This window comes from Pelophylax lessonae (assembly GCF_965119305.1).
Source record: "Pelophylax lessonae genome assembly, chromosome: 8".
Classification (NCBI taxonomy): domain Eukaryota; kingdom Metazoa; phylum Chordata; class Amphibia; order Anura; family Ranidae; genus Pelophylax; species Pelophylax lessonae.
This window is the reverse complement of record NC_138775.1, coordinates 300,238,816-300,310,904: the sequence shown is the minus strand read 5'-3', so window position 1 is coordinate 300,310,904 and position 72,089 is coordinate 300,238,816. Positions and strand designations below refer to the sequence as shown.

The following is a 72,089-nucleotide window of genomic DNA, read 5'->3' as shown; positions in this document are numbered from 1 at the left end:
GCAAACAATAAATCTCCTTCTATTTGTGTCTCTGCCGGTCTGGCACAATGTCAATGTATGACGGGCAGCGTGCTGATAACGCATGTTCATACCTCCCAACTTTTTGAGACGGGAATGAGGGACACCTATTAGAAAAAGCATGTAGGCACAGGGCACACCCCCTGACATACCCCTTAACCATTTCTGGACCTGAAGATTTACCCCCTTGATGACCAGGCCATTTTTTGCGACTTGGCACTGTGTTACTTTAGCTAACAATTGTGCGGTCGTGCGACGATGTACCCAAATAAAATTGATGTCATTTTTTTCCGACAAATAGAGTTTTCTTTTGGTGCTTTTTGATCACCTGTGCTATTTTTATTTATTGCGCTATAACCAAAACAATGGCGAACATTCTGGAAAAAAAAAAAACAATATTTTTTACTTTCGGCTATATAACATTCCCAATAAAAAAAATGTAAAACTCAAATTTTTTCATCATTTTAGGCCAATTTGTTTTCTGCTACATATTCCAATAAGTGTATATTGATTGGTTTATTCAAAAGTTATCGCATCTACAAACTAGGGGAAATATTTGTCATTTTTATTTATTTATTTATTTTTTTACAAGTAATGGCGGCGTTCTGCGATTTTTAGCGGGACTGCGACATTGCAGCGGACAGGTCGGACACATAACTGACATTTTTTACACTTTTGGGCAGACCTGTGACAATACATTACACGCTCCTGACCCCTGCACTCTGTACATTACACGCTCTTGACCCCTGCACTCTGTACATTACATACTCCTGACCCCTGCACTCTGTACATTACATACTCCTGACCCCTGCACTCTGTACATTACACACTCCTGACCCCTGCACTCTGTACATTACATACTCCTGTCCCCTGCACTCTGTACATTACATACTCCTGACCCCTACATTCTGTACATTACACACTCCTGACCCCTGCACTCTGTACATTACACACTTCTGACCCCTGCACTCTGTACATTACACACTTCTGACCCCTGCACTCTGTACATTACACACTCCTGACCCCATGCACTCTGTACATTACATACTCCTGACCCCTGCACTCTGTACATTACACGCTCCTGACCCCTGCACTCTGTACATTACACGCTCCTGACCCCTGCACTCTGTACATTAAATACTCCTGACCCCTGCACTCTATACATTACACACTCGTGACCCCTGCACTCTGTACATTACATACTCCTGTCCCCTGCACTCTGTACATTACATACTCCTGACCCCTGCACTCTGTACATTACACACTCCTGACCCCTGCACTCTGTACATTACACACTTCTGACCCCTGCACTCTGTACATTACACACTTCTGACCCCTGCACTCTGTACATTACACACTCCTGACCCCTGCACTCTGTACATTACATACTCCTGTCCCATGCACTCTGTACATTACACGCTCCTGACCCCTGCACTCTGTACATTACATACTCCTCCTGACCCCTGCACTCTGTACATTACATACTCCTGACCCCTGCACTCTGTACATTACATACTCCTGACCACTGCACTCTGTACATTACACACTCCTGTCCCTTGCTCTCTGTACATTACACACTCCTGACCCCTTCACTCTGTACATTACATACTCCTGTCCCATGCACTCTGTACATTACACACTCCTGACCCCTGCACTCTGTACATTACATACTCCTGACCCCTGCACTCTGTACATTACACACTCCTGCTCTCTGTACATTACACACTCCTGTCCCCTGCTCTCTGTACATTACACACTCCTGTCCCCTGCACTCTGTACATTACACACTCCTGACCCCTGCACTCTGTACATTACATACTCATGACCCCTGCACTCTGTACATTATACACTCCTGTCCCCTGCTCTCTGTACATTACACACTCCTGTCCCCTGCACTCTGTACTTTACACACTCCTGACCCCTGCACTCTGTACATTACACACCCCTGACCCCTGCACTCTGTACATTACATACTCCTGGCCCCTGCACTCTGTACATTACACACTCCTGTCCCCTGCTCTCTGTACATTACACACTCCTGTCCCCTGCTCTCTGTACATTACACACTCCTGTCCTCTGCACTCTGTACATTACACACTCATGACCTCTGCACTCTGTACATTACACACTCCTTACCCCTGGTCTCTGTACATTACACACTCCTGTCCTCTGCACTCTGTACATTACACACTCCTGTCCCCTGCACTCTGTACATTACATACTCCTGTCCCATGCACTCTGTACATTACACGCTCCTGACCCCTGCACTCTGTACATTACATACTCCTCCTGACCCCTGCACTCTGTACATTACATACTCCTGACCCCTGCACTCTGTACATTACATACTCCTGACCACTGCACTCTGTACATTACACACTCCTGTCCCTTGCTCTCTGTACATTACACACTCCTGACCCCTTCACTCTGTACATTACATACTCCTGTCCCATGCACTCTGTACATTACACACTCCTGACCCCTGCACTCTGTACATTACATACTCCTGACCCCTGCACTCTGTACATTACACACTCCTGCTCTCTGTACATTACACACTCCTGTCCCCTGCTCTCTGTACATTACACACTCCTGTCCCCTGCACTCTGTACATTACACACTCCTGACCCCTGCACTCTGTACATTACATACTCCTGACCCCTGCACTCTGTACATTATACACTCCTGTCCCCTGCTCTCTGTACATTACACACTCCTGTCCCCTGCACTCTGTACTTTACACACTCCTGACCCCTGCACTCTGTACATTACACACCCCTGACCCCTGCACTCTGTACATTACATACTCCTGGCCCCTGCACTCTGTACATTACACACTCCTGTCCCCTGCTCTCTGTACATTACACACTCCTGTCCCCTGCTCTCTGTACATTACACACTCCTGTCCTCTGCACTCTGTACATTACACACTCCTTACCCCTGGTCTCTGCACATTACACACTTCTGTCGTCTGCACTCTGTACATTACACACTCCTGTCCCCTGCACTCTGTACATTACACACTCCTGACCCCTGCACTCTGTACATTACACACTCCTGACCCCTGCACTCTGTACATTACACACTCCTTACCCCTGGTCTCTGTACATTACACACTCCTGTCCTCTGCACTCTGTACATTACACACTCCTGTCCCCTGCACTCTGTACATTACACACTCCTGTCCCCTGCACTCTGTACATTACACACTCCTGACCCCTGCACTCTGTACATTACACACTCCTGTCCCCTGCACTCTGTACATTACACACTCCTGTCCCCTGCACTCTGTACATTACATACTCCTGACCCCTGCACTCTGTACATTACACAATCCTGTCCCCTGCACTCTGTACATTACACACTCCTGACCCCCCGCACTCTGTACATTACACACTCCTGACCCCTCCTTTTTTCCCACAAATAGAGCTTTCTTTTGGTGGTATTTGATTTTATTTATTGCGCTATAACTAAAAAAATAGTGAAAATTGTGGAAAAAAAAAACAATATTTTACACTTTCTGCTATATAACATTCCCCAAAATAAAAGTAAAATCATATTTTTTCATCATACCCATAGGTCGGTTCGCAGTGTATCTGCGGTGGGAAGTCGGCAATTGGTCAAAGGAAAATTATACAAAAAAATTATTAGCTAAACCCAAAGTGCTTTTTTTTTTTTTTTTACCATTATTATTCCTTTATATCGGCTTTTGATATTTATATATACAGCAATTTAGATATTGGATGAAAGGTTTAGCGCTGGGAAACACTTTCTGAAAGATAAAAAGTGCATTTTATATACAACTCTATAGATCAGACCAACATGAGGGACACATGGGGAGGAAAGAGGCACAAAGGGACTTTGCTCCAAATCCGGGACAGTCCCTCCAAATCCGGGACAGTCCCTCCAAATCCGGGACAGTTCCTCGAGATCGGGGACAGTTGGGGGCTATGCATGTTTATGGATGGTGGAGGGGGTGGGGTGGATCACGTTCTACAATAAAAGGTTATATACAGCACACAGAGCGAGTTCCCAGTCACATGCAAAGAGGAGGTTGACATTCCGGATTCTCCTCTCCGCCGCCTCCGCCTGCTTTCTGTAAACAGATCAGAGAATAAGAAATGACTTCGTCCGGCCAAAACTAGAAAACACGTGAAATGACTCCACGACCTGGGCAATGAAGGAGACGGTTCAGCCCCCGCTGGCCAATAGGAGCCAGGCGTTCTCTCTCAGATTGGAGGAGTCTGAGCTCTGGTTGTCCTCTCCGATGTTTATATACAATCACACTGCAACACAGAACACAACTGACAGTTATTAACCACTTCTGGGCCGGAAAGGATTTCCCCCCTTATTGACCAGGCCATTTATTGCGATTCAGCACTGCGTTACTTTAACGGACAATTGTGCGGTTGTGCAACGCTGTACCCAAATAAAATTGATGTCCTTTTTTCCCCACAAATAGAGCTTTCTTTTGGTGGTATTTGATCACCTGTGCGATTTTATTTATTGCGTTATAAACAAAGAAAGAGCGTCATTTTAAAAAAAAAAAAAAACAATATTTTTCACATTCTGCTATATAACATTCCCAATAAAAAAATAAAAATTTAAAATCTAATTTTTTCATCATTTTAGGCCAATTTGTATTCTACATATTTTTGGTAAAAAAAAAAAATAAGTGTATATTGATTGGTTTGTGCAAAAGTTTTTTTCCAAATTTTTTTTTTTCCAAAAGGTTTGCGCAAAATGTATCGCGTCTACTAACTAGGGGAAGGATTTATGTCATTTTTATTTATTTATTTATTTTACTAGTAATGGCGGCGATATGCGATTTTTAGCCGGACTGCGACATTGCGGCGGACAGATCGGACACATCACTGACACTTTTTGACACTTTTGGGAGGACCAGTGAGATTACTACAGTAATCAGTGCTAAAAATATGCACTGTCACTGTACTAATGACACTGGCAGGGAAGGGGTTAACCCAGGGGTGATTGAAGGGTTAAATGTACCCCTAGGGGGTACTTTCTAACTGTGAGAGGGATGGGCTTAATCAACACAGAGATCTGAGTTCCTAAATAGGAAGCGCTCTGTGTTGATTGCTGAGAGAGCGGTGTGCTGTGTTTACAATGGCAGACCGCCATTCTCTGTCCACGGGGAGCGATCATTCAAATGCCGCATCTAAACAAATGGAACGGAATGAATACGAATGCATCTGAAGTTACAAATGATTTGAAGAAACAAATGCTACATCTAACCGAATGGGACAAATACGAATGCATCCGAAGTTATGAATTATCCAAAGTAACGAATGCCGCATCTAAACAAATAGAATAGAACGAATAGATGCGGCATTTGTTCCTTTTGATAATTTGTAACTTTGGATACATTCTTATTCATTCCGTTCCACTCGTTTAAATGCGAAAATTTGTTATTTTGGATAATTCGGCACTTCAAATGCATTCTTATTCATTCCGTTCCACTCGTTTAGATGTGACATTCATTACTTTGGATCATTCATAATTTCAGATGCATTTGTATTGGTTATATTCGTTTAGATGCCGCATTCATTATCCAAAGTAACAAATGGAGCATCTAAACAAATGGAACAGAATGAATACGAATGCATCTGGTCTAGGTAGGTCTGTGTATTGGTCAGTGTAGTGGTCAGGTAGGTTTGTGTATTGGTCAGGTAGGTCAGTGTAGGTGTCAGTATAGTAATCAGGTAGGTTAGTGTAGGAATTAGGTAGGTCAGTGTAGTGGTCAAATAGGTCTCTGTAGGTGTCAGTATAGTAATCAGGTAGGTTAGTGCAGGAAACAGGTAGGTCAGTGTAGTGGTCAGTGTATTGGTCATGTAGGTTTTTGTAGTGGTCAGGTAGGTCAGTGTAGTGGTCAGGTAGGTCAGTGTAGTGGTCAGTGTATTGGTCATGTAGGTTTTTGTAGTGGTCAGGTAGGTCAGTGTAGTGGTCAGGTAGGTCAGTGTAGTGGGCAGTGTAGTGGTCAGGTAGGTTTTTGTAGTGGCCAGGTAGGTCAGTGTAGTGGTCAGGTAGGTCAGTGTAGTGGGCAGGTAGGTCAGTGTAGTGGGCAGTGTAGTGGTCAGGTAGGTCGGTGTAGTGGGCAGTGTAGTGGTCAGGTAGGTCAGTGTAGTGGGCAGTGTAGTGGTCAGGTAGGTCTGTGTAGGTGTCAGTATAGAAATTAGGTTGGTCAGTGTAGAAATAAGGTGGGTCAGTGTAGGTGTCAGTGTAGTGGTCAGGTAGGTTAGTGTAGGTGTCAGTATAGTGATCAGGTAAGTTAGTGCAGGAAACAGATAGGTCAGTGTAGTTGTCAGTTTAGTGAACAGGTAGGTTTGTGTAGTGGTCAAGAATGTCTGTGTAGTGGTCAGGTAGGTGTCAGTATAGTAATTAGGTAGCTCAGTGTAGTGATCAGGTCGATTAGTGCAGGAATCAGGTAGGTCAGTGTGGGTGTCTTTGTAGTGGTCAGGTAGGTCAGTGTAGGTATAAGGTAGGTCTCTGTAGTGGTCAAGTAGGTCAGTGTAGGTGTCAGTATAGTAATCAGGTAGGTCAGTGTAGGAATAAGGTAGGTCTGTGTAGTGGTCAGGTAGGTCTGTGTAGATGTCAGTGTAGGTATAAGGTAGGTATCTGTAGTGGTCAGGTAGGTCAGTGTAGGTGTCAGTATAGTAATCAGGTAGGTCAGTGTAGGTATAAGGTAGGTCTCTGTAGTGGTCAGGTAGGTCTGTGTAGGTGTCTGTGTAATGGTCTTGTAGGTTTGTGGTTACCTTGCCCCGGGCGCTGACAACCCACGCTATGCCACTGCATCTGGAGTTACGAATAATCCGAAGTAATGAATGCCGCATATAAACGAATGGAACAGAATGAATACGAATGCATCCGAAGTTACGAATTATCCAAAGTAACAAATGCCTGATCTAAACAAATGGAATGGAATGAATAGATGCGGCATTTGTTACTTTGGATAATTCGTAACTTCAGATACATTTGTATTTGTTCCGTTCCATTCATTTAGATGCAACATTTGTTACTTTGGATAATTTGGAACTTCGGATGCATTCTTATTCATTCCGTGGCATTCGTTACTTCAGATAATTGGTAACTTTGGATACATTTGTATTCCTTACGTTCTATTTGTTTAGATGCGGCATTCGTTACTTCGGATCATTCATAACTTTGGATGAATTTGTATTCATTTTATGTCATTTTTTTAGGTGCGGCATTCATTACTTCGGATATTTTTTAACTTCGGATGCATTCTTTCCATTCGTTTAGATGCGACATTCGTTACTTCGGGCTCGGACCCTTCGTTCATTCGGACATCGGTGGTTGTATTCGTAATCAACAAATCCAACAAAACAGCGCCAGCGCCCACCACCCCCTGCCTGGACTCCGGATGGAATGCAGTCTGACACATAAAAACACACATAGGAGTAAGGGACAAGCTCATTGGCCAGAGATAACACTCTGCCCATCTGAAAATCCAATTAATCCGAATATATCCGAATTCAACAATTATTTCTATTATTTCCGACTAAAATAATCGGAAAGAACGAAAATTTAATTATCCGAATGTAATTGATTTATTAACTTGTAGCTTGAATAGTTTTTAGTTCTTTCAGATTTTCAGCCTTTCGGATTTTCCTTTTTTCAGATTTTTGTTCTGTCTGATTTTTGTATTTTCGGATATTCATTCTTTCAGATTTTTGTTTTTTCGGGTTTTTATTCTTTCAGGTTTTCGTTCTGTCTGATTTTTGTATTTTTAGATATTCGTTCTTTTGGACTTTTGTTCTTTCAGGTATTCGTTCTTTCGGTTTTTTTGTTCTTTTGGACTTTTGTATTTTCAAATTTTCATTCTTTCGGATGTTCGTTGTTTTCGTTCTTTTGGATTTTCCTTTTTTCAGATTTATATTCCTACAGGTTTTCGTTCTTTCTGATTATTGTTCTTTCAGGCTTCCGTTCTGTTTGATTTTTGTATTTTCGGATGTTTGTTGTTTTGCATTTTTGTTCTTTCGGGTTTTGGTTCTTTTGGATTTTCGTTATTTTCGTTCTTTTGGATTTTCCTTTTTTTGGATTTTCATTCTTTCGGGTTTTTGTTCTTTTGGATTTTTGTATTTTCGTATTTTCATTCTTTTGGATTTTTGTTCTTTCAGATTTTCGCTGTTTTTGTTCTTTTGGATTTTCATTGTTTTTGTTCTTTTGGATTTTTGTTGTTTTCATTCTTTCGAATTTTTGTTCTTTCAGGTTTTTGTATTTCTGGATTTTCGTTCTTTTGGATTTTTGTTCTTTCGGGTTTTCGTTCTTTCGGGTTTTTGTATTTTCGGATATTCGTGCTTTTGGATTTTTGTTCTTTCGGGTTTTGGTTCTTTTGGATTTTGAGATATTCGTTCTGTCTGATTTTTGTATTTTCATATACATTCGTTCTTTCGGATTTTTGTTCTTTTAGATTTCCGTTGTTTTCGTTTTTCTGGATTTTTGTTGTTTGCATTCTTTCGGATTTTCGTTCTTTTAGATTTCCGTGGTTTTTGTAATTTTGGATTTTTGTTCTTTTGGTTTTTCGTTCTTTCAGGTTTTTGTATTTTCGGATTTTTGTTATTTTCATTCTTTCAGATTTTCGTTCTTTCGGGTATTTGTTCTTTCTGACAAATCACTTTCGCACGCGTTCGTCAAAAGATTTTTTCGTTCATTCTGATGCTCCCGAATAAACTAATATGCCAAATTTTTTCCGAAAATGAATTAATTGCACATGTCTATCCAGTTCAGACTCTCTGTTTACTTTGCCACTAGCAGCCAGGAGAGCAACCGATCAGACGGATCTTTGTCTGACTGGCTGCATTGGAGGCCAGAGGAGAGATTTGGGGTCTAATAGACTCCAGATCTCTCCATAAAGAGGACCTGTCATGGCCCATACTGTCACAAAGAGTATTGTTCGTCCCTTGTGATAGCAATAAAGGTAAGACAAAATTGTTTTTTTAAATTAACAGTGTGAACACATACATAAGCCCTGTGCACATATGTAAACGGTGATCGCACCACACATGTGAAGTATCGTCACAAACGTCTGAGTGAGAGCAATAATTCTATCACCTGACCTCCTCTGTAACTCTGAGGCTCGGTTCACACTGCTGCAACCTGAAAGTCATGCGACTTACGGTGTGACTTTGCCACGGGAATTCCTGGTGATTTGCTGGCAACTTGAGTACTAATTGATGGGACTTTGAAGTAACTTTCAGGGAATGCTGGGTAATCTTCCTGTAATGTTGGATCCCAATCACGTCAATATGGATGAGAATCCGATTTGGAGGCGACTTTCATTAAAGTCTATGAGCACAAGCCTTTCCTAAAGTCGTAGCGACTTCAGTAGTGCTAACTAGGAGACGTCTCTCATTGACTTACATGGTAGGATAAGCCGTGTGAACCGAGCCTGAACTGGTAACCTGCAAAAATGTTCAAACCGTCACCTATGGAGAATTTTAAGCAGAGTATTGTAGTTTGTCGCCATTCCACGAGTGTGCGAAATTATAAAGCGTGACATGTTTGGTATCTACTCAGCGTAACATCATCTTTTATACTTTGCCAAAATAATTGGGTATTATGTTATGTTTTTGTGCAATTAAATTCATTAACCACTTACCACAAACCAACGTACCTGCACCTGTACCTGTACCTTCACCTGTATCTATACCTGCACCTGTATCTATACATGCACCTGTACCTGTATCTATACCTTTACCTATACCTGTATCTATACCTGTACCTGCACCTGTATCTATACCTGCACCTGTGCCTATACCTGTACCTGTGCCTGTATCTATACCTGCACCTGTATCTATACCTGTACCTGCACCTGTATCTATACCTGCACCTGTGCCTGTATCTATACCTGCACCTGTATCTATACCTGTACCTGTACCTGTATCTATACCTGCACCTGTATCTATACCTGCACCTGTACCTGTATCTATACCTGCACCTGTGCCTATACCTGTACCTGTGCCTGTATCTATACCTGCACCTGTATCTATACCTGTACCTGTACCTGTATCTATACCTGCACCTGTATCTATACCTGCACCTGTATCTATACCTGCACCTGTATCTGTATCTATACCTGCACCTGTACCTATACCTGCACCTGTATCTATACCTGTATCTATACCTGTATCTATACCTTTACCTATACCTGTATCTATACCTGCACCTGCACCTGTATCTATACCTGCACCTGTATCTATACCTGCACCTGTACCTGTATCTATACCTGCACCTGTATCTATACCTGCACCTGTACCTGTATCTATACCTGCACCTGTACCTGTATCTATACCTGCACCTGTACCTGTATCTATACCTGCACCTGTATCTATACCTGCACCTGTACCTGTATCTATACCTGCACCTGTATCTATACCTTTACCTATACCTGTATCTATACCTGCACCTGTACCTGTATCTATACCTACACCTGTATCTATACCTGTATCTATACCTGCACCTGTACCTATACCTGCACCTGCACCTGTATCTATACCTGCACCTGTATCTATACCTTTACCTATACCTGTATCTATACCTGTACCTGCACCTGTATCTATACCTGCACCTGTATCTATACCTTTACCTACACCTGTATCTATACCTGTACCTATACCTGTACCTGCACCTGTGTCTATACCTGCACCTGTATCTATACCTGCACCTGTACCTATACCTGCACCTGTATCTGTATCTATACCTGCACCTGTACCTGTATCTATACCTGCACCTGTATCTATACCTTTACCTATACCTGTATCTATACCTGCACCTGTACCTGTATCTGTACCTACACCTGTATCTATACCTGTATCTATACCTGCACCTGTACCTGTATCTATACCTGCACCTGTACCTGTATCCATACCTGCACCTGCATCTATACCTGTCCCTGTATCTATACCTGCACCTGTACCTATACCTGCACCTGTATCTATACCTGTATCTATACCTGCACCTGCATCTATACCTGTCCCTGTATCTATACCTTTACCTATACCTGTATCTATACCTGCACCTGTATCTATACCTGCACCTGTACCTATACCTGTATCTATACCTGCACCTGTACCTGTATCTATACCTGTATATATACCTGTATCTATACCTGCACCTGCATCTATACCTGTCCCTGTATCTATACCTGCACCTGTACCTAAACTTGTACCTGCACCTGTATCTATACCTGTCCCTGTACCTATACCTGTACCTGCACCTTTACCTACACCTGTATCTATACCTGCACCTGTACCTGCACCTATACCTTTACATGCATCTGTACCTGTATCTATACCTGCCCCTGTACCTGTATCTATACCTGCACCTGTACCTGTGCCTATACCTGTATCTACATCTGCACCTGTACCTATACCTTTACATGCACCTGTACCTACACCTGTCCCTATACCTGCACCTATACCTGTACCTGCACCTATACCTGTCTCTGTACCTGCACCTACACCTATTCCTGTACCTGCACCTATACCTGCACCTGCACCTTTCCATATACCTGTACCTGCACCTGTCCCTATACCTGTACCTGCACCTATACCTGTCTCTGTACCTGCACCTACACCTATTCCTGTACCTGCACCTATACCTGCACCTTTCCATATACCTGTACCTGCACCTGTCCCTATACCTGCACCTATACCTGTCTCTGTACCTGCACCTACACCTATTCCTGTACCTTCACCTATACCTGCACCTGCACATATCCCTATACCTGTACCTGCACCTACACCTACACCTGTACCTGCACCTACACCTGTCCCTGTACTTGCACCTATATCTGCTCCTGTACCTGTCCCTGTACCCATACCTGTACCCGTACGTCGGGATGATCCGCAGCTGCAGGCATCACCCCGGTACCGTTTTTTAGAGCCGGTGGTCAACGTTCAGGAAATAACAGCTGATGCAGTTCAGTTGCCGGTCAACCGCTATCCCAGCGAGTGGGAGGGGATGCCCCCCCCCCTTCCCTCTCTTTTGCCACCTTCCGCAGCTCTGCCTGGGTCTCCCGTCCCACCAGGAGACACGGGCAACCAGCTGGCACGTCCGCCAGCTGGTTGGAGTCCCAAACGAACTTTCTAAGTTTTTATTAGAATTTTGAATTGAATTGGTTGGGTGAGGGGCAGTCAGTGGAGGGATTGGCGGAGAGGGGTAGCAGACGTCAAGCGGTTTGTAAGGTGGATGAGTCTGGTAGAAGCGTTCATGATGGACTGAAGGGGGGAGGAGCCTATTTAAAGGTAAGCCAATGGGAAGGGAGTGTTAGTAATTGAGGCGAGAGATAAGCAAATACCGCGTGACACCCATCATTTTATTCTCCGGGGTCTCTGCTAATTCTATGTATAATGTTTGGGGGTTTTAGGTCATTTTTTATAAAAAAAAGATTTTTACATGTAGCAGAGAAATGTGAGAATTGGCCGGTAAGCGATTGGTTAAGGAGTACGGGAGGGTTATCCCCCCTATCATCTGTGTCCCCATCGGGGAGTTTTACCTTCATTTCCTGTCCCATAACCACAACAGGAAGTGAGAGGTAATCCTCACAACTGGTTGTCACCAGAATTAGTGTGCCCACCTGGGAGATTTTCCTTCATTTCCTGTCCCATAACCACAACAGGAAGTGTGAGGAAATCCCTCCAAAGTGAGGCGTCACTAGAACTGGTGTCCCCATTGGAAGATTTCCCTTCACTTCCTGTTCTGGTGACAACCCAAAATATGGGATTTTCTCTCACTTTCAGTGATAACAGTAAACAGGATAAATAGAGAAGATGAATCTCACTACCGGGGACACCGACAGCAATAAACACTAACAGGGTGGGGGGAGGTCATACATTTGGTGGGGGGGGGGGCAATAAAGTTGTTTATACTGTAAGTATTGGGGTGTGAGGGGTGGGGGGAGGGGCTCTGTCAGGTCAGCCATGACAGCTCAGTGTGTGTTTTGCTTTCTCACGTGACTGACCATGAGTCCTGTGGGCGGAGTTAGTAATGAACATTCCCCCCGCCCCCTAGCTTAGGACCATTGAAGGAGTTTTCCCGATATCTGGTTGTGTAGAGCCGCCACAGAGGAAGCCGCAGCCCGGTGGTTGGGAGTCTCAGCCGTATACAGGAAAGTACTGGAGAGGTGACATGGTCTGCCAGTAGTGAAGATGGCGGCGGGAGACACCGAGGCGTCCTTACGTAGTTAGACGCAGGACGACAGGCTGGAAGGGGGTGGTCACGTGGGGGCGCGGTCAGGTGATTGGTGGGCGGTGGTCAGCTGATCTCGGGCCGGGGTGTCAGGGAGCTTCTGCCTTCCAGGATCAGTGAGAGGAGAGCGGAGCGGCCATGAACGGACACGTACTACTCTACTCCGGGGTCTCCCTGGCCTTCTGGGCCACACTCATCATCGTAGGTAAGAGACCCCCCAATGTGAGACCTCCCCCACCCGGACCCCCAATGTGAGACCTTTCCCCTCCCCCATACCTCACCATTACCCTGAACCCCATCTCCTATATAATCTGTGTACCCCCCAATATATGACCTCCCCATCCTTCCTGCTCATCACCCCATCCCCCACCTTCATACCTCAACCCCATCTCTGATCACCCCCATCCCCCAATATCTGACCTTCCCATCCCCCCCCCATCATACCTGAACCCCACTTCATATATCATCAGTGTACCCCTCCCCCCCCTAATATATGACCCCCTGTTCCTCTTCCTCATCTGTTACCCCAATACCCAAATCCCCCTCCCCCATCCCTCTGTCTGACCCCCCCCCCCCACTATTCACTCCTGAACCCCACTTATCATTTCTGTACCCCTCCCCTAAAGATCCCTCTACACCTGAACCTCCCCTCATGTATCACCCCCCCCCCATCCCGCTGTGTATACCCTTCCCCCCCCCCCTATTCACCTCCCCACCTCCATCACCCCGATACCTGAACCTCCCCTCATGTATCATCTGTGTACCCCTCCCCCATCCCCAAACCCTGCTTGTATGTCTCCCATCACCCCCACACTACCCTCCCCCCTCCTTATTCTCTATACACCCCCCATCACCCCAATACCTGACATTTATATGTCTCCCATCACCCCCCCCCCAGATATATTATCTCTATACCCCCCGTCACCCCAATACCTGACATATGTCTCCTGTCACCCACATCTATATATTATCTCTATACTCCCCCCCCTGTACCTCCATCACCCCAATGCCTGACATATGTCTCCTATCACCCCCCATCCATATATTATCTCTCTACCCCCCTATATCTCCGTCACCCCAATACCTAACATTTATATGTCTCCCATCAACCCCCCCCCCAGATATATTATCTCTATACCCCCCGTCACCCCAATACCTGACATGTCTCTCCCGTCAACCCCCCCCCCATATATTATCTCTATACCCCTCCTATACCTCTGTCACCCCAATACCTACATATGTCTCCATTCTCCCCACCCCCCCCCCCATACCTCCATCACCCCAATACCTGACATAGAACCCCCCCAGATCAGATGCTCCTCCTCTATCCTTGTTTCTGCACCCCTTTGTCTGTGTGAACCCCCCAATGATAATGTGACATACTAACTAACATGGCAGAATGCTGACGGGGGGGAGGGGGGTCACCTTAGGATTAAACATGGAGGTGATGTGAGGAAGTAGAGGAGGTCAGTGAGAGGTTCCTGTGTATGGTGGACACGTGTGATCCCCTCCCCCAATGGGGGGGGGGGTACAGATGTGAGATTTGGGGAAGTGTCTCCGGCAGTCTCACAATTTCCATTCATCGGATGTCTCGTGATATTTATTCCTGGAAAAAAGAATAATATAGAGGAGAGTCAGAGCCGAGCATTGTATCCCCCCCCCACACATCTCCCCTCCCTGGCCTTTAGATACAGGGAGCAATCTGTGCGTAGATCTGCCCTCACCGGGGGGGGGGGGGGGTGTCTGTGCGTAGATCTGCCCTCACCGGGGGGGGGGGGGGGGAGTCTGTGCGTAGATCTGCCCTCACCGGGGGGGGGGGGGAGTCTGTGCGTAGATCTGCCCTCACTGGGGGGGGGGGGAGAGACGGTGTCTGTGCGTAGATCTGCCCTCACCGGGGGGTGGGGGGTGTCTGTGCGTAGATCTGCCCTCACCGGGGGGGGGTGTCTGTGCGTAGATCTGCCCTCACTGGGGGGGGGGTGTCTGTACGTAGATCTGCCCTCACCGGGGGGGGGGGGTGTCTGTACGTAGATCTGCCCTCACCGGGGGGGGGGGGTGTCTGTGCGTAGATCTGCCCTCACCGGGGGGGGGGGTGTCTGTGCGTAGATCTGCCCTCACCGGGGGGGGGGGTGTCTGTGCGTAGATCTGCCCTCACCGGGGGGGGTGTCTGTGCGTAGATCTGCCCTCACCGGGGGGGGGTGTCTGTGCGTAGATCTGCCCTCACCGGGGGGGGGGGTGTCTGTGCGTAGATCTGCCCTCACCGGGGGGGGTGTCTGTGCGTAGATCTGCCCTCACCGGGGGGGGTGTCTGTGCGTAGATCTGCCCTCACCGGGGGGGGGTGTCTGTGCGTAGATCTGCCCTCACCGGGGGGGGGGTGTCTGTGCGTAGATCTGCCCTCACCGGGGGGGGTGTCTGTGCGTAGATCTGCCCTCACCGGGGGGGTGTCTGTGCGTAGATCTGCCCTCACCGGGGGGGGTGTCTGTGCGTAGATCTGCCCTCACCGGGGGGGGTGTCTGTGCGTAGATCTGCCCTCACCGGGGGGGGTGTCTGTGCGTAGATCTGCCCTCACCGGGGGGGAGGGGGTGTCTGTGCGTAGATCTGCCCTCACCGGGGGGGAGGGGGTGTCTGTGCGTAGATCTGCCCTCACCGGGGGGGGGGGTGTCTGTGCGTAGATCTGCCCTCACCGGGGGGGGGGTGTCTGTGCGTAGATCTGCCCTCACCGGGGGGGGGGGGGGGGTGTCTGTGCGTAGATCTGCCCTCACCGGGGGGGGGGTGTCTGTGCGTAGATCTGCCCTCACTGGGGGGGGGGGGGGGGGGGAGAGACGGTGTCTGTGCGTAGATCTGCCCTCACCGGGGGGTGGGGGGTGTCTGTGCGTAGATCTGCCCTCACCGGGGGGTGTCTGTGCGTAGATCTGCCCTCACCGGGGGGGGGGGGGTGTCTGTGCGTAGATCTGCCCTCACCGGGGGGGGGGGTGTCTGTGCGTAGATCTGCCCTCACCGGGGGGGGGGGGTGTCTGTGCGTAGATCTGCCCTCACCGGGGGGGGGGGGTGTCTGTGCGTAGATCTGCCCTCACTGGGGGGGGGGGGGAGAGACGGTGTCTGTGCGTAGATCTGCCCTCACCGGGGGGTGTCTGTGCATAGATCTGCCCTCACCGGGGGGTGGGGGGTGTCTGTACGTAGATCTGCCCTCACCGGGGGGGGGGGGGGGGGGTGTCTGTGCGTAGATCTGCCCTCACCGGGGGGAGGAGGGGGTGTCTGTGCGTAGATCTGCCCTCACCGGGGGGGGAGGAGTTGTCTGTGTGTAGATCTGCCCTCACCGGGGGGAGGAGGAGGTGTCTGTGCGTAGATCTGCCCTCACCGGGGGGGGGGGGTGTCTGTGCGTAGATCTGCCCTCACTGGGGGGGGGTGTCTGTGCGTAGATCTGCCCTCACCGGGGGGGGGTGTCTGTGCGTAGATCTGCCCTCACCGGGGGGGGGTGTCTGTGCGTAGATCTGCCCTCACTGGGGGGGGGGAAATAGATCTGGCGGGGTCAGATGATATACAGATGATTTTTCTTAGATTTATTGGTGAGATGTAAACATTCGGTAGCGGTCTGTTCAGTTCTCTGTGTGGATGTGGTGGGGGATGGGAGGGGGGGGTCACCTCTGTATTGTTGGGGGGTAAACATTGGGCTCGTCCGGTCTTGGTTGGGGAGGACCGGATCAGTCTGCCATTCATCCAGATCTCTGGGAGATCGGTCATCTACACTGTACACACCATCAGATCCCCCTCCCCCAATAATCAAATATCCCTCCCCCATTTCACCAATTTATTTACTGATATCCAGCTGGCTGACATAAGAACTGTCTGTGTTGCCACTGAGCCTTCAGATCCGTTCGTACAGGATATGATAATCGGAGGCGCGCGCATGCGTTCATGCAGAATAAGATAGCCGGAGGTGCGTGCATTCGCGCAGGATATGATAGCCAGAGGCGTGCGCGTGTTCATGCAGGGTATGATAATCGGAGGCGCGCGCGTGTGCGTTCATGCAGGATATGATAGTCGGAGGTGCGTGCACAGGATAAGATAGCCAGAGGCGCGCGCCTGCGTTCGTGCAGGATATGATAGCTGGAGGTGCGCGCGCAGGTTATGATAGCCGGAGACGCGTGCCTGCGTTCGTGCAGGATATGGTAGTCAGAGGTGCGCGCGTGCAGGATAAGATAGCCGGAGGCGCGCGCCTCCGGCTATCTTATTCTGGACAAACGCAGGCGCGCGCCTCCGGCTATCTTAGCCTGCGTTTGTCCAGAATAAGATGGCCGGAGGCGTGCGCGTTCGTGCAGGATATGATAGACGGAGGCGCGCGCAGGATATGATAGACGGAGGCGCGCGCAGGATATGATAGACGGAGGTGCGCGTGTTGCGCGCAGGATATGATAGACGGAGGCGCGCGTGTTGCGCGCAGGATATGATAGCCTGAGGTATTGATCAGGTTTTAGGTAGGAAGGTGAGACGTTCGGTTGGCACAGTGGAGGCCGGAAAACGACATTCCCCGGAGTTGGGCTTTAAAGAAGAGGGTTGGGGGGGGAAGAGTGATCTGAGGCAGGGGGGGGGGAAGAGTGATCTGAGGCAGGGGGGGGGGGGAAAGAGTGATCTGAGGCAGGGGGGGGGGGGAAGAGTGATCTGAGGCAGGGGGGGGGGAAGAGTGATCTGAGGCCGTGGGGGGGGGGGGAAGAGTGATCTGAGGCCGTGGGGGGGGGGGGGAAGAGTGATCTGAGGCCGTGGGGGGGGGGGGGGGAAGAGTGATCTGAGGCCGTGGGGGGGGGGGAAGAGTGATCTGAGGCCGTGGGGGGGGGGGAAGAGTGATCTGAGGCCGTGGGGGGGGGGGGAAGAGTGATCTGAGGCCGTGGGGGGGGGGGGAAGAGTGATCTGAGGCCGTGGGGGGGGGGGAAGAGTGATCTGAGGCCGTGGGGGGGGGGGGAAGAGTGATCTGAGGCCGTGGGGGGGGGGGGAAGAGTGATCTGAGGCCGTGGGGGGGGGGGGAAGAGTGATCTGAGGCCGTGGGGGGGGGAGGGGAAGAGTGATCTGAGGCCGTGGGGGGGGGGGAGGGGAAGAGTGATCTGAGGCCGTGGGGAGGGGGAGGGGAAGAGTGATCTGAGGCCGTGGGGGGGGGGGGGAGGGGAAGAGTGATCTGAGGCCGTGGGGGGGGGGAAGAGTGATCTGAGGCCGTGGGGGGGGGGGGAAGAGTGATCTGAGGCCGTGGGGGGGGGGGAAGAGTGATCTGAGGCCGTGGGGGGGGGGGGGAAGAGTGATCTGAGGCCGGGGGGGGGGAAGAGTGATCTGAGGCCGGGGGGGGGGAAGAGTGATCTGAGGCCGGGGGGGGGGGAAGAGTGATCTGAGGCCGGGGGGGGGGGGGGAAGAGTGATCTGAGGCCGGGGGGGGGGAAGAGTGATCTGAGGCCGGGGGGGGGGGGAAGAGTGATCTGAGGCCGTGGGGGGGGGGGAAGAGTGATCTGAGGCCGTGGGGGGGGGGGAAGAGTGATCTGAGGCCGTGGGGGGGGGGGAAGAGTGATCTGAGGCCGTGGGGGGGGGGGGAAGAGTGATCTGAGGCCGTGGGGGGGGGGGGGGAAGAGTGATCTGAGGCCGTGGGGGGGGGGGGGAAGAGTGATCTGAGGCCGTGGGGGGGGGGGGGGAAGAGTGATCTGAGGCCGTGGGGGGGGGGGGGGAAGAGTGATCTGAGGCCGTGGGGGGGGGGGGGGAAGAGTGATCTGAGGCCGTGGGGGGGGGGGGGGAAGAGTGATCTGAGGCCGTGGGGGGGGGGGGGGAAGAGTGATCTGAGGCCGTGGGGGGGGGGGGGGGAAGAGTGATCTGAGGCCGTGGGGGGGGGGGAAGAGTGATCTGAGGCCGTGGGGGGGGGGGAAGAGTGATCTGAGGCCGTGGGGGGGGGGGAAGAGTGATCTGAGGCCGTGGGGGGGGGGGGGGGGGAGAGTGATCTGAGGCCGTGGGGGGGGGGGGGGGGGAGAGTGATCTGAGGCCGTGGGGGGGGGGGGGGAAGAGTGATCTGAGGCCGTGGGGGGGGGGGGGGAAGAGTGATCTGAGGCCGTGGGGGGGGGGAGGGGAAGAGTGATCTGAGGCCGTGGGGGGGGGGGGGAAGAGTGATCTGAGGCCGTGGGGGGGGGGGGGGAAGAGTGATCTGAGGCCGGGGGGGGGGGGAGAGTGATCTGAGGCCGTGGGGGGGGGGGAAGAGTGATCTGAGGCCGTGGGGGGGAAGAGTGATCTGAGGCCGTGGGGGGGGGGGGGGGAAGAGTGATCTGAGGCCGTGGGGGGGGGGGGGGGGAAGAGTGATCTGAGGCCGTGGGGGGGGGGGGGGGGGAAGAGTGATCTGAGGCCGTGGGGGGGGGGAGGGGAAGAGTGATCTGAGGCCGTGGGGGGGGGGGGGGGAAGAGTGATCTGAGGCCGGGGGGGGGGAGAGTGATCTGAGGCCGTGGGGGGGGGGGGAAGAGTGATCTGAGGCCGTGGGGGGGAAGAGTGATCTGAGGCCGTGGGGGGGGGGGGGAAGAGTGATCTGAAGCCGGGGGGGGGGGGAAGAGTGATCTGAGGCCGGGGGGGGGGGGGAAGAGTGATCTGAGGCCGGGGGGGGGGGGGGAAGAGTGATCTGAGGCCGTGGGGGGGGGGGGGGAAGAGTGATCTGAGGCCGTGGGGGGGGGGAAGAGTGATCTGAGGCCGGGGGGGGGGAAGAGTGATCTGAGGCCGTGGGGGGGGGGAGAAGAGTGATCTGAGGCCGTGGGGGGGGGGGAGAAGAGTGATCTGAGGCCGTGGGGGGGGGGGGGAGAAGAGTGATCTGAGGCCGTGGGGGGGGGGGGGAAGAGTGATCTGAGGCCGTGGGGGGGGGGGGAAGAGTGATCTGAGGCCGTGGGGGGGGGGGGAAGAGTGATCTGAGGCCGTGGGGGGGGGGAAGAGTGATCCGAGGCAGGGATCACACTTCAGTAATGGCTGCCGGTCTCTCTGTCTGTTGGATTTCACAATCCCTCTTCCTCTCCGCATCCCCATTGAGTCATTGTGTGCAATCCGCACTTCCCCAAATCTCCTCCTGTCACATGACCAGCCGGCCTGTATATGGATTGGGAGGAGGGGGGACTTCCTATAGACAGGACTCCCTGTAGATGGTTTGGGGGGGTGCTTTCCATAAACCTTACTCCCTATGGGGGGGAGCCCCTCTTGTGATGGGTGGGTGATCTCGGACTGTCAGTCCTCCTCTGTATATAATGAGGGGGGATGGGCACCTCCTGCAGTCCCTCATCGCATCCTCCAGTAGAAGTTTAGTACTGGGGCTGATAGGACAGAGCTGGCCGTACCCCCGAGCAACATCCCCAATCCTCTGTGCCGGATTACTGCAATCAGAATATTGGAGCGGAGGAATGTATATAGAGCGGATTGGGGGGGGGGGGTATATGTAGAGAAGGATGTATATAGAGCGGATGGGGGGGGTATATGTAGAGAAGGATGTATATAGAGCGGATGGGGGGGGGTATATGTAGAGAAGGATGTATATAGAGCGGATTGGGGGGGGGGGTATATGTAGAGAAGGATGTATATAGAGCGGATGGGGGAGGGGTATATGTAGAGAAGGATGTATATAGAGCGGATGGGGGGGGTATATGTAGAGAAGGATGTATATAGAGCGGATGGGGGGGGGTATATGTAGAGAAGGATGTATATAGAGCGGATTGGGGGGGGGGGGTATATGTAGAGAAGGATGTATATAGAGCGGATGGGGGAGGGGTATATGTAGAGAAGGATGTATATAGAGCGGATGGGGGAGGGGTATATGTAGAGAAGGAAGTATAGATGTGTAATAGATGATTGCAGAGATCGGAGTGATTTTGGATTTGCTGCAGGAGATTAAAAAATGAAACCCCCAAAGATGATAAAATAGTAATAAGAAAAGAAACAAAGTTTCCGAATCCTGTGCCCCGTCGTCCTCGTGCCCCCCCCCCCCCCCCCCCCGTCCTCCTCGTGTCTCCGGTGTACGGATACTTTGTTTCTTTTCTATCACATTGGTGGTGAGTACAGATGATGGAATCTCCCGGATCTGGTTGTAAGCTGTGTGGTGATGGTGGAGACATTTCATGTCTGATGTGAGATTTCTTCTCTCTCCTAGGAACGTGTTACACGATATTCGATCTGGGATTTCGCTTTGATGTAGCCTGGTGAGTGCATTTATTTGGCCTTTTGTAAATATAATAAAATATAACACAGCCACCAATGTGTGTGACGTGACGCCACTGTGTGTGTGTGTGTGTGTGTGTGTGACGTGTCGCTGCTGTGTGTGACGTGATGCCGCTGTGTGTGTGTGACGTGACGCCGCTGTGTGTGACGTGACGCCGCTGTGTGTGTGTGTGTGACGTGACGCCGCTGTGTGTGACGTGACGCCGCTGTGTGTGTGTGACGTACGCCGCTGTGTGTGACGTGACGCCGCTGTGTGTGTGTGTGTGACGTGACGCCGCTGTGTGTGTGACGTGACGCCGCTGTGTGTGTGACGTGACGCCGCTGTGTGTGTGACGTGACGCCGCTGTGTGTGACGTGACGCCACTGTGTGTGATGTGACGCCACTGTGTGTGTGTGTGATGTGACGCCGCTGTGTGTGTGTGTGTGACGTGTCGCTGCGGTGTGTGTGTGTGTGACGTGTCGCTGCTGTGTGTGTGTGTGTGTGTGACGTGTCGCTGCTGTGTGTGTGTGTGTGTGTGTGACGTGTCGCTGCTGTGTGTGTGTGTGTGACGCTGCTGTGTGTGTGTGGTGTGACGTGACGCTGCTGTGTGTGTGTGTGTGTGTGTGTGTGTGTGTGTGTGTGTGTGTGTGTGTGACGTGACGCAGCTGTGTGTGTGTGACGTGACGCCTCTGTGTGTGTCGTGACGCTGCTGTGTGTGTGTGTGACGTGACGCTGCTGTGTGTGACGTGACGCTGCTGTGTGTGTGTGTGTGTGACGTGACGCCGCTGTGTGTGTGTGTGACGTGACGCCTGTGTGTGTGTGTGTGTGTGACGTGTCACTGCTGTGTGTGTGACGTGTTGCTGCTGTGTGTGTGTGTGTGTGTGTGTGACGTGACGCCGCTGTGTGTGTGACGTGACGCCGCTGTGTGTGTGACGTGACGCCGCTGTGTGTGTGTGTGTGTGTGTGACGTGACGCCGCTGTGTGTGTGTGTGTGACGTGACGCTGCTGTGTGTGTGTGACGTGACGCTGCTGTGTGTGTGTGTGTGTGTGTGTGTGTGTGTGTGACGTGACGCTGCTGTGTGTGTGTGTGTGACGTGACGCTGCTGTGTGTGTGTGTGTGTGTGTGTGTGACGTGACGCTGCTGTGTGTGTGTGTGACGTGACGCTGCTGTGTGTGTGTGTGTGTGTGTGTGTGTGTGTGTGTGTGTGACGTGACGCCGATGTGTGTGTGACGTGACGCCGATGTGTGTGTGACGTGACACCGCTGTGTGAGGTGACGCTGCTGTGTGTGACGTGATGCCGCAAAATTCTTCCAGAGGTCAGGCACTGGTGTTGGATGAGAAGGCCTGGCTCACAATCGAATTCATCCCAAAGGTATTCTATTGGGTTGAGGTCAGGACTCTTTATAAATAAATAAAGTGACAATAATATACACAATGCTGGTGACCCTGTGGTGGGTGATGAGGTGAGGTGCTCCGTGACCCCTATAATAGGTAGCCCACTCACCAGATATACCCACCCCACACAGGGGTATAGAGCGGGTATATGAATGTAGATGGTGATCCCTCAAGTGGATCCTGGTTCCCTCTGTTGGTCCTGCAATAGACGTACTGGAGGGTCCCTGTAGTGTTTCGGGGTATACAGGGGTTCCTAAAAGAGGATGGCCGGGGTCCTGTGCACCCCTGAAGGAGTTCACAGTAATACTCCGAAACGCGTCGGGTGATTACCCGGGGACTCTGTGGTCTATGTTCCACTGTTACATGTGATGTATCATTCAGCTTGCCTACATTGTTTTTATCTATTGTGTTAGAATTTTTCAATAAACTTTATAAATTTTATATGCTTTGTCTCATTATAAGTTCAGTGCCTATAAAGTCCCACCCAAGGGGAAATTTCTTTGTTTTGCACATCACTTTTATTAGGCAGCGCCATTTCCCTCATTTTCTCTCTATCTTTATATAGTCTTGGACTATATTCTAGGGGGGCAGCAGCCTACATACTTTCCATTTATTTCCATTACATAACCATAAGCACGGAGTTTACCATCTTCCTTCCCTGATCTGTAAAGGGATTTCATTGCTCCCGGTGTCCCTGCTGGACAGATTTACTGCCATTTCTTGTTCTGGTGACCCCCATCACTGAAACGGGAAGTAAAAAAAACAAAATCCTCATCAAACCGGTAATACCAGCTTCAGATTTCCGCCTTCCCCAACACCTCCGAATCTATAGAAATCTTTCACTTTCTGTCCTCGCATTCAGGATTCTGCCTTCCGGGATTTCATGGGACTGATGAGGAATTCCTGGAATTCTCTGCGGCTCTATGGACTCCTTTCATCCCTCGTATCTCCTCTCTATGGACTCCTTTCATCCCTCGTATCTCCTCTCCTCTCTATGGACTCCTTTCATCCCTCGTATCTCCTCTTCTCTCTATGGACTCCTTTCATCCCTCGTATCTCCTCTCTATGGTTTGGAGGGGTTTTAAAGGCCAAGGGGCGGGATCACACGGGTGCGATGACAGACATCACATGATTCGCAACGCATTGCTGTGCAGATCCCATGCCATGTCTGTGCCATGCAAACTGTATGACTGAAATGGCATCGCACCAAAATGGTACAGGGCCATTTTTTTTTTTTTTTTGGTCTGCACTGGAATCGGATCCTATTGGTGTTCACACACATGTGATCCACTTCCTTCACCATTTCAAAGTTCGATCTGTGAACCAATCTGGGGGTGTCAATAACGCTACATTGACACCCCTAGTAGGTCGCAGAGTTCAGTGTGAATCGGTGTGCAATTCAGGTGCAATGTGGGAACCGGCAATGAATCGCAGGGTTTTGGCTCCATTCACACCTGAGCTATCATTTTCAGGTGTTTTTTGCAGGTGTTTGGAGGCCGGCATTGACATCTAACAAAAAAGAAGCTCATGTACTTTTTTTGAGCTTCAGGCGTTTTGTTTCAGGTGACAGAATGCTGATCTGTGATTGGGGGGCCATTGAAATGAATGGGATTTTGCTTGTTGGGAGTTTTGAGACTTCAGAGATGAGCGTTTTATGAGCTGAAATCCGCTCAGGTGTGATCAGGGCCTTACTGCATCACACCGATGGGAATCGGGCCTGAAGGTGCATTCTATGCCCCCCCCCCCAAAATACTTATCCAAGCCACATCTCAATCCAGTGATGTGCACCTGAGCTTACGCTCTCCTGGGTCCTGATTGGCTGTCAGTGGGGTGGGAGCAGGGGGCGGGGCTGAGCCACACTCTGTCTTATGGATGCAGAGAATGACTTGGGAGCGAGAGCGCACAAGCAGGATATCTATGGGTGCACCCAGCAAGGGGGAGGGGGCAGGAGTGTTAGCTGGGGACCTGAGGAGGAAATTTTCCTTAAGGCCCCTTTTACACTTGTAAGAGCAGTAAGGATGTGGAATTCTCTTCCACAAGCAGTGGTATCAGAAGGGAGCATCAATAGTTTAAAAAAACTATTAGATGGGCACCTTAAAGACCACAACATACAGGGGGTATACAATGTACAACATACAGGGGGTATACAATGTACAACATACAGGGGTATACAATGTACAACATACAGGGAGTATACAATGTACAACATACAGGGGGTATACAATGTACAACATACAGGGGTATACAATGTACAACATACAGGGGTATACAATGTACAACATACAGGGGTATACAATGTACAACATACAGGGGGTATACAATGTACAACATACAGGGGTATACAATGTACAACATACAGGGAGTATACAATGTACAACATACAGGGGGTATACAATGTACAACATACAGGGGGTATACAATGTACAACATACAGGGGGTATACAATGTACAACATACAGGGGGTATACAATGTACAACATACAGGGGGTATACAATGTACAACATACAGGGGGTATACAATGTACAACATACAGGGGGTATACAATGTACAACATACAGGGGGTATACAATGTACAACATACAGGGGGTATACAATGTACAACATACAGGGGTATACAATGTACAACATACAGGGGGTATACAATGTACAACATACAGGGGGTATACAATGTACAACATACAGGGGTATACAATGTACAACATACAGGGGGTATACAATGTACAACATACAGGGGGTATACAATGTACAACATACAGGGGGTATACAATGTACAACATACAGGGGGTATACAATGTACAACATACAGGGGTATACAATGTACAACATACAGGGGTATACAATGTACAACATACAGGGGTATACAATGTACAACATACAGGGGGTATACAATGTACAACATACAGGGGTATACAATGTACGGTTAACAGCAAACACACACACACATCATAGGTTGAACTGGATGGACTGATGTCTTTTTTTTTTTTTTTTCAACCTCACTAACTATATAACTATGTAACTTGTGTAACTTTACTTGGGACTGCAAGGTCACATGCCAAGTCATACTCCATGAGTACCCTTCATATCTCTGCAACTTTAAGTGTTCCCAGCACTACTTTGGTCTGACTTTGCTGTGTTTTTGAGCTCCAGAGACCTCCAGATTACACAGGCATTGCTTCAAGTCCAGTCCAAATCGCAGCAGTAAAATTGCACAAGTGTGAAAGGGGCCTTATAATGACCTTAATGTCAGTCATCGGAGGGGGTCGGGTGTCTTTGAGTTTTCTGGGGAGGATTAGGAATGTAAATACTTCCTTTATTCCGGGCTAAAGCCGGTCCTGTTTACCAAAACATTCCCCGCCTAATGTTTAGAGTGTCAGCTCCTGTGTGTTTACAGTCACAACAGAGGTACCTCGTGTCCCAGCCGGATCCGGTCCCCGCGTGTCTGGGCTGACTTCTCCAAGGATATCTAAAGTCACTCTAAAACCAAATCTGTTCTACGTCTTCCTGTGATGTCATAACGCCGAATCCGCTTATTGTCTTCTCTCCAGGGGGAATAAAAATCCATTTTTGTAAAAAAAAAAAAAAAATTAAAAGAAATCTGATTTTTTAAATTTTTTTTTTTTATTTAACCACTTGCCGACCACAGCAAGTACATATACTGCGGCGAACAGCCCCTCACAGGCAAAGTGACGTACCGGTACGTCACTAGCCTGTGAGGCTCTGGGGAGCGAGCGCACGCCACTGGAGGCGCGCTCCCGCGGTCACGGACCCCCCCCCCCCCCCCCCCCCGCGCGCGTGTGAGCGGCGGACCCGATGCCTGCTGCTCACTCACCATCGTCCGTGACAGCGGGAGAAAGGCAGGCGGCTGATGTAAACAAAGCCGCCTGTCATTCTCCCCGGTGTATGAATGGAGATCAGACGGTTCTACTATGTAGGACCGTTAATCACTGTTCCTACACCTCAAGCCACAGCCAATCACAGTTAGAATCACGCCCCTAGGGACACACACAGCCCCTCCCTCTCAAATAAAGTTAACCCCTTCACTGCCAGTGTCATTTTACAGTGACAGTGCATATTTTTAGCACTGATTACTGCAGTAATGTCACTGGTACCCCCAAAAGTGTCAAAAATGTCAGTCAGGGGTCCGATCTGTCCGCCGCAATGTCGCAGTCCCACAAAAGAAATCGCAGATCGCCGCCATTAAACGACGCGTTTAAAAAAAAAAAAAACACCAAAAATGACAGAAATCTTTCCCTTAGTTAGTAAACGCAATAACTTTTGCGCAAACCAATCAAAATACGCTTTTTGTGATTTTTTTTTTTTTTTTACCAAACATATGTAGCATAAAACAAATTGGCCGAAAATGTTAAAAAATTTTGATTTTTACATTTTTTTTATTTTTTTGGGGAATTTCATATAAAAAAATGTGAAAAATATTATTTTTGCAAAATTGTCGCTCTTTTTTTGTTTATAGCGCATGATCAAAAAATCGCACAGGTGATCAAATACCACCAAAAGAAAGCTCTGTTTATGGGAAAAAAAGGACCTCAATTTCATTTGGGTACAGCGTCGCACGACCGCGCGATTGTCCGTTAAAGTCACGCAGTGCCGAATCGCGAAATAGGCCCTGGTTAGGAAGGGGGTAAAATCTCCCGGGGCTTAAAGGGTTAATTGATTGGTATGCGCAAAAGTTATCGCATCTACAAACTAGGGGAAGTATTTGTCATTTTTGGTTTATAAATTTTATTTATTTTTACTAGTAATGGCGGCGATCTGCGATTTTTTTTTTAGCAGGACTGCGACATTGTGGCGGACAGATCGGTCCCCTGACTGACATTTTTGACACTTTTGGGGAGGACCAGTGACATTACTACAGTAATCAGTGCTAAAAATATGCACTGTTACTGTACTAATGACACTGGCAGGGAAGGAGTTAACCTAGGGGTGATCAACGGGTTAAATGTCCATAGGGGGTGCTTTCTAACTGTGTGGGGGATGGGCTTATGTAATGAACACCCTAAATAAGAGGATCCCTGTGTCCATTGCTGACAGAACGGTGTGCAGTGTTTACATCAGCAGACCGCCGTTCTGTCTCCACAGGGAGGGATCGCGGGTGCCCGATGGTAATACCGGCAGGCGGATCAGCTGATTGGCTTCCCCTGTGGCGAATGGGTGCGCTCCCCGCTCACATTCTCGCGAAGCGATGTACAGTTTAATCATTTCACAGGACAGAGGCGACCTGCCGCAGTATATGTACTGTTGGTGGTCAGCAAGTGGTTGATTAAAAAGGGGAATAGAATTATATATAAAAATATGTTTTAGTTATTTTCAGTTTTCAGCCACCATCCGGCATTTTCAGTTTCGGCACCAAAACTTCCATTTGGTGTCACCATTGGAAGCCCCTGCCTATGGTTGCAGATTTGTGGGATTGATTGCTGGGCTGTGTGTGTCTATGGACATAGACAGTTCTGAAAATCATTCTCTCTCCTCACTGCATTTGATTAACAGCAGCAGGAGCCAATGGCTTCCTCAATGTCCAGTGAGGAGAGAGAGAGAGAGAGAGAGAGCGGCATCGTTGCTCTCAGGCACAGAGTTGGATTGAGATCGGGCTCAGGTGTTAGGGGGGTGCAGGGGGGGGGGGTTGGGCTGAGGGGAGCTAACAATTGATTTTCTTTTTTTACCTTTTAATACAGAGAATGCATTATAGGAGAAGTGCTGGGAAAGCTGGGAAGTGCGGGGAAAGCTCGTTTGGCTGTGCATCTCCTATGGATCTCAGGAGTGGAGTTCATTCTGCGGTCCTGTGACCCGTTTTCAGCAGTGTGGTCTGAAGTCTGCTCTCTGCTGACATCACAGAAGTCGGTCCGGCACCGCGTCGTCATGACCACGGAGTTGGGACCTGCCAGGTTCCTGGACCGACACCCGAGCCGCTGAGAGCCTGAGCCGGCCGCTCCCCACTTCCTCCACAGCCCAGCGCTCCAGTGAGGGAGGAGGGGGCAGAGAGTCTGAGCCGGCCGCTCCCCACTTCCTCCACAGCCCAGCGCTCCAGTGAGGGAGGAGGGAGCAGAGAGTCTTAGCCGGCCGCTCCCCACCCCTCCACAGTCCAGTACTCCAGTGAGGGAGGAGGGGGCAGAGAGTCTGAGCCGGCCCCTCCCCACTTCCTTCACAGCCCAGGGTTCCAGTGAGGGAGGAGGGGGCAGAGAGTTTGAGCCGGCCCCTCCCCACCCCTCCACAGTCCAGCGCTCCAGTGAGGGAGGAGGGGGCAGAGAGTCTGAGCCGGCCGCTCCCCACCCCTCCACAGTCCAGTACTCCAGTGAGGGAGGAGGGGGCAGAGAGTCTGAGCTGGCCCCCCCTACTTCCTTCACAGCCCAGCACTCCAGTGAGGGAGGAGGGGGCAGAGAGTCTGAGCCGGCCCCTCCCCATTTCCTTCACAGCCCAGCGCTCCAGTGAGGGAGGAGGGGGCAGAGAGTCTGAGCCGGCCCCTCCCCACTTCCTTCACAGCCCAGCGCTCCAGTGAGGGAGGAGGGAGCAGAGAGTCTTAGCCGGCCGCTCCCCACCCCTCCACAGTCCAGTACTCCAGTGAGGGAGGAGGGGGCAGAGAGTCTGAGCCGGCCCCTCCCCACTTCCTTCACAGCCCAGGGTTCCAGTGAGGGAGGAGGGGGCAGAGAGTTTGAGCCGGCCCCTCCCCACCCCTCCACAGTCCAGCGCTCCAGTGAGGGAGGAGGGGGCAGAGAGTCTGAGCCGGCCGCTCCCCACCCCTCCACAGTCCAGTACTCCAGTGAGGGAGGAGGGGGCAGAGAGTCTGAGCTGGCCCCCCCTACTTCCTTCACAGCCCAGCACTCCAGTGAGGGAGGAGGGGGCAGAGAGTCTGAGCCGGCCCCTCCCCATTTCCTTCACAGCCCAGCGCTCCAGTGAGGGAGGAGGGGGCAGAGAGTCTGAGCCGGCCCCTCCCCACTTCCTTCACAGCCCAGCGCTCCAGTGAGGGAGGAGGGGGCAGAGAGTCTGAGCCGGCCCCTCCCCATTTCCTTCATAGCCCAGCGCTCCAGTGAGGGAGGAGGGGGCAGAGAGTCTGAGCCGGCCCCTCCCCACTTCCTTCACAGCCCAGCGCTCCAGTGAGGGAGGAGGGGGCAGAGAGTCTGAGCCGGCCCCTCCCCATTTCCTTCACAGCCCAGCGCTCCAGTGAGGGAGGAGGGGGCAGAGAGTCTGAGCCGGCCCCTCCCCACCCCTCCACAGTCCAGCGCTCCAGTGAGGGAGGAGGGGGCAGAGAGTCTGAGCTGGCCCCCCCTACTTCCTTCACAGCCCAGCACTCCAGTGAGGGAGGAGGGGGCAGAGAGTCTGAGCCGGCCCCTCCCCATTTCCTTCACAGCCCAGCGCTCCAGTGAGGGAGGAGGGGGCAGAGAGTCTGAGCCGGCCCCTCCCCACCCCTCCACAGTCCAGCGCTCCAGTGAGGGAGGAGGGGGCAGAGAGTCTGAGCCGGCCCCACCCCTCCACAGTCCAGCGCTCCAGTGAGGGAGGAGGGGGCAGAGAGTCTGAGCTGGCCCCTCCCCACTTCCTTCACAGCCCAGCACTCCAGTGAGGGAGGAGGGGGCAGAGTGGAGAGCGGTGACCGACAGTCAGCTGTTCCGGGAGCTGTCAGAATTGATCGATCTGAGGTGTTTGATCGCTCAGTTTGCTGTGTAGGGGCGCCGGGGGACAGTTGCAGCATCTGCCTAGGTAAGTATAAATGTGCAATAACCCCCCCCCCCCCCCACACTTCTTTTAATGTAAAAAACCTTCAGCATTTACCACCACTTTATATTGGTTGTAAATTGGAAAGGTTTTTTTACCGCAATGCATTCCCTGTATTAGGTAAAGACTCCAGACTGTGTGTGGAAGGACATGGGAGCTCTGGTATGGACAATATTCAGCTGTAGTGGTTGGGAGTTCTTCTTCTTTCTGGTATGGACTTATTAGATATTCAGCTGTAGGGGTCGGAGTTCTTCTTTCTGCACAGTGCTGAGTTTGGGATAATGGGAAATCCTCGGTCAGGTGACGGACATTGGCTCGGTCAGGTGACTGACATTGGCTCGGTCAGGTGACGGACATTGGCTCGGTCAGGTGACGGACATTGGCTCGGTCAGGTGACGGACATTGGCTCGGTCAGGTGACGGACATTGGCTCGGTCAGGTGACGGACATTGGCTCGGTCAGGTGACGGACATTGGCTCGGTCAGGTGACGGACATTGGCTCGGTCAGGTGACGGACATTGGCTCGGTCAGGTGACGGACATTGGCTCGGTCAGGTGACGGACATCGGCTCGGTCACACCCGGGTGATGATAAATTACAGTGTGTGAGTCTAGTTCTCTCTCCTAACAATGTGCAGATTATTCCTCCTCTTCATAGCGCACCATTCATGTGTGACCCCGCTGTGCCCAATCAGCGTTTACACACCCCCCCCCCCTCCCCCCCCCCCCCGTCTGTAAGCCTGCCGGGGATGTGTGCGGCACTCTGTACTTCTGCAGGATCCATGTCGGTGACGGTTTTAGGTGATCCAGAGAGAGGAAAACCTATGATGGAGATCCAGAGATCTGAAGACTGTTTTTTAGTCGGAGGACAGTAGAAGACCAGAACTGTGTCCTGGACTCTTGCAGGGGCTGCATGGAGGGTGTCGTGTTTGGGGCCCATGCACCATACCTTCCATTCTGTGATCACCGATCACTTTATCAGGAAATCCTCCTAATGCAGAGGCCGCTCTCTCTCTATTTGAGAATCATGGAAAAATATTGAAACAAACAGGAGTTTTCCTCTCTGGGGTTGAAAAACAGGACATTAGGTATATACAGCCCCCCCCCCCCCCCCCGTTTTTCTAATAGTAACCTTTTTTTTTTTTTTTAATAAAAGAAGTTTTATACAGAAATAATCTGAACTACCAGAAGGTTACCAAATTTTAGTACTAAATAAATACTAATAAAGGAGAACTTTATTTAGGACTAACATTTGGTAACCTTCTGGTAGTTTGAGATTATTTCTGCTTCATATTGATTTGTTTTAGGGAGGAACTGTAGTTTTCCTTTTTAGCATTGAGAAGGGCACGGGTCCCTAAACAAAAGGCTAGTTGACTGTCCATGAGAGGAATGTATCTTCATCATTGGTGGTCCGCTAGAGGAGGAAGGTGTATCCACCGCTAGTGGTCAGTGGGAAGAGGAAGGTACTTTCATCATTGGTGGCCAGTGGGAGGAGGAAGGGATGTCCATCGTTGGTGGCCAGTGGGAGGCGAAAACTCTGTCCATCGGTGGTGGCCAGGGGGAGGAGGAAGGGATGGCCAGGGGAGGAGAAAGGGACGTCCATCATTGGTGGCCAGCGGGAGGAGGAAGGGACGTCTGTCGTTGGCGGCCAGCGGGAGGAGGAAAGGACATCCATCGTTGGCGGCCAGCGGGAGGAGGAAGGGACGTCTGTTGTTGTCGGCCAGCGGGAGGAGGAAGGGACGTCTGTTGTTGTCGGCCAGCGGGAGGAGTAAGGGACATCCATCGTTGGCAGCCAGCGGGAGGAGGAAGGGACGTCCATCATTGCCAGTCAGCGGGAGGAGGAAGGGATGTCCGTCATTGGCAGCCAGCGGGAAGAGGAAGGGATGTCCGTCATTGGCAGCCAGCGGGAGGAGGAAGGGATGTCCGTCATTGGCAGCCAGCGGGAGGAGGAAGGGATGTCCGTCATTGGCAGCCAGCGGGAGGAGGAAGGGATGTCCGTCGTTGGCAGCCAGCGCGAGGAGGAAGGGACATCCATCGTTGGCAGCCAGCGGGAGGAGGAAGGGACATCCATCGTTGGCAGCCAGCGGGAGGAGGAAGGGACGTCCATCATTGCCAGTCAGCGGGAGGAGGAAGGGATGTCCGTCATTGGCAGCCAGCGGGAAGAGGAAGGGATGTCCGTCATTGGCAGCCAGCGGGAGGAGGAAGGGATGTCCGTCATTGGCAGCCAGCGGGAGGAGGAAGGGATGTCCGTCATTGGCAGCCAGCGGGAGGAGGAAGGGATGTCCGTCGTTGGCAGCCAGCGGGAGGAGGAAGGGACATCCATCGTTGGCAGCCAGCGGGAGGAAGAAGGGATGTCCATTGTTGGCAGCCAGCGGGAGGAGGACCGGGATGTCTATTGTTGGTGGTCAGCAGTGCTTTACTTTTGTAGGCTCCATGTCCTGCCGCTCCTTGAGGTGATGTCACGGGTGGGTCAGTACGGGTACTGTGGTTCAGGGAGTCCCCCTGCTTGGTAGTGTACTAAGCTAAGCTGATGGGTACGGTGTATGGTCAGATCACTAGTAGCAGACCAGAATTTCCCGCACTATACCGCAATGGTATTTGGGGAGATGCAGGCTGACATCAGGTGGCGGCATCAGACAGGAAATCCTCAAACAAATGTAAAGGGGGTGACCTTCACGGTTGGTTGGTGTCTAAAGTAAACCTCTATTTGTGTTAGCAGCTTTATTATATACATTCGATCTCCCATAACATTGAACACCCTACATAACAGCTGTGTGTGTTCAGCCAATGTTTTGCTCTGTCACATATCGGATGTGGTGTGAAAACTTGAATCTGATTGGTCCATGTCCTTTCTTCAGGTTCCTGACGGAGACCTCGCCGTACATGTGGGCAAACCTCGGCATCGGATTGGCCATCTCTCTGTCTGTGGTGGGAGCAGCCTGGTAAGTGACAGAGGGGGTGCAGCTATTGTTCTGATCCCTCCGTCATTCAACTCTACTAATGTCCCTGGGACGGGGCCGTGTGCTCGGTCCCTGTACAGGGAGTACCGCTGTTTAATACCTGTGACAAATGATCTGTCTTCTTCTTAAAGGGGTATTTACATTACTGGCTCCAGCATCCTGGGAGGAGGAGTGAAGGCTCCACGCATTAAAACCAAGAACCTGGTCAGGTAAGTGTATATCAGTCCTGCAGGGACCATTAGAATTCCTTCCTCAGGTAACTGAATAGATGACATAATGCTCCAATTCTCCTACAATCCCGTTATTTTAACTCCAGACTGTTACAATACAGATTTGCAATCCATATTTGTGAATTGTAAAACCCGCTAATATGGTAATGCATGTCATGTGACACGGTGACCTGTTATTTCTGCTTCATATTGATTTGTTTTAGAGAGGAACTAAAGTTTTCCTTTTTAGCGTTGAGAACAACAGGGGTCCCCAAACAAAAGGCTAATTGACCATGAGAGGAATGTATCTTCATCATTGGTGGTCCGCTAGAGGAGGAAGGTGTATCCACCGCTAGTGGTCAGTGGGAAGAGGAAGGTACTTTCATCATTGGTGGCCAGCTGGAGGAGGAAGGGATGTCCATGGTTGGAGGCCAGCGGGAGGAGCAAGGGATGGCCCATGGTTGGTGGCCAGCGGGAGGAGGAAGGGATGTCCCATGGTTGGTGGCCAGCGGGAGGAGCAAGGGATGTCCCATGGTTGGTGGCCAGCGGGAGGAGCAAGGGATGGCCCATGGTTGGTGGCCAGCGGGAGGAGGAAGGGATGTCCCATGGTTGGTGGCCAGCGGGAGGAGGAAGGGATGTCCCATAGTTGGTGGCCAGCGGGAGGAGGAAGGGATGTCCCATGGTTGGTGGCCAGCGGGAGGAGCAAGGGATGTCCCATGGTTGGTGGCCAGCTGGAGGAGCAAGGGATGTCCCATGGTTGGTGGCCAGCGGGAGGAGCAAGGGATGTCCCACGGTTGGTGGCCAGCGGGAGGAGCAAGGGATGTCCCACGGTTGGTGGCCAGCGGGAGGAGCAAGGGATGTCCCACGGTTGGTGGCCAGCGGCAGGAGCAAGGGATGTCCCACGGTTGGTGGCCAGCGGCAGGAGCAAGGGATGTCCCACGGTTGGTGGCCAGCGGCAGGAGCAAGGGATGTCCCACGGTTGGTGGCCAGCGGGAGGAGCAAGGGATGTCCAGGGGGAGGAGGAAGGGATGTCTGCAGTCCAAGCTCCACCCACCTACTCTGCAGTCCAAGCTCCACCCACCTAAGTATCTCCCCTTCCAGCCCTTAAGTATACCATGTAGCTCACGAGTTCTCAGTCTGTGGCCCTCCAGCGGTTGCGGAACTACAAGTCCCATGAAGCATTACAAGACTGATAGTTACAAGCATGACTCTTAGATTGTAAGCTCTACTGAGCAGGGCCCTCTGATTCCTTTTGTACCAAAGTGTATTGTAACTGTACTGTCTGCCTTCATTTTAAGTGCTGCGTTAACTGTTGGTGCTATATAAATTCTGTACAATAAAGACTCCCAGAGGCATGATGGAAATTGTAGTTTGCCATCAGCTGGTAGGCCCCCATTATGTAGCCAATCCCATGGAGGAAGGACGATGCGTGCCTTGGGTGAAGCTTCCTTTCTGATGGCAAGAGATGTCACCACTGGTGACACTTAGGAAGGAAGTCACATTTCCTGCATGACCCCCCCCCCTCTCAATATCACATAATTGGGGGATCTGGGGGGTGACCGATGGTAATTGCACTCATGTCTGTTAATTTCCTTCTTCCAGCATCATCTTCTGTGAAGCGGTGGCCATCTACGGAATCATCATGGCCATTGTGATCAGCAATATGGCGGAGGTGAGGGTCTCTGATACCTGAATTCCATTGTATGCCCGGGCATCGTCCACATCTTATCCCCAAACCTCCCACTCCTCTCCCCCCCCCCCCCACAGAAAGTCCCCTCTTTTTACCTCCTCCCTGTAACCAGAAATGTCTCATCATTCGCTGTGACTTCATCTCCGGCCCTTAAAAATTCTCACAGGGGCTGCTGCGGGGAGGTCAGTTCTACTGATGTAGGTATGACTGATGACTGCAGAACTACCCTTTCGTTATACACAGTGTGCGCAGGCTCTTGACAGTCATGACAGCAGCATTGTTTTGCTAGGGGAAAAAAAAAATCAAGGAAAAGGGCTGAGATGGCAAGTCTGGTAGAGTGGTGGGGAGCAGTAGGTGGCCTTCTCTAGAGGGGTGGGGGGCGGTAGGTGGCTGGGGGGCGGTAGACGGCCTTCTGGAGAGGGGCGGGGGACGATGGGCGGCCTTCTGGAGAGGGGCGGGGGACGATGGGCGGCCTTCTGGAGAGGGGCGGGGGACGATGGGCGGCCTTCTGGAGAGGGGCGGGGGACGATGGGCGGCCTTCTGGAGAGGGGCGGGGGACGATGGGCGGCCTTCTGGAGAGGGGCGGGGGACGATGGGCGGCCTTCTGGAGAGGGGCGGGGGACGATGGGCGGCCTTCTGGAGAGGGGCGGGGGACGATGGGCGGCCTCCTGGAGAGGGGCGGGGGACGATGGGCGGCCTCCTGGAGAGGGGCGGGGGACGATGGGCGGCCTCCTGGAGAGGGGCGGGGGACGATGGGCGGCCTCCTGGAGAGGGGCAGGGGGGGACGATGGGCGGCCTCCTGGAGAGGGGCGGGGGACGATGGGCGGCCTCCTGGAGAGGGGCAGGGGGGGCCGTAGGTGGCCTTTCCTTCTGGAGAGGGGCTAGGGGTGAATGGAGGGGGGTGGGGGGGGTGTTAGGCAGCCTTCTGGTAAACTACCTGACCTCACCCACTCGAGGGGAGGGGGGGTGGAGTGTGAGGTGAGAGGTCAGACGTGTTCTGTGGGGGCGGGGTGATGGCTCATGGTGGGGGATGTTAATCTGTGAAAATGTTGTTTTGTATTGCAGCGTTTCTCAGGAGACACTCCGGAGAAAATCGGGAGGAACAACTACCATGCAGGTCAGTCCTCTGCATTGTCTACTCACAGGGGTTGGGGTTCTGCCTTCCAGGGCATGCTGGGACTTTTAGTACCTCAGCACCTGAAGAGTGGCCTCAGCCCATTCTATACTAATTTGGATGGGGAATTCCGGTCTGATGGTTGTGAGATGAATGTGGCCATCAGATGATCGAACAATGACTGGACTTGCAGCAGTAATTTATTTCAGATCTCTCATGCGCTGGTAGTCTGCTGATTGCTGTTCTCACTCTCAGCCTCTAGGAGCGCCACCTCTCCAATCTTATTTCTGGGGGTGTTCCCATCCACCCTAATTCAACTTCTCCTCCTTTGTTTTCACTATAATACTAATATATGAATATCCAGCAGGGATGATGGAAACCCCTCCTAATGGGCACAGCAGGTGTACAGACCCAGGAACTCAGCACAGGGATGGTGGAAACCCCTCATACTGGGAATTTAGGTGGTGTGGTTGCAGTGGTGGTTGCAGTGGAGTGTAAGGTCATACAGCGGCTTTTTTAAGCCCTCCCTGTTGCTTTTATCAGTCTGCATTCTGCAATGTGGTCAGTAGATGGCGGTGTTGTAGTGTGGCTGTACTTCAGCACAATGGGCTCTTTATATGAGGCTCTTAGACCTTCTCTGGTTCCCCCCTCCCCCTCCCTGTCTGGGTAAATAAGAGCAGAACTTTCTGGTGATCTGAGAAGATTTTCCCTCTGATTCTCTCCCAGGGATAATGTTTGTATTGTGGATTTTCGGTCTCACGTGTATTTTGTATCTGTAGGGTTCTCCATGTTTGGGGCCGGCCTCACAGTGGGCTTTTCTAACCTGTTCTGCGGGATCTGTGTCGGTATCGTTGGCAGTGGCGCAGCGCTGGCCGACGCCCAGAACGCCAGCCTCTTCGTGAAGATCCTGATTGTGGAGATATTCGGCAGCGCCATCGGCCTGTTCGGGGTCATTGTGTCGATTCTTCAGGTAAGTGGAGGCGGAGCCATATATACTGTCCTGGCGCACCAGTCCTATCCGGAAGACGTGTTTGGGCTGCGTAGTTTCGGATGGATTGTGGAAGGGTGGGGTTAGACTCCCACACACACACAGCGGGAGCCGATGGGGGCGGCCACCGCGGACTCGATGGGGGCGGCCACCGCGGACTCGATGGGGGCGGCCACCGCGGACTCGATGGGGGCGGCCACCGCGGACTCGATGGGGGCGGCCACCGCGGACTCGATGGGGGCGGCCACCGCGGACTCGATGGGGGCGGCCACCGCGGACTCGATGGGGGCGGCCACCGCGGACTCGATGGGGGCGGCCACCGCGGACTCGATGGGGGCGGCCACCGCGGACTCGATGGGGGCGGCCACCGCGGACTCGATGGGGGCGGCCACCGCGGACTCGATGGGGGCGGCCACCGCGGACTCGATGGGGGCGGCCACCGCGGACTCGATGGGGGCGGCCACCGCGGACTCGATGGGGGCGGCCACCGCGGACTCGATGGGGGCGGCCACCGCGGACTCGATGGGGGCGGCCACCGCGGACTCGATGGTGGCGGCCACCGCGGACTCGATGGTGGCGGCCACCGCGGACTCGATGGTGGCGGCCACCGCGGACTCGATGGTGGCGGCCACCGCGGACTCGATGGTGGCGGCCACCGCGGACTCGATGTTCGCTGGCACCCGCTGATCATCAGCCGGAGACCCAGAACTGCAATCTGCCTCAGTAAGCAAGACAGATCGCCGTACTGACAGGAGGGAAGGCATGGGTCCTGTGTTTCTGCATGGATCCATATCATCTTCCTAATACAAGCACCTCCCACAGTTTAGTGAAACACTGGCTAGGCGCACAGTTAACCCTTTGATTGCCCCCTGATGTTAGCCCCTTCCCTGCCAATGTCAGTACTGTGACAGTGCATATTTTTTAGCACTGATCACTGTATTGGTATCTCTGGTTCCCAAAAAGTGTCAGTTAGTGTCCGAATGTCCGCTGCAATCCCGCTATAAGTCGCTGATTGTAACCATTACTAGTTAAAAAAAAAAAAAAAAAAGTAATTAATAAAAATATCCCCTAGTTTGTAGACGTGATAACTTTTGCGCAAACCAATCAATAAACACTTATTAGGGTTTATTTTAACCAGAAGTTTGTAGCAGAATACAAATTGGTATAAACTAAATTTATGAAGAAATTTGATTTTTTTTTTTTTTTGGGGTGTTTTTTATAGCCGCAAGTAAACATTTTTTTCCTTAAGTGTCTCAGCTTTTTTTGTTTAAAACGCAAAAGATAAAAATCGCACAGGAGATCAAATACCACCAAAGAAAGCTCTGTTTGTGGGGGGAAAAAAAGGACATCAATTTTATTTGGGTACAGCGTCCCTCGACCACACAGTTGTCAGTTAACCACTTCCCGACCGCCCCTTGCAGATTTACTGCGGCTGGGCGGCTCGGCTGCACATATTCATGTAGATCCGCGTGATTATGTGCATGCGGTCTCGGCAGTGGGCGTGCGCCGCCAGAGCCGTGCCTTGGCTGTGATTAAATTGCCGCCGGCCTCCCGCAATCTTCCAAGAAACTGACAGAGTGCCTGTGAGCGCGCGCCAAGAGGGTGCCTGTGAGCGCGCGCCAAGAGGGTGCCTGTGAGCGCGCGCCAAGAGGGTGCCTGTGAGCGCGCGCCAAGAGGGTGCCTGTGAGCGCGCGCCAAGAGGGTGCCTGTGAGCGCGCGCCAAGAGGGTGCCTGTGAGCGCGCGCCAAGAGAGTGCCTGTGAGCGCGCGCCTAGAGAGTGCCTGTGAGCGCGCGCCTAGAGAGTGCCTGTGTGCGCGCGCCTAGAGAGTGCCTGTGTGCGCGCGCCTAGAGAGTGCCTGTGTGCGCGCGCCTAGAGAGTGCCTGTGTGCGCGCGCCTAGAGAGTGCCTGTGTGCGCGCGCCTAGAGAGTGCCTGTGTGCGCGCGCCAGAGAGCCGGCGGCTCTTCTGTCACACAGGCACAGAGAGATTGTGTGTCTCAGCTAAGCTCTCTGATCTCTGTGTGCCTGTCACAAAGCCCCTCCCCCCAACACACACAGTTAGTAAGCACAATTTAGGCACACACTTCCTTCCCTGCCAGTGTTATTTATGCAGTAAAGCTGGCCATACACCTGCAGAAATATCGGGCAAACGCCTTTTCGAAAAATGAGAAATCGGCCCTGAGAGCAGACGATCGTGCAATCACCCCCCTCCCCCCACTCTGAATTTACACCCCCCTCTGATTGTATACACCCCCTTCTGATTGTACACCACACGCCCCCCCCCCCCCCCGATTGTACAACCCCCCCACTCTAATTCTGCACCCCCCTAACCATCATCTTATTTCTCTTGCAGACCTCTAAAGTAAAGATGGGGGACTGAGCGGAGCGGTTTGCGCAGAGCTGTGCGTTGCGTCCTCCATTCCCGGAGACCAGAAGAGGAGATTTATTTATTCCATCCGCTCATCGCTGACATCACCGTCACATGACTATTTTTTTTTTTTTGGGGCCGGTTGTATTTTTATTTGAAACTCCTGAAATGTGCTGTAAAGAATGGTGTATATAATTATTTTACCCCTCCCCCGATGTCGCCCTGTTTTAGGATCTTGTGATAAAATATAATATATTTGTTTTGTGGAGATCTATTTACTAAGGTATTCCTTTCTCAACAAACGCCAGGAGAGTGTTGTCATTCCACCCCCCCCCCCTCCCCCCCTCTGATCGCCGCAGTGACGCCGGTCATGTGACTGTTTTTATGTGACTAAATTAAAGGAGCGCCGAGGAGCGCAGGATTCCCTCCCACCATCTGCAGACTGGAGAGTTTTATTGGGGGAATGGATCTATAGATGTATATTTGTTTATATCTGTATATACCTTGTAGCGGTATACGTAGAATTAGGACGCTGCCGCTGCATGCACACCGCTGTATTGTCTGTATTGTGTTCCCTTGGCGACCCCAGTGGCAGATCACACCGAGGGCGGCACGATCGTCTCATTTCACAACAGCCTTGGATAACCCGTGCTGCCAATAAAGCCCTCACCCCCACCCCCACCCAACTAATTGATGGGTTAAAAAACAAAAAAACAAAAACCTAAATACCATTTCTCCCCCCCCCCCCCCCCTCACCCATATAACTCTCTGGTTTAGGCGGGGTTCACACTGATCCGATGCCGGACATCGCACGTGATTCGCATTGCTGTGCACATCGCATGCGATGCCAATTCAGCCGCACAGTTTGTATGGCTGAAATCGCATCGCATTTGGACCAAAATTGTGCAGGAACCTTTTTTTGGTTCGCACTGGAATTGGATCATATGCGTGGGTTCAGACCAATGCGATCCGATAAGTTCACACTGATTTTGGGGGTGTCATTAACGTTACATTGACACCCGCAGCGGTTTGCGGAGAGCGGTGTGATCGGGAACCCCGCACTGGAATGGCGCTGGTTCCCGCTTCGCACCAGTGTGAACCTAGCCTCAGTTTTCTTTCATAGGGGGTGGGATTTGTCTTAAGGTGCCAATGTCAATGCCTCCTATTGGCTATCCAGCGGCAGGGTCCAGAAGAGGAGTGACGTCCACACAAGAAGATAATCTACAGCTCTGGATTAGTGGCCCCGGCTCCTGGAAATGGTGCCAGCGAGGGACCCAGACAGTGCACTTCTTTGGTGGGGGGAGGTTATTATACTAGAGATGAGCTTTAGGCTTCATTCACAGAGGTGTACTCAAAGGGTAACTCCACTTTTGTGGGGGAGAAATAGCAAATAAAATACAATATAGCGTATAGAATTGCGATACAAGTTATATTGTCATTGAATGTTATTAAAAATTACCTTTCCTTTTTTCAATCTGAAGCCGCTTTCTTTTTCTGAAAATGCAATATGGCCGCCTAGAGGTGTTTCGTATACAGAATGTGTACTGACCACACCCCCAGAAACATCATTTCCTGTTTATATACAGAATGTGTACTGACCACACCCCCAGAAACATCATTTCCTGTTTATATACAGAATGTGTACTGACCACACCCCCAGAAACATCATTTCCTGTTTATATACAGAATGTGTACTGACCACACCCCCAGAAACATAATTTATTTATTTCAGGTACTTATATAGTGCTGTCAATTTACGCAGCGCTTTACATATACATTACACATTCACATCAGTCCCTGACTTCAAGGAGCTTACAATCTAAGGTCTCTAACTCACATTCATACATAGTAGGGCCAATTTTATACAGGATCCAATTAACCTACCAGCATGTCTTTGGAGGGTGGGAGGAAACTGGAGTACCCGGAGGAAACCCACGCAGGCACAGGGAGAACATGCAAACTCCAGGCAGGTAGTGTTGTGGTTGGGATCCAAACCAGCGGCCCTCTTCCTGTTAGGTGAATGTGCTAACCACTACACCACTGTGCCGCCATCATTTCCTGCTTATATACAGAATGTGTACTGACCACACCCCCAGAAACATAATTTCCTGCTTGTATATAGAATGTATACTGACCACACCCCCAGAAACATCATTTCCTGCTTATATACAGAATGTGTACTGACCACGCCCCCAGAAACATAATTTCCTGCTTGTATACAGAATGTGTACTGACCACACCCCCAGAAACATCATTTCCTGCTTGTATATGGAATGTGTACTGACCACACCCCCAGAAACATAATTTCCTGCTTGTATACAGAATATGTACTGACCACACCCCCAGAAACATCATTTCCTGCTTGTATACAGAATATGTACTGACCACACCCCCAGAAACATCATTTCCTGCTTGTATACAGAATGTGTACTGACCACACCCCCAGAAACCTCATTTCCTGCTTGTATATGGAATGTGTACTGACCACACCCCCAGAAACATCATTTATTTATTTCATGTACTTATATAGCGCTGTCAATTTACGCAGTGCTTTACATATACATTGTGCATTCACATCAGTCCCTGCCCTCAAGGAGCTTACAATCTAAGGTCTCGAACTCACATACATACACATTAGGGCCAATTTTATACAGGATCCAATTAACCTACCAGCATGTATTTGGAGGGTGGGAGGAAAGCGGAGTATCCAGAGGAAACCCACGCAGGCACAGGGAGAACATGCAAACTCCAGGCAGGTAGTGTCGTGGTTGGGATTCAAACCAGCAATCCTCTTGCTGCTAGGTGAATGTGCTAACCACTACCAATGTGTACTGACCACGCCCCCAGAAACATCATTTCCTGCTTGTATATGGAATGTGTACTGACCACGCCCCCAGAAACATAATTTCCTGCTTGTATATGGAATGTATACTGACCACACCCCCAGAAACATCATTTCCTGCTTGTATATAGAATGTATACTGACCACACCCCCAGAAACATAATTTCCTGCTTGAATACAGAATGTGTACTGACCACACCCCCAGAAACATCATTTCCTGCTTGTATATGGAATGTATACTGACCACACCCCCAGAAACATAATTTCCTGCTTGTATATGGAATGTATACTGACCACACCCCCAGAAACATAATTTCCTGCTTGTATACAGAATGTATACTGACCACACCCCCAGAAACATCATTTCCTGCTTGTATATGGAATGTGTACTGACCACACCCCCAGAAACATAATTTCCTGCTTGTATATGGAATGTGTACTGACCACACCCCCAGAAACATCATTTCCTGCTTGTATACAGAATGTGTACTGACCACACCCCCAGAAACCTCATTTCCTGCTTGTATATAGAATGTATACTGACCACACCCCCGAAACATAATTTCCTGCTTGTATACAGAATGTGTACTGACCACACCCCCAGAAACATCATTTCCTGCTTGTATATGGAATGTGTACTGACCACACCCCCAGAAACATCATTTCCTGCTTGTATACAGAATGTGTACTGACCACACCCCCAGAAACCTCATTTCCTGCTTGTATATAGAATGTATACTGACCACACCCCCGAAACATAATTTCCTGCTTGTATACAGAATGTGTACTGACCACACCCCCAGAAACATCATTTCCTGCTTGTATATAGAATGTATACTGACCACACCCCCGAAACATAATTTCCTGCTTGTGTGATTGGCTCACCAATTTTCCCAGAAGTCTGCACTAAGATACAAGTCAGATTTCTGGCATCCCCTGCAACAAAAATTTCATTTTTTGTGAGATCTTCCCAATAGGAACACATCTAAAGGGATGCAGACCCAGCAGTGGGGGGCCAAACTTCTGAGGGACAGCACCATGGCGCTGTCTCCCCGAAGTGGGAAAATGTGGCACCAGAGGGGGGGGAGGAAGCATATAAGCGTAACGCCACATCCCCTGTTTGGGTGATCTCTGTACATTGCAGGGATTGTCACAAACTTTGTTGCAGATTCCTTCCTTTTTATTGTTCTGAAGAAATCATTGTTTGTTCCTCTGTGCTGAGTGAGTCTAACGGGAGTGGTTTCATAATTAACAACCAGCTGTGCAGCTGCAGAGCACTGAGAAATATGGCTGTGTCTGCATCCCTTTAGACGTGTTCCTATTGGGAGGATCTCACCAAAAATGACATTTATGTGGCAAGGGATGCCAGAAATCTGGCTTATATCTCAGTGCAGACTTCTGGGAAAAGAAATTGGTAAACCAATCATCACACCAGCAGGAAATTACGTGTCTGGGGGGGGCTCTGTATCCCATCGGTGTACAGAGTGTCTCCAGGCGGCCATATTGCATTTTCCAGAAAATTACAGCGGCTGCAGATTGAAAAGAAAAGATAATTTTTAATAACATTCAATTACAATATTTGTGTCACAATTGTATATGTTATATTATTTGTTTCTTTATTTGCAATTTTTTTTTCCCCTGTGAAATTGGAGTTACCCTTTAAAGAAAAGTAATAAGTGCAGAGGCAAGTACCGCTGTAAAAACCAGACCAAAGTGACGGGGTAACCCTCGTAAGGTTACATATCAACATGACGCTAATGTTATCGAGCGAACACTTCTCAACGGGAGATCTGATGAAGAGGGTTTGTCCCTTGAAACGCGTTGGGTGGCGAGTTTTAGTGACGCCAGGGTTGTGTTTATGTAAATTTACTAGGATTACTCCGTCACTTCAATTAGAAAGGGGTGAACCCTCTTTATGCTCCAATAAGGAAGGTTTGTCCCTTGAAACGCGTTGGGTGGCGAGTTTTAGTGACGCCAGGGTTGTGTTTATGTAAATTTACTAGGATTACTCCGTCACTTCAATTAGAAAGGGGTGAACCCTCTTTATGCTCCAATAAGGAAGGTTTGTCCCTTGAAACGCGTTGGCTGCCGTGTCTCGGTGACCTCCAGGGTCGTGTTGATTTGTAACCTTACGAGGGTGACCCCGTCACTTGGTTTTGGTTTTTCCAGCAGTATTTGCCTTCAGCTTTTTTTTTTTTTTCAATCGTTGTGCAACTTTAAAAAGGTTTCTGCAGTACTTTGGTCCGACTTTTATGTGAGTTGAGTGCCATAGACTGCAATGTAAACCTTCAAAAGTTGCACGGAAGTTGCACCTCAATGTTATAAAGGTGAGAGTTATGCAACCGTTGTCCATCCTCCTCATCATCCTCATCATCCTCATCATCATCATCATTGGTCAAAGCCAAACTTGTTACTTTGGAGTCATAAAAATCTATATGGAGCCTAAAGCTACATCTACATTGAATTCTTATTCGCATCCCGCTGGCTTCTTGCAATTGAATTTATTGGTAGTGTGAGGCAAAAACCAGCCAGCGACCCCCACCGCCACCCATCGCTCATCTAACCCCGCCCCCTATCTGGGGGTTGGCAGGTTCTCCTGATTAGACGTGAAACCCCCCAATCCCTGGACTTCTATCACTCTGATGTGGGGGGTCCCCTGGACCCCGACATGCAGTGTGATTGGCCTCTTCTTGTCCTGGTGGTGCGCCCCCTGCTGTCTGATCGAAGTACCGCTGTGAGAAGCTTTGTGTCGTAGCTTGTTGTAGGTGTCCTCTGTCCTGGTTTGTGAATGTGATGACTGCAGATACTTCGCCACAGTCCAGGGACACGTCCTGGGGTGATGGAAAATCTTTTATATCTGAAATACAATAAAAAATAAATCTGTGTGCGTCTCACGCGTTGTCATTTTCATGGGAGAGTTCATCTAAGTAACATTCGCCTCCTCGGAGGAGGAGCTCTTCATATTAAAGGAATTGTAAACCCTCACCTTGTAAAACAACCCATTCAATTTAAAATAGAAATAATTGGTAAAACAAGTATATATAGATACAAACAAAATAAAATATCCCCCTTTTTTTTCTCTTTTTTTTCTCTTTTTTTCTTTCTCCTTTTTTCTTTTTCTTTCTCCTTCTCCTTTTTTCTTTCTCCTTTTTTCTTTCTCCTTTCTCCTTTTTTCTTTCTCTTTTTTTCTTTCTCCTTTCTCCTTTCTCCTTTTTTTCTTTTTCCTTTTTTTCTTTCTCCTTTCTCCTTTTTTTTTTCTCCTTTTTTTTTTTTCTCTTTTTTTTTTCTTCTTTTTTTCCTCTTCATTTCGTTTAATTCCCTCTTTCCCCCCTTTTCTTACCCTCTTTTCTTCCCCCCCCTTTTTTTCCCCTACCCTTTTTTATTCCCTACCCTTTTTCCCCTCCTCCTCCCTTTCCCCACCCATTATTTTATTTCCCTTTTCCCCCCACCTTTTTCTTCTCCTTTCTTTCTTCCTTACCCACTCCCCCCCTTTTATTCTCTATTTATTTTTATATATATATATATATATATATATATATATACATATATACACACACACCAAAAGTATTGAGACGCCTGCCTTTACACGCACATGAACTTTAATGGCATCCCAGTCTTAGTCCGTAGGGTTCAATATTGAGTTGGCCTACGCTATGCAGCTATAACAGCTTCAACTCTTCTGGGAAGGCTGTCCACAAGGTTTAGGAGTGTCTATGAGAATGTTTCACCATTCTTCCAGAAGTGCATTTGTGAGGTCAGGCACTGATGTTGGATAAGAAGGCCTGGCTCGCAGTCTCCGCTCTAATTCAACCCAAAGGTGTTCTATAGGGTTGAGGTCAGGACTCTGTGCAGGCCAGTTAAGTTCCTCCACCCCAAACTCGCCCATCCATGTCTTTATGGACCTTGCTTTGTGCACTGGTGCTCAGTCATGTTGGAAAAGGAAGGGGCCATTCCCAAACTCCTCCCACAAAGTTAGAAGCATGAAATTGTACAAAATGTCTTGGTATACTGGTTCCCTTCATGTGACCTCTAAAATTCTGTGACCCATCCTGCTCCTTGTCCTCTACTATGGATATCTTGGGGGATAAAGAAGAAGTAGAGGATGAAGAAAAGGTGAAGGTTGGGGGATAAAGATATGGAGAGCTGGGTAGGAAGGGAAGGCAGGGTTCAGCTAGGGAGATTTCCTCAGGTTGGTGGTGCTTATAAATGTCTTAGGGGATGAAGAACAGGTTGGGGTGAGGGCTAAGGATATGGAGAGCTTTGTAGAAAGGGAAGACGGTTCGGCTAGGGAGCTTTCCTTAGGTTGATGGTGACAATGAATGTCTTAGGGGATGAAGAACAGATCGAAGTTTGAGGATAAGGATATGAAAAGCTTGTTAGGAAGGGAAGGCAGGTTTGAGCTGGGGAGCTTTCCTTAGATTGGCAGTGACTATGGATGTCTTAGCGCAGTAAAGGGGGGAACATTGGCACCCCAAATATTTTGGAACTACATTTTCCATGATGCTCAATTACACTGCAGAGTGCATGAGCGTCATGGGAGATGTAGTTCCAAATCATCTGGGGTGCCAGGACTCACTATCACTGTCTTAGGGGATGATGACGATGAAGAAGAGGTAGAGGATGAAGAACATGTTGGGGTGGTGGCTAAGAATGTGAAGAGCTAAGTAGGAAGGGAGGCAGGGTTCAGCTGGGGAGTGAGAGTGTCGGTGATTATGGATGTCTTAGGTTAGGGGATAAAGAACAGGTGTGTGTTGAGGGGGGGTTGAGGGATTAGTATATAGAGAGCTTGGTAGGATGGGAAGACGGTTTGGATAGGGAGCTTTCCTTAGGTTGGTGATGACTATGAATGTCTTAGGGAGTAAAGAAGAGGTAGAGGATGAATAACAGGTGGTGGTTGGGAGATAAGGATATGGAGAGTTGGGTAGGAAGGGAGGCAGGGTTCAGCTGGGGAGTTTTCCTTAGATTGTCGGTGATTATGGGTGTCTTAGGTTAGGGGATAAAGAACAGGGGTGGGGGGGGGGGGTTGAGGGATATGTATATAGAGAGATTAGTAGGATGGAAAGATAGGGTTTGGATAGGGAGATTTCCTTAGGTTGGCGATGACTATGAATGTCTTAGTGGGTGAAAAAGGGGTAGAGGATGAATAACAGGTGGTGGTTGGTAGATAAGGTAATGAGAGTTGGGTAGGAAGGGAAGCCAGGGTTCAGCTGGGGAGTTTTCTTTAGATTGTCGGTGATTAGGGATGTCTTAGGGGATAAAGAACAGGGGGGGGGGGGGGGGCTGAGGGATAAGTATATAGAGAGCTTGGTAGGATGGGAAGACAGGGTTTGGGTAGGGAGCTTTCCTTAGGTTGGCGATGACTATGAATGTATTAGGTGTGAAGAGGTAGAGGATGAATAACAGGTGGTGGTTGGGGAATAGGGATATGGAGAGCTGGGTAGGAAGGGAAGGCAGGGTTCAGCTGGGGAGATTTCCTTAGGTTGGTGGTGCTTCTAAATGTCTTAGGGGATGAAGAACAGGTTGGAGCGAGGGCTAAGGCTACGGAGAGCTTTGTAGGAAAGGAAGACAGGGTTCAGCTAGGGAGCTTTCCTTAGGTTGATGTTGATTAAGAATGTCTTAGGGGATGAAAAACAGGTGGAGGTTTGAGGATAGGGATATGAAAAGCTGGATAGGAAGGCAGGGTTCAGCTAAGGAGCTTTCCTTAGATTGGCGGTGACTATGGATGTCTTCGGGCAATGATGGTGAACTTTGGACCCCCCCAATGTTTTGGAATTATATTTCCCATGATGCTCAACTACAGTGCATTGCGAAAGTATTCGGCCCCCTTGAACTTTTCGACCTTCTGCCACATTTCAGGATTCAAACATAAAGATATAAAACTGTAATTTTTTGTGAAGAATCAACAACAAGTGGGACACAATCATGAAGTGGAACGAAATTTATTGGATATTTCAAACTTTGTTAACAAATAAAAAACTGAAAAATTGGGCGTGCAAAATTATTCAGCCCCTTTACTTTCAGTGCAGCAAACTCTCTCCAGAAGTTCAGTGAGGATCTCTGAATGATCCAATGTTGACCTAAATGACTAATGATGATAAATAGAATCCACCTGTGTGTAATCAAGTCTCCGTATAAATGCCCTGCACTGTGATAGTCTCAGAGGTCCGTTTAAAGCGCAGAGAGCATCATGAAGAACAAGGAACACACCAGGCAGGTCCGAGATACTGTTGTGGAGAAGTTTAAAGCCGGATTTGGATACAAAAAGATTTCCCAAGCTTTAAACATCCCAAGGAGCACTGTGCAAGCGATAATATTGAAATGGAAGGAGTATCAGACCACTGCAAATCTACGAAGACCTGGCCGTCCCTCTAAACTTTCAGCTCATACAAGGAGAAGACTGATCAGAGATGCAGCCAAGAGGCCCATGATCACTCTGGATGAACTGCAGAGATCTACAGCTGAGGTGGGAGACTCTGTCCATAGGACAACAATCAGTCGTATACTGCACAAATCTGCCCTTTATGGAAGAGTGGCAAGAAGAAAGCCATTTCTTAAAGATATCCATAAAAAGTGTCGTTTAAAGTTTGCCACAAGCCACCTGGGAGACACCAAACATGTGGAAGAAGGGGCTCTGCTCAGATGAAACCAAAATCAAACTTTTTGGCAACAATGTAAAATGTTATGTTTGGTGTAAAAGCAACACAGCTCATCACCCTGAACACACCATCCCCACTGTCAAACATGGTGGTGGCAGCATTGTGGTTTGGGCCTGCTTTTCTTCAGCAGGGACAGGGAAGATGGTTAAAATTGATGGGAAGATGGATGGAGCCAAATACAGGACCATTCTGGAAGAAAACCTGATGGAGTCTGCAAAAGACCTGAGACTTGGACGGAGATTTGTCTTCCAACAAGACAATGATCCAAAACATAAAGCAAAATCTACAATGAAATGGTTCACAAATAAACATATCCAGGTGTTAGAATGGCCAAGTCAAAGTCCAGACCTGAATCCAATCGAGAATCTGTGGAAAGAACTGAAAACTGCTGTTCACAAACGCTCTCCATCCAACCTCACTGAGCTCGAGCTGTTTTGCAAGGAGGAATGGGATAAAATTTCAGTCTCTCGATGTGCAAAACTGATAGAGACATACCCCAAGCCACTTACAGCTGTAATCGCAGCAAAAGGTGGCGCTACAAAGTATTAACTTAAGGGAGGCTGAATAATTTTGCACGCCCAATTTTTCAGTTTTTTATTTGTTAAAAAAGTTTGAAATATCCAATAAATTTCGTTCCACTTCATGATTGTGTCCCACTTGTTGTTGATTCTTCACAAAAAATTACAGTTTTATATCTTTATGTTTGAAGCCTGAAATGTGGCAAAAGTTCGAAAAGTTCAAGGGGGCCAAATACTTTCGCAAGGCACTGTATACTGCAGAGTGCATGAGCATCATGGGATATGTAGTTCCAAAACACCTGGGGTGCCAAGGTTCGCCATCTCTGTCTTAGAGGATGAAGAAGAGGTAGAAGATAAAGAATATGGAGAGCTGGGTTGGAAGAGAAGGCAAGGTTGAGTCAGGGAGCTTTTCTTAGGTTGACGGTGACTATGGATGTTTATTCTGCTCTGTACTTTGATAGTCCGTCATTAACTTTCATATGTAGATCTTCCTCTGCAGAAAAGGTTTAATGATGAGCGTCTTCTAATCAGCTCTCGCCATGCGGTCCTGAGTCCGGGAGATTGCTTAATGAAGGCGTTGTTGGGTGGCATGCTGCTTCCATTAACCTTTTTATATAAAGTACACTTGTAGTGGGTATGAAGTATAAATGAAGGCTGGCCTCGCACAGTCCGAGTCGCGGCCTTCTTTAACGCTGGCTGTACACAAGGCACTTCTTAAGCACTTGTATTCAGCCTTCAGGATGAAAAACAATGGAACATATGAAAGCCACAAACCAGCCGCAGTTTGCACGGTTGGTTAGTAGTGGGTTACATCAACCTCATTGGTTGGTTTTGTGATTGCAGGTGATTGTTTGCGGCCAGCGTGCTGTGATCCCGGAGCTTCTGGAGCGTCTTTGCACACCGCGGTTGTCAGATCAGGTATATATATGTGATCAGTTAGTGTCCGCCGTTATAAGTCCCCGATCGCCGTCTCTGCCCGAATTCATCCCAAAGGTGTTTTATCGGTTGAGGTCAGGATTCTGTGCAGGCCAATCAAGTTCCTCCACCCCAAACTCGGTACCCCAACTCATTCCCCAAAAACAGATTTTAGTTTTTGACAAGGTCAGGGAATGTAAAACAGTATGCTGTGTACAGTATGTAAAACACTGCATACAATTGCTGGTGCCGTATATATACACAATAAATAAACTTTGTACTCATCAGCTCAGTGTGCAGCCCCATAGAAGAACACTGGGTGGCGCCATCACACCTGTTCAAGTCTCATATACTGAGCTGAGCTGCTATTTGAGAAAGAATTAACATGATACCCCCTCCCCCAATCTCATCCTTTATAAAACCTTTCTGGGTGATTTCTCATCTTATTTTTATAAAAGATAACATAATCTAATGAGACTCCACCCATTTATAAAGGGTTACTCCCCTGTATACAGGCAGCGATTTCGACTCACCCTAAAATCCAGAGAGCCACCCTAATTTATATTTATCTCACCCTGCAGGATGTACGAATCTCCCATAATTCTTCTCTTACGAAAGACTGGACTCTGCACAGTATCACTTCTCCTGTACTGTATGATGGGTATAATTCTCGGTATCTGTTCCTAATTTATATGTATGGACTCTGCACAGTACCACTTCCTCCCAGTCCCTCTTTTGTACCCGGATCCCTCTGCCCCTCCTCTGTACCCAGATCCCTCCTCTGTATCCAGATCCCTCCATCCCTCCTCTGTACCCAGATCCCTCTGCCCCTCCTCTGTACCCAGATCCCTCCATCCCTCCTCTGTGCCCTAGATCCCTCTGTCAGAAAGATCTAGTTACAGAGGAGGGACAGAGAGATCTGGGTACAGAGGAGGGACAGAGGGATCTGGGTACAGAGGAGGGACAGAGGGATCGGAGTACAGAGGAGGGGCAGAGAGATCTGGGTACAGAGGAGGGGCAGAGGGATCGGAGTACAGAGGAGGGGCAGAGAGATCTGGGTACAGAGGAGGGGCAGAGGGATCTGGGTAAAGAGGAGAGGCAGAGAGATCCGGGTACAGAGCAGGGGCAGAGGGATCAAGTACAGAGGAGGGGCAGAGGGATCCAGGTACAGAGGAGGGGCAGAGGGATCTGAAATCAGAGGAGGGGCAGAGGGATCTGGGTACAGAGGAGGAGCAGAGGGATCTGGGTACAGAGGAGGGGCAGAGGGATCTGGGTACAGAGGAGGGGCAGAGGGTTCTGGGTGCAGAGGAGGGGCAGAGGGATCGGGGTACAGAGGAGGGGCAGAGGGATCTAGATTCAGAGGATGGGCAGAGGGATCTGGGTACAGAGGAGGGACAGAGGGATCGGGGTACAGAGGAGGGGCAGAGGGATCGGGGTACAGAGGAGGGGCAGAGAGATCTGGGTACAGAGGAGGGGCAGAGGGATCTAGATTCAGAGGATGGGCAGAGGGATCTGGGTACAGAGGAGGGGCAGAGGGATCGGGGTACAGAGGAGGGGCAGAGGGATCTAGATTCAGAGGATGGGCAGAGGGATCTGGGTACAGAGGAGGGGCAGAGGGATCTAGATTCAGAGGATGGGCAGAGGGATCTGGGTACAGAGGAGGGGCAGAGGGATCGGGGTACAGAGGAGAAACACAGGGATCTGGGTACAGCGGAGGGGCAGAGGGATCCAGGTATAAAGGAGGGGCAGAGGGATCTGGGTACAGAGGAGGGACAGAGGGATCGGAGTACAGAGGAGGGGCAGAGAGATCTGGGTACAGAGGAGGGGCAGAGGGATCGGAGTACAGAGGAGGGGCAGAGAGATCTGGGTACAGAGGAGGGGCAGAGGGATCTGGGTACAGAGGAGGGGCAGAGGGATCGGGGTACAGAGGAGGGGCAGAGAGATCTGGGTACAGAGGAGGGGCAGAGGGATCTAGATTCAGAGGATGGGCAGAGGGATCTGGGTACAGAGGAGGGGCAGAGGGATTGGGGTACAGAGGAGAAACACAGGGATCTGGGTACAGCGGAGGGGCAGAGGGATCCAGGTATAGAGGAGGGGCAGAGGGATCTGGGTACAGAGGAGGGACAGAGGAATCGGAGTACACAGGAGGGACAGGGAAATCTGGAAGTATATGATACACAGGGTTAGGAATCTAAATATCACCTAATTTGGGTTTACATCTAGAGAAGGGCAACTAAACTAATTAGGGGATTGGAGGACCTTAATTATGAAGAGCGTCTGCAATCGCTTGATTTATTCTCCCGGGAGAAGAGATGCCTGAGGGGGGACATGATAGCAATCTATAAATATCTCAATGGGGATCTCGGATAGAAAAAAAGCTATTCAGTCGAAGGAATTGCATGAGGACTCGAGGACATACAATGTGATTAGAGGAGAAGTGTTTTAACCTCAGGCAACGTGGGGGGTTCTTTACTGTTAGGGCTACAAGATTGTGGAATTGTCTACCACAAGAGGTGGTTTCTGTGGGAAGTATGGTGGCTTTCAAAAGACTCTTAGACTTACATCTCAAGGATCAGAACATTCAGAGGTATGAGAGATGATTACAGCCACACACACCTACACAGGGGGAACTGGATGGACTATTGTCTTTAATCAACCTCACCTACTATGTAACTATGTAAGTTATAAAGCACTTGGCCGCCTGTTCTGTGGGTGCCTCTGCTCCGCCCCTGTCGCTGACTATGTAATTATTCCCGAAGAAATCTATAGAATTCTGCGGTGACACATTTTGTTGTGAATTGCAGTTCCTCCGGGATCATCTTATAGGCATTTTGTGACCTCGGCTCCCCCATAAAATAATATTGTTTTATTTACAGTTATCTGAAATTTGTAAATTATTGACGGGATGGAGCTGCAGCAGACAAACAGAACAAAGATCAATATGTCATATGATGTGATTGGAGGAAAATTGATGACCGCAGATTAACTCTTTCATGGAAGTCAAGACTCAGAAGCTGTATTTTTACAGAATTCTCTTCTAGGGGTTTCTCATGTAGGAGAGCTCAAAGAAAATCCTCCAGACACACATTGTATGGAAAAAGTCTGTGAACCCCTGACCATCCCACCTGTAAGAGCAAGTTGTCAGACATCCCATTCCTAAACCATGGATTTGCTGGGACAGTCCCCCACCTTAGTCCTCGGTCTCAATGATGTCTTGGACTAATTGTAGGAATGGGGGCAATGGGTGGGCAGTCTTTGCGTATTTAAAAGTGGGGTCTAGGTGAGACTAACCTGTTAAGAAGGTGTTCTGGGTGGGATCAAGCCATAAAGTGGTCATTATTTGGGCATGTCCACCTGGAAAGCGGGCAGGCAAAATGCAGACCATGGACAGGGTTAACAGTCTCCCAGGATTGGGAACCATAATGTTGAAAAGTATGGGGCAATATTATACAGTCCCTGATTCCACATGGCCATTAATATGGAGTTGCCCCCTCCCCAATGGTCATTAATATAGAATTATAAACAAGATAAACAAGCAAAAAATTGGGGGAGCAAACCCTGAACATGTATATCTAAAGCCGGTGCAGCTATGGACCAAGCAACATGTATATTATAAAAATGAATAGCGCAACCATGCAAAAGAAATGACTATTAAATATGGAGACAATCCATAAATAAAAATGGGGGTTTGGTCCCACCATATGGCCATATCGTGCTCAAGCCCACCACTGCGTCAAAGTACCCCATTGTCAGTGGGTCCTACACTATCCATAGAAAAGGGGTGAATCCAGCCTCTCTAACCCTTGGAGATGGAGTTGCCCCCTCCCCAATGGTCATTAATATAGAATTGTCCCCCTCCCCTATGGCCGTCAATATGGAGTTGCCCTCTGCCCTCCAATGAGCATTAAAAGGGAGTTGTCCCTTCCTCTAATAACCATTAATATGAAGTTATCCCCCTCCTCTAATACCCATTAATATAGAGTTATCCCCCTCCTCTAATAACCATTAATATAGAGTTATCCCCCTCCTCTAATACCCATTAATATGGAGTTATCCCCCTCCTCTAATAACCATTAATATAGAATTATCCCCCTCCTCTAATAACCATTAATATAGAGTTACCCCCCTCCTCTAATAACCATTAATATGAAGTTATCCCCCTCCTTTAATGACCATTAATATAGAGTTACCCCCCTCCTCTAATGACCATTAATATAGAGTTACCCCCCTCCTCTAATAACCATTAATATGGAGTTATCCCCCTCGTCTAATGACCATTAATATGGAGTTATCCCCCTCCTCTAATGACCATTAATATGGAGTTACACCCCTTCTCTAATAACCATTAATATGGAGTTATCCCCCTCCTCTAATAACCATTAATATGGAGTTATCCCCCCCCCCCCATTAATAACCATTAATATGGAGTTATCCCCCCCCCCCATTAATAACCATTAATATGGAGTTATCCCCTCCTTTAATAACCATTAATATGGAGTTATCCCCTCCTTTAATAACCATTAATATGGAGTTATCCCCTCCTTTAATAACCATTAATATGGAGTTATCCCCCTCCTCTAATAACCATTAATATGGAGTTATCCCCCTCCTCTAATACCCATTAATATGAAGTTATCCCCCTCCTCTAATAACCATTAATATGGAGTTATCCCCCTCCTCTAATACCCATTAATATGGAGTTATCCCCCCCCCCCCATTAATAACCATTAATATGGAGTTATCCCCCTCCTCTAATACCCATTAATATGGAGTTATCCCCCTCCTCTAATAACCATTAATATGGAGTTATCCCCCTCCTCTAATACCCATTAATATGGAGTTATCCCCCTCCTCTAATGACCATTAATATGGAATTATCCCCCTCCTCTGACCATTAATATGGAGTTATCCCCCCCCCCCGTTAATAACCATTAATATGGAGTTATCCCCTCCTTTAATAACCATTAATATGGAGTTATCCCCCTCCTCTAATAACCATTAATATGGAGTTATCCCCCTCCTCTAATAACCATTAATATGGAGTTATCCCCCTTCTCTAATAACCATTAATATGGAGTTATCCCCCTCCTCTAATAACCATTAATATGGAGTTATCCCCCTTCTCTAATAACCATTAATATGGAGTTATCCCCCTCCTCTAATAACCATTAATATGGAGTTATCCCCCTTCTCTAATAACCATTAATATGGAGTTATCCCTTCCTTTAATAACCATTAATATGGAGTTATCCCCCTCCTCTAATACCCATTAATATGGAGTTATCCCCCTCCTCTAATACCCATTAATAAAGAGTTATCCCCCTCCTCTAATAACCATTAATATGGAGTTATCCCTTCCTTTAATAACCATTAATATGGAGTTATCCCCTCCTCTAATGACCATTAATATGGAGTTATCCCCCTCCTCTAATAACCATTAATATGGAGTTATCCCCCTCCTCTGACCATTAATATGGAATTATCCCCCTCCTTAAATGACCCTTAATATAGTGGTGTCCCTTTGTGCCAAAACCTCCCCCACTCTTCTGGGAAGACTTTCCACAAGATTTTGAAGTGTGTCTGTAGGCAGGTGCAGTCTGTTTTCTCCCCAGCAGGTGGCACTCACTGCAGCAACGCTGTTGTTAGATAGGAAGTCAGGAGGAACAAGGTTTGTCTATGGTTTCCTGGGTCTCTGGGGAAGCTATCCTACTGGATGCTGCCACCCCATGTGACTTAGGCGGCCATCTTGGGTCAGGCAGAGCCTATATAATGCCCTGACACCTGAGCTTGGCATGCTTTTGGCAAGTTAACAGAGTAGGGACAGACACCCTGCCTGCGAGAGACAGTAACAGCACTAGGGAGAGGTTCCTGACAAGGTGGGTAAGAGTAGGGTCGCATCTCCTCTGGAAATTCTCCCGATTAGGACCTGTCGTCCAGGCTGCCTTTGGTCCCCTTTCAGCAGACGCTGTCATTCCAGCTGGAAACGGTTCCTGTCCTAGTGCTGAACTGTGAGTGTACCCGGCTGGGTGGTCGCCCCCCAGTATGTTCTGAACTGTTACCAGATGCTGTAGTACTGGTGTAAGTCACTAGTGTGAGCCCCGGGATTCAGTGTGCACAGGGAAGGGGTGGGCTCTGCAGATAACTCATTCTATTTCAAGTAAAACTGGTTCTATGGAAGTTATGTGTGCCACATAGGCCACTGCAGCTCTGATAGGACAGCCCCTGAAACCTAGGGGGCGTGTCTATGACAGTCAGTGGCTCTTGTAGGAGCCTGGGTGTCACCCAACAGGAAGTGTGCCTCCTCCAATGAAAATTCAGAAGAATACAGTTTGGAGGGGGAAAAAAATAAAGAGCAGAGCAGCATTCTAACAAGAACTAGAAGCGTTTTGGTGAAAATATGTCCAAATGTTAGACATTTTAATGAAGCAAAAACTGTAAATTTGACTCCTCCCTAGTCCATTCCATCCACTGTCCTTCCTGTCAGGCGGGTCACATGGGGACTCGTTACAGCAAATCCTATACACAGCAGAGTCTTCTTATTGGGGGTGTCGGTGGAAGAGGATCTGATCATTATAGAAGGAGAACCTTCAGGATTTGAGGTATGAAGAGCTCTCATCGCTGACTTACCTTCTGGCTGATGGAAGTTGTCACTGTTGTCTGAGGAGGAGAGTTCCACTATGTCTACCAGAGGAACAGCCCTCATTGTGCTCATCAGTGTAGGAGGATTCAGGCAAACCGCGCAGTATCTCCTGTACAGGATCCGTCCATTCACACCTCAGCGTTCTCTACCTCGAAGATCCAAATCGCTGGAGGAGAAAAAAATCAATGATTCTGTATGGAGACGGATCACATCTCCACTCCAAGTCACCTGAAGCCAAACGCCTGAAACTCGTAAAAGTTCTGGAGCTTTTTTTTTTTTTCTTAGCTCGAATCGGGCAAATTGGTGCATTTTTTAAGCCTTTTTTGGTCCATAGAAATGCATGGAAACACTTGATTCTAGTGTTTTGATGTGTTTTAGTGTGTTTTGTTGTGTGTTTTTGAGCGTTTTGCTGCTCAAATGCATTCAAGGCAGCTAAGTTTCAAGATCAAAAAATCATAATAAGAGGGGGTATCTATCCCAAGAAAGGTAATGGAAAATCCACATTGGGACCAATGGGGGGAATTGGGACTATACGATACCCAAATGTGAAGAAGAAAGAACAAGTGAATAGAAGAGTAACACTATATAAAAATTGAAAATTTTATTCATACAAAAAACTCTAAGACACCTCAATGGAGAACCCGTTAGGTAAACAATAAAAACAATGGGGACACAAACAATGGCATAAATACACGGGGTGGACACCAATATGAGCACTGTGACAGTATTCACTGTCACTGGAATTTAAAGACACATAAGTAATGGTTTGGATTGCTTCATATTTGCCAGCAATATCTCCATATAGAAATATTAAGATTTATTCCCATTTGCCATGAAATCTGTAATTCCTAATTGCTGTGTATATTACATATCTTTCCATGTCAGAAAGGGTTTCCTTTTGTTTGTGTATTGGGAATGTGGATTGCCCTGTCTCATTGTTAAGTGCAATGACCTCCCATTGTTCTGTGTCTGGCTATTGTGTACATTGATTGCCCCCTGCTGACTCATTTTCAAGTCCTCATTTGCATGGCTAAGGAGGACCTGAAGGAGGACCACAGGTACTTTACAATTGACCAATGGGAAAGCGGTTGTTGGGGGCGGGATGTTCCAAATTCTGTATATAAGTCTTGTTCAATAAAGTTGTTCCAGAGTTAGTTCACCCTCATCTAGAGTTCTGTCTCTTATTGGGGGAATCTGCTGCAAGGGATTGCTATGTCCTCCATACTCCCTTGGATAATCACTGAGCTCTTGTAAAAGCTTGTTCTGCTGCACTCTCTGGGAAAAGAGAGGTTCACCCACAGGAACCTGGAGCCTTGTCGTAGGTACAGGGTGGGTAGGAGATGCCAAGACCCTAACCAAGCTGCGGCGCTTCGTGGGGTCTGAAGTGCTTACGGTGTCTGGTGGAGTGCTTGGAGCCCTCGGGAAGCACTAGGAGCATCTGTCAACTGAGGTACCCACTCAGGGGTGCCCTGTTCCGTTACAAGCACGATAAGGTTCAAATATGTGGACACAAGGACGCCAACGCGTTTCAACATAAAGTCTTCTTCTGGGGGTAGAAATGTCCACTTATCAAGCATATATCCAACAGATCAAGCATGGAAATATATTTGCGTTTAAATGAGGAAAAAAGAAAACCAGCTGTGTGTCAAAAGCTCAAAGACGGTACACCACAAGCAGTGGCCGAGGTCCCATCAAACCGCACAAGGGATCACGTGGCGTAAAGAAGATGGAATCCTGAATCTTCAGGGCTTGGTAATAGAAATTCGAAAACGGATTCCCCAAATGTATGCACAAAGTGGGGGCCAGAAGTATCCCAAACAAGGACCACAACCTGCAATTGTAAAACAATATAGATGTGAATCTTCCCTTGATCGGGAAAGAGCGATTCTCCGTTTTGGAAATTCTTTTTTTGTATGAATAAAATTTACAATTTTAAATTAGTGTCACTCTTCTATTCTCTTGTTCTCTCTTTACCACAATGCTCAAATGCAATAATGAAATAAAAATAAATAAATAATAAAATATTAACCACTTGCCAACCGCTCACATTCACCCTATTGCGGCAAAGTAGTTTGTTATCGTCCAGCGACGTAGACCTACGTCGCTGGACTCCTCCCCTCGTGGGCGGCGCGCGCGCGCCGCCGGAGCCTAGCTCCCGCTGTATTCAGTCACAGCGGGAGTCGGGCAAGGGGAGAAGAGGCAGTGATCGAGTGTGGAGATCCGCCCGCTTGTGTAAACAAAGCGGGCGGATCTCCTAAGTAACAGACAGTCATAGATTACAGGATTCAGCATAGCTGAACCTGCGATCTGTGCCTGTGTCACACAGTCTCCTCCCCCCACACACGTTAGTAAGCACCAGGCATACATTAACCCCTTGATCACCAATAAAAGTTAACCCCTTCCCTGCCAGTGTCATTTTTACAGTAACAGTGCATATGTAAAAGTGTCAAAAATGTCAGTTAGGGGTCCGATCTGTCCGCCGCAATGTCGCAGTCCCGCAAAAAAAAAACATCGCAGATCGCCGCCATTACTAGTTAAAAAAAAAAACAATAAAATGACATAAATTTCCCGTAGTTAGTAGCTGCGATAACTTTTGCGCAAACCAATCAAAATACGCCTATTGCGATTTTTTTTTACCAAACATAGGTAGCAGAAAACAAATTGGCCTGAAATGTTAAAAAATTTTGATTTTTACATTTTTTGGGGGAATTTCATATTAAAAAATGTGAAAAATATTGTTATTTTTTCAAAACTGTCCCTTTTTTTTGTTTATAGCGCAAAAAGTAAAAATCGCACAGGTGATCAATTACCACCAACGGAAAGCTCTATTTGTGGGAAAAAAAAGGATATAACTTTCATTTGGGTACAGCATCGCACGATCGTGCAATTGTCCGTTAAAGTAACGCAGTGCCGAATCGCAAAATATGGCCTGGTCAGGAATGGGGTAAAATCTTCCGGTCTTAAAGCGGTTAAAAATCTGCTCATTGAGAATTTTTTTGTCAAAGACATGTAGCTAAATACATTTTGGCCTAAATATATGACAAAAATTGAATATATTGGATATTTTTTAACTGTCAAAGTAGAAAATATTGTTATTTTTTCAAAATTGTCGCATTTTTTTATTAATATTGCAAAAAATGAAAATTGCAGAGGTGATCAAATACCACCAAAAGAAAGCTCTGTTTGTGGGAAAAAAGGACATAAATTTTGTTTGGGTATGGCGTTGCATGACCGCGCAATTGTCAGTTAAAGTCGCACAGTGCCGAAACGCAAAAAGTGGCCTGGACGTAAAGCAGGAAAATCCTCCGGTGGTAAAGTGGTTAATACATATTAAAATACATAAATAAATAATAATAATAATCACAAATAAGGAAATAAATGAAATATATAAAAAAATTAAAAATAATAACAAATAAATAAAATAACCACAACCCCTATCCCTAATATTATCCCCTAATTTTAACCCCTAGCCCTAATCCTAAACCCTAAACCTATTATTAATCCCTAACCCTAATATAAACCCCTAATCCTAACCATAATATTAAACCCTAGTCTTAACCCCTAACCCTAATCCTAACTCCTAATCCTAACTCTATTATTAATGCCTAACCCTAATCCTAATCCTAATATTAACCCCTAATCCTAACTCTAATATTAACCCCTATCCCTAACCCTAACCCCTTACCTAAAAACATATATATATTTAAACAATAAGTAAATAAATATTAATAATAAATTAATAAATTAACCCCTAACCCCAACCTTTAACCACTAACCCTAACCATTTACAAAAAAAGTAAAAATTAGTAAATAAATAATATTAATAATTAAATGATTAATACAAAAAAAGTGGATGAAAAAGCTGATAAACCTAGCAACAAATTATGAAACTGAAGATATTTTTCTCTATGGGCTAATTAAAAAATGGAAAAGCTCAAAAACACTTTAAAAATGCTGTACAAAAATGTGCATACAAATGCTTGAAAAAACACTCAAAAGCACGACGTTTAGGTGGGAAGGCAGCCTCAGTGATACAGACTGCGAGGAAATGTGGGAACGCATGCGAAATTGTGCATTTTCCAGCACTGCACAAAAATACGCCGCCTTCCACAGATGCACTCTGGTGCCAAGAATTCATAATGGCACCCCCACAAAATTGGGCCAACCCGCGTGCGTCTCCCAGCTGGCACCACATGTGATGTGGTGCAGCGCGTTCTAAAAATCGTGCCTGCACTACATTTTGTGTGTTTTATGCGTTCGAAATAAAGGGGCTGCCCTAAACGCACTACACGCAAAATGCATTAAAACCTGCAAAAAATGCGCACGCTCAGAGGTACCTTATGATATGAATGAACCCCGATACAAATTATGCCCCGGGTGATAACAATGTACATAAAAATTTGGATTACAAAAAATGAATCATAATGATAAAAATATTTTTAAACAACAACAAAAACCAAATAAAAGTCTTTTTTAGATCCTTTTGTCTACTAAGGCCAGGTTCACATTTGTGCGTTACAAAACTGTGTGTGGTCCTGCAATGCACATACACTAAACATCCCTTGTACAAGTGTGTGGAGGTGCCATCAATTCTTAATGTATATGGAGAAGGGTTGGGACATTGAATGAGGTTACGACTGAACATTGTACCTCCATCCCTAATATTCAAAGACAAATAAAAAATGGGTTGAGACTTTGAGTGAGGCATAAAACTGAGTCTGATTGTAAAGCAAAAACATAAGGATATACATGTTCATTGATTTTATTGAGTACAGCAAATAATAACAATGTTAAAAATGTATAAATACAAGATAACATGCATGGATAATACCAGTCTGACCAAGACTTAAAAGGGTATACAGTATAACAGTGGTCTAAATGCGGGAATTCCAAAATAAGAAAATGGTTGAGACAGACATATGTATATGGTGTAGGAAGAATTGTCCTGAGGATTGCGTCCTGTAATGCTCTACGCGTTTCATGTTTCTACACTCGTCAGGGGCAGAAGCAATCATTAATCTATCAAGGAAAAAAAATGTCAAAAGATATACAAAAATGTCTGGTAGTGTCAGGGAAATGTCCATAGGAGAACTGGCAATGGACGCTCCTGCCTCAATTGACACAGCCCTCTGCTGGCCCGTCAGGGAAATGGCCGTAGGAGAACTGGCAACATTTCCAGTAATAGCAATGGACGCTCCTGCCTCAATTGACACAGCCCTCTGCTGGCCCGTCAGGGAAATGGCCGTAGGAGAACTGGCAACATTTCCAGTAATAGCAATGGACGCTCCTGCCTCAATTGACACAGCCCTCTGCTGGCCTATAAAAGGTGGCCATAGGATCAGACTCATTGCTGGATTATCTCTCAGCTTCCTGTGTTCCTGTGTTCCTGTGCTTCCTGTTTGGACTTCCTGTTGTGACTTGGCTTGTTCCTGATTCCGTTTGATCTCCTTCTCCTGGTTTGACCCTTGCCTTCTCCTACTGACCGTGCTTCTGTTACCTACCGTGTATGACCCCGGCTTGCTTCAAGACCTCGGCTATTCTGGTTGTCTCCTGTGTATGACCTTGGCTTGTACCACGGTTCCCGCTACCAGAGTGTAACGCTCTGGTAGTTTTTATATTGGACTGGATCTACAGCTGAAGAGTTCCACTCAGTAGTCTTGCAGAGATATGTCAAATCACCTGACTTAACTCTCTTGACTCATCATAGTGGTTCAGCCTGGTTCTTAATGCACATGCACAAACACTCAGCAAGTAATGTTATAGGAGTGATAGGTACTAATGCAGGTAGCAGTGAATGATATACACTGGAATCAATAATATAGGTTCAGCGATGCAATTAGTAATTGGTAATGATTAGAGTTCTCAAGAGCTAGCAATCAGTTACGTCAAAGCAGGTAGTAGGTAATAGTAGACAAGATGTACAAGAGCTAGCAATCTAGTTCAGCAATGTAGGTAATAGGTATTAGTAGGCAAGATGTACAAGAGCTAGCAATCAGGTTCAGCAGTTCAGGTTATAGGTAGCAAGCGGTGTTGATAAGGAGGGGTCCCCTGTGGGGTACTTATCAATATCCAAGATGTAAGCAGCGGTTAGCGAAGGGTAGCGAAGCTCCGGTCGGTCCAGCAATGGGGTGTGGGTCACTGGAAGATTCGGCAGCGTTAGGTTAGGCATCTACTGTGAGCGGTTGCACGAACAATGTGTCCATGCAAACCGCTAGTTGAAATAGGCGCCCTCAGCGGTGCCCGATGATGACGTCACAGCGCTGTCAAACTTCACCACGCCCATATGCGTTCCACCTGACCGTGCGGTGGAACGCAACCCGGAAGAAGGGAACCATGAAAGCTCTTAAAGTACCGAAGGATCTTACACAGAGACTATTCCTTGGCACAAGGTAACCCGTGCCACTTGGGGCGCTACACCCTCTGTACCATCTCCAGGGGTGTGCCGCACTGAGCCGCAAGGGGAGCCCTCTAAGCACCTCGGCCTCGGATCAGGTAATCCTAACAGGTAGTATCATCGCCAAAGTATGGCAATGTCTGTCAACAAAAGGTGATCTACTTACAAATTAGTACAAAATTCCGCCACAAGGGGCTTGTAGAGGAGGGTGCTCTGATACCATCTCACCCGGGAGCTGAGGGAGCAATGTGCTGCGCTTGTGGGGTGGGAAAATAAAGATGTGAGATGAGTGTCATCTCCGTGGGAAAAGGAACCACAGCCTTGACTAGTTATCCATTATAATACCTAGGAATATATATAATGAAATAAGTAGATTCATATATAAGGAGTATGAGTATCGAGAAGTATGAATCCTAGGTATCATGTATGGTGAGGCAGGGGATGAGTATAATACACCCAAAGGAGAAGAAAAAGAGAAAAAGCATGTGCTGTGCAAAGCATGAATAAGGGCAATGGAGATGTAATAATGGAAAAATAGGTGATGAGATATCTGGTTCGAATCCCAACCACGACACTACCTGCCTGGAGTTTGCATGTTCTCCCTGTGCCTGCGTGGGTTTCCTCCGGGTACTCCGGTTTCCTCCCACACTCCAAAGACATGCTGGTAGGTTAATTGGATCCTGTATAAAATTGGCCCTACTATGTATGTATGAATGTGAGTTAGGAACCTTAGATTGTAAGCTCCTTGAGGGCAGGGACTGATGTGAATGTGCAATGTATATGTAAAGCGCTGCGTAAATTGACGGCACTATATAAGAACCTGAAATAATAATAATATAGTGCAGGGAATGCAGTGAGATGAGAAATATTAGCAGAGAGTACCACTGGTGTAGCAGGAAGTAAAAAATAAGAAAGTAAAATGATGCTAGAATATAGAGGTAACCTGACCCCAGGTACCCCATTGAGGTGTAAAGGTAACAAGAAATAGCCATACTGAAGTAATCATTTAACTAAAGTAGTATAAAGTAACTGTGAGTATAAAGAATTACCTTGTACAAAAGAATAGTTGGCTTGTGGATGATCAGAAAGAGTGTGTGCACCTGAAAAGAGCCGAGTGAGAATCCCCAAATGTGCTTAAATACCCCCACAAACAAGCACAGGCAGAGCTCCATGCATGTTATCTTGTATTTATACATTTTTAACATTGTTATTATTTGCTGTACTCAATAAAATCGATGAACATTTATATCCTTATGTTTTTGCTTTAAAATCAGACTGAGTTTTATGCCTCACTCAAAGTCCCAACCCATTTTTTATTTGTCTTCAATTCTTAATGGTACCCCAATGCATCATGCGCCAAATTGCATAATAACACCATGTGGTGCAATGCATTTTCAAATTGTGAAATACGTTCCAGGGTTTCACTCAGGATTCCAGCCAGGTCTTCCAGGATTCAACTCCGAATCCCTGTAAGGTCTTCCAGGATTCAACTCAGAATCCCTGTTAGGTCTTCCAGGATTCTACTCAGGGTCCCTGCCAGGTCTTCCAGGGTTCCATTCCGGATCCCTACCAGGTTTTCCAGAATTCCTTTCAGGATCCCTGCCTTGTCTTCCAGGATTCCTCTTAGGATCCCTGCCAGATCTTCCAGGATTCCAGACAGGATCCCTGCTAGATCCTCTGGGATTCCTCACAGGATCCCTGCCAGGTTTTTCAGGATTCCTTTCAGGATTCCTTCCAGGTCTTTCAAGATTCCAATCAATATCCCAGCCAAGTCTTCCAAGATTACTTTCAGGATGCCTGCCAGGAGTTCCAGGATTCCACTCAGGATCCCAGCTAAGTCTGCAAGGATTCCACTCAGAATCCCTGTCAGGTCTTTCAGGGTTCTTTTCAGGATCCCTGCCAGGACTTCCGGGGTTCCATTCAGGATCCCTGCCAGGTTTTCCAGGATTTTCTGGACTCCTGTTGGGTCTACCAGGATTCCTCCCAGGATCCCTGCCAGATCTTCCGGGATTCCTCACTGGATCCCTGCCAGGTTTTTCAGGATTCCTTTCAGGATCCCAGTCAGGTCTTTTAGGATTCCACTCAGGATCCCTGTCAGGACTTCCAGGATTCTACTCAGGATCCCTGCCAGGTCTTCCAGGGTTCCATTCAGGATCCCTGCCAGGTTTTCACAGATTTCTTTCAGGATCCCTGCCAGGTCTTCCAGGATTCAACTCAAGATCCTTTCCAGGTCTTTCAGGATTCCACTCAGGATCCCTGCTAGGTCTTCCAGGATTCCAATCAAGATCCCAGCCAAGTCTTCCAGGATTCTTTTCAGGATTCCTGTCAGGTTTTCCAGGATTCCTTTCAGGATCCCTGCCAGGTCTTCTAGGTTTCCAATCAAGATCCCAGCCAAGTCTTCCAGGATTCCTTTCAGGATGCCTGCCAGGTCTTCCAGTGTTCCAATCAGGATCCCAGCCAGGTCTTCCTGGATTCCACTCTGGATCCCTATCATGTCTTCCAGGATTCTACTCAGGATCCCTGCCAGGCCTTATAGGGTTCCATTCAAGATTCCTGCCAGGTTTTCCAGGATTTCTTTCAGGATCCCTGCCAGGTCTTCCAGGATTCAAATCAGAACTCCTGCCAGGTTTTCCAGGATTCCTCTCAGGATCCCTGCCTGGTCTTCCAGGATTCCACTCAGGATCCCTGCCAGGCAGTGCTGTATATTAGCTTAGGCTGACAAGGCCCAGGCCTAGGGCGGCACTTTGCAGGGGGGCAGCAAAAAAGCTTCACCCCCGCACTGAAAAAAAACCCGCCTCCTCACGGCTCGGAAAAGAGTCCCCGCAGGCTTGCACTACACTTTTAGTATAGTGCCAGTCTTATGGGGCCAATTGGGCCAGAGGGCAGGGTCCAGGAAGCAAATCAGTCTGGCACCCCCCATAAAGCGGTAACATTGCTACCTGCCAGTATGTTATTTAAATTAGGGGGTGCACAAGTTTAGTCAGGCCTAGGGCAGCACAAAACCTAAATACACCACTGCTGCCTGGTCTTCCAGGATTCCTCTCAGGATCCCTGCCAGGTCTTCCAGGAGTCCTTCCAGGATCCCTGCCAGGTTTTACAGGATTCCTCTCAAGATCCCTGCCAGGTCTTTCAGGATTCCTCTCAAGATCCCTGCCAGGTCTTTCAGGATTCCTCTCAGGATACCAGCCAGGTCTTCTAGGATTCCTAGGACCTCCACTACTTCCAGCACTTCTAGAGTTCCTGATCTGGACTGTGTCTCCTGAACAGAGCGTATTCAGGCTCTTTGAAAGGCCGGTGCCGTGTCTTACTGCCACTTACCTGAGCACTGTAATACCTGCTAGTTGCCTGCTTGTTGCCAACCTGCACTGACCCGACTATTTTCTTGCTTGCTACCTACCTCAACCCCTAACTGTACTGGAGTGCTCTTTTTCTTGCTGCCCGTCAAGCCCCCTACCTTTACCCGACTGCTCTCTTGCTTGCCGCCTGCCTAGACCACTGCCTGGACCTGAGCACTCTCTTGTTTGCTGCCTTCCTGGACCTGAGCACTCTCTTGTTTGCTGCCTTCCTGGACCTGAGTACTCTGTTGATTGCTACCCACCAAGATCCCTTCTTGGACCTGATTATTCCCCTGCATACTGCCTGTCTAGATCTCTGCCTTTCTCTCATGCTGCCTGCCATGACCTCTGCACTCCACAATCTCTTCCTGGACCTAATTACTCTCTTGTCTACACTGTGACTGCTTCCTCTTGAACATTCATTGTACCCGAAGACCTTCTGTTCCAGTAACCCCTTGGTGGGGTGATCCTGGGGTCTGTAATCTGGTGCCAGTATATGGCAAAAAAATTGGGGACCATTAGTGATTCCAGCTTGTCTCCACCATCAGGTGCTCTGGTGAAGAACAACTGGTACGCAGACTTTAAGCCTTTGGTGAGCCAGCGCCAACTGCCATTGGGCACCATAATACTCAGAAAGTACTGATTTCAAGGAAGCCAGCATTTTCAGAAGGAGGTCAGCGATGGCAACCTACGCGTTTCTCCTACGACATCCAATACTGAAGGACCTCAGCTATGTCTATTGCTAATCTCAAGGCTGGGGAAATCCTGACAACATGGCCTGTACTGGTAGAGGAAGAGGCTCCATACTGAATCCTGATTTCTAGAAGTCTCTCCCTTCCCAGGCTCAGCTGTGATTACACTTATTTGTCTTTTTGTGTTTTCAGTACGTTTATCACCCAGAGATAAAAGCCGGAGCTTCTATTATTCATGGCCTGTATACCAGATGAATAAATAAAGAGAAGTCTCGTCTTCGCTCTCCAAAGCGTCTTGTGATGACATCAACTTCACAGAAGAGGAAACATCACACCGTGTACAGAGCGCACAACACAGCCGCCATCCGCCAGCCTGCCCTGACGCTACATGGGGGGGGGGGGGGTAACATGGCGGGGTTATTAAGGGTGAGGAGAGATGGCACGGCCCCTCACACAACTTATCAGGGGCCCCATCTGCTCTCTGACTATCTACAATTGTTTTATCTATTTTGTCTTCCAAAACTAAACTTACGATCAAAGATTCTATTTCAGTATAATTTCTTTTGTGAATTGCTCCATCCCACCCATCCTGACCCCTGTTCTGTCATCTCTCCTGTCCCCTATCCTGACCCCTGTCCTGTCATCTCTCCTGTCCCCTGTCCTGACTCCTGTTCTGTCATCTCCCCTGTCACCTATCCTGACCCCTGTCCTGTCATCTCTCCTGTCCCCTGTCCTGTCTTCTCCCCTGTCCTGTCATCTCTCCTGTCCCCTATCCTGACCCCTGTCCTGTCATCTCTCCTGTCCCCTATCCTGACCCCTGTCCTGTCATCTCTCCTGTCTCCTATCCTGACCCCTGTCCTGTCATCTCTCCTGTCCCCTGTGCTGCCCCTGTCCTGTCATCTCTCCTGTCCCCTGTGCTGCCCCTGTCCTGTCCCCTGTCCTGACCCCTGTCCTGTCTTCTCCCCTGTCCCCTGTCCTGACCCCTGTCCTGTCATCTCTCCTGTCCCCTGTCCTGACCCCTGTCCTGACCCCTGTCCTGTCATCTCTCCTGTCCCCTGTGCTGCCCCTGTCCTGTCATCTCTCCTGTCCCCTGTCCTGTCATCTCTCCTGTCCCCTATCCTGTCATCTCTCCTGTCCCTTTTCCTGACCCCTGTCCTGTCTTCTCTCCTGTCTCCTATCCTGACCCCTGTCTTGTCATCTCTCCTGTCCCCTGTCCTAACCCCTGTCCTGTCATCTCTCCTGACCCCTGTCCTGTCATCTCTCCTGTCCCCTGTCCTAAACCCTGTCCTTTTATCTCTCCTGACCCCTGCCCTGTGATCTCTCCTGTCCCCTGTCCTAAACCCTGTCCTGTCATCTCTCCTGACCCCTGTACTGTCATCTCTCCTGTCCCCTGTCTTAAACCCTGTCCTGTCATTTCTCCTGTCCCCTGTCCTGTCATCTCTCCTGTCCCCTGTCCTGACCCCTGTCCTGTCATCCCTCCTGTCCCCTGTACTGACCGCTGTCCTTTCATCTCTCCTATCCCCTGTCCTGACCCCTGTCCTTTCATCCTCCTTGTCCCCTATTCTGACCCCTGTCCTGTCATCTCTCCTGTGCTTTCCCCTGTCCTTTCATCTCTTCTGTCCTCTTTTCTGTCCCCTGTCCTGTCATCTCTCCTGTTCCTGTACCCTGTCCTGACCCCTGTCTTGTCATCTGTCCTGTCCCCTGTCCTGACCCCTGTCCTGTCATCTCCCCTGTCCCCTGTCCTGACCTCTGTCTTGTCATCTCTCCTCCCTGTCCTGACCCCTATCCTCTCATCTCCCATGTCCCCTGTTCTGACCCCTGTCCTGTCATCTCTCCTGTCCCCTGTCTTGACCCCTGTCTTATCATCTCTCCTGTCCCCTGTCCTGTCATCTCCCCTGTCCCTTATCCTGACCCCTGTCCTGTCATCTCTCCTGTCCCCTGTGCTACTCCTTATTTGTCCTTTGTCCTGTCTTCTATGCTGGCCCTTGCCCTGTCCCTTTTCCTTTCCTTTGTCTTGCTTATTGCCCTGTTCACTATTTTGTCCCTTGCCCTGCCCTGCCTCTTCTTCTACACCCTGCATTGTCTTTTATCCTTCACCCTGTCCTATCTTTTATCCTGCCCGCTGCCCAGTTCCTGTTTCTGCCCTCTGTCCTATACCCTGTCTTGTCCTTTATTCTGCACTCTATACTGTCCTGTATCCTGCCCCCTATCCTGGCTCTTGTTTTGCACCCTTTCTTGTCCCTTTCCTGACCCTTTCCCTTTCCTTTGTCTTGTCCCCCGTCCTTTTCACTATTATGTCCCTTGTCCTATCCCCTGTGATGCCCCCTGTCCTGCTTCTCGTTCTGCACCCTGTACATTATGCTTCCCCCTGTCTTGGTCCTAGTCTGGTCTCTTGTCTTGTTCTATTCCTTTTTTTCCCTTTTTGCTGTTGTGTTGATGTTGTTTGTGGGTGAATGATTATTAAATAATTATTACTATAATGCGAGCCATTTCCACAGCAATCGGTTCTTCCAGAGAGTTGCATTTATTAAATCCCAGCACAGAACAAAGTTCACAAGATACAAAATCCAACAGAGTAAATATTACAATGAACAGCCGCCTTCGGAGTCCCATTTGTCCTAGCATATATTAGCAAGCATAGAGACACTACAATCCAGCATATGTCCCATCTATAATATGTACCTAGGTAGCTTCCATGCATGCAATAATTATCATCTAGTTTTGTGCTCTCATCTTAAAGGAGAAAGAATAAAAGAAAAACTGCCAGCCCAAATTGTCCCCTGAAATACTCGTCTGACACTCTCACGTACCTGGTGGGTAGAGCCTGGTTATGCAGAGGAAGGCCTCTCTTTCACCTCTGACTTGGAGCCCCTGATAGAGTGAACAGGTGGCGAAGGAGTGCAGAGTCGCACGAGTGCCATTGGACTTGCAGTGCTGGCTGAGAAGAGCAACTGAAGGAAGCAGATGTTCCAGTAGCAGATGGACCGATGCAGCAACTTGGTATCCCCAAGGGTGACTGGAAGATAAGCAGAGTCAGACAAGCCGGGTCATACACAAAGCGATTAGATCAGGTACAGATGGGAAGACAGGAGAATGGTCATGGAACAGGCCGGGGTCAATGCAGGCAGAGAGCAGGAATAGTCAGAGGCAAGCCGGGTCAGAATTTCAAAAGCAGATGCAGGTAACAGAGAACAGGACAATCACAGAACACTGTAAACGAGACAGCACTGATCCTAGGTGCAGATCCAGCTTAAAGCGGAGTTCCGGCCTCAAAATCGAAAAAAATCGATTTTGGGCCATCCGCTTGCTAAGGGCCACCTGAAAAAGAAATGGATGCTCCCAATTTTTTCTTTTTGGTCACTTACATTGATATTGAAGAAAATATACTCACCTTCCTTCCACTTCCTCCCTCTGCGGCTGCGGCCCGCGCCGTCTCTTCCGGTTTGCGATGACTCCTGGGAGCTGAACGTCATCGCTCCCAGGAGTCAATGCGCCTGCAACGGCCCCACTCGTCACTTCCGGTGCAGACGCAGCATTCCCTGCTAAACAGCTTCTGGGCATGCCCAAAAACTGTGCAGGGATGCCGCGCCTGCACCGGTAGTAACGAGCAGGGCCGGTGCAGTGCATTGTGGGACTCCGACGTCACCGAAGAGGCCGCAGAAGAGGATGCTCTGGCTTCAGCTGCCCACACCTGAGATGGCAGCCCTGGAGAAGTAATTTTCAAAGTGAGTATTTCTTCTTACAGGTAAGTGCGACCCGGGACAGTTCAGAGGCTATCCATTGTGGAATGTACTAACCCTGACTGTCCCGGGGGTATTTTTATCTAAATTTGACCCCCGAGTCCGGAGCTCCGCTGTAAATAACTAGTTTAGTGCCTTCATCTGTCACAGGATGCATCGCACGCATATGCACATCGCATTCTGGAGCATATTGGTTCGCTTGTGCTTCCAGGACGGGCCTTTTCTTTCGGGGGCTCGAGGAACAGGGATTTGCTTGCAAGCATTAACTTGTCTTCTGGTAGAGCCTTCCTGACAGACACTGGGGGGGGGGGGGGGGTTAACCCAAAATACTTTTTGATCTTATTGGTAATCAAGGTGAAAAAGACTCTAATTGTAATTACTGCCAATAACCTCACATTAGTGTTTACCAGGTGAACAAGCCACCATTTCTTGTGAACACCCCCTCAAGTCTAATTACCATCAATAAATACTTTTTGTATTATTCC

At 48.9% G+C, this 72,089-nt stretch overlaps 1 protein-coding gene across 1 annotated transcript; it reads left to right on the top strand.

Moving 5' to 3' along the window:
• Positions 1 to 13,282: 13,282 nt before the first annotated feature.
• Positions 13,283 to 40,296, top strand: ATP6V0B (ATPase H+ transporting V0 subunit b). Its single transcript, XM_082265442.1, has 8 exons — positions 13,283 to 13,453; positions 21,382 to 21,430; positions 33,404 to 33,487; positions 33,637 to 33,714; positions 35,317 to 35,386; positions 36,470 to 36,521; positions 37,298 to 37,488; positions 39,858 to 40,296. The coding sequence occupies exons 1-8, from the start codon at positions 13,387 to 13,389 to the stop codon at positions 39,882 to 39,884; spliced, it is 618 nt and encodes a 205-aa protein (XP_082121568.1). The 5' UTR covers positions 13,283 to 13,386; the 3' UTR covers positions 39,885 to 40,296.
• The last annotated feature ends 31,793 nt before the right edge of the window (positions 40,297 to 72,089 follow it).

Bases quoted from the DNA above. Each gene is read 5' to 3' on its own strand.
- ATP6V0B (XM_082265442.1), top strand. From the start codon at position 13,387: ATGAACGGACACGTACTACTCTACTCCGGGGTCTCCCTGGCCTTCTGG. The intron at 33,488-33,636 runs GTAAGTGACAGA...TTCTTCTTAAAG, and splicing joins TCTGTGGTGGGAGCAGCCTG to GGGTATTTACATTACTGGCT. The intron at 35,387-36,469 runs GTGAGGGTCTCT...TTTGTATTGCAG, and splicing joins TGATCAGCAATATGGCGGAG to CGTTTCTCAGGAGACACTCC.